The 71,867-nt window shown below is 34.3% G+C and overlaps 4 protein-coding genes and 1 pseudogene across 15 annotated transcripts; 1 reads left to right on the top strand and 4 right to left on the bottom strand.

Annotated features, from left to right (window-relative positions):
* The first annotated feature begins 2,186 nt into the window (after positions 1-2,186).
* On the top strand, positions 2,187-3,704 carry LOC148554791 (uncharacterized; annotated as a pseudogene).
* Positions 3,705-21,181: 17,477 nt separating this feature from the next.
* LOC107645701 (Ubiquitin-like superfamily protein) lies at positions 21,182-23,945 on the bottom strand. Its single transcript, XM_016349778.3, has 3 exons — positions 23,014-23,945; positions 22,223-22,811; positions 21,182-21,660 (listed from the first exon to the last, which is right to left on the bottom strand). Exons 1-3 carry the CDS (start codon positions 23,676-23,678, stop codon positions 21,514-21,516), a joined length of 1,401 nt encoding a protein of 466 aa, XP_016205264.1. The 5' UTR covers positions 23,679-23,945; the 3' UTR covers positions 21,182-21,513.
* A 2,953-nt stretch (positions 23,946-26,898) lies between these two features.
* Positions 26,899-31,326, bottom strand: CNGC13 (cyclic nucleotide-gated channel 13). 2 transcript variants are annotated; one of them, XM_088490220.1, is made up of 9 exons: positions 31,190-31,326; positions 30,353-30,438; positions 29,426-29,993; positions 29,134-29,343; positions 28,741-29,045; positions 28,520-28,631; positions 28,184-28,420; positions 27,701-28,095; positions 26,899-27,500 (listed from the first exon to the last, which is right to left on the bottom strand). In XM_088490220.1, the coding sequence occupies exons 2-9, from the start codon at positions 30,379-30,381 to the stop codon at positions 27,200-27,202; spliced, it is 2,157 nt and encodes a 718-aa protein (XP_088346346.1). In that variant the 5' UTR covers positions 30,382-30,438; positions 31,190-31,326; the 3' UTR covers positions 26,899-27,199. The 2 variants fall into 2 exon arrangements, with proteins under 2 accessions (XP_088346346.1, XP_016205265.1); XM_016349779.3 differs by having other exon boundaries at positions 30,865-31,255.
* A 13,304-nt stretch (positions 31,327-44,630) lies between these two features.
* Positions 44,631-49,340, bottom strand: LOC107645703 (helicase with zinc finger protein). 7 transcript variants are annotated; one of them, XM_088491805.1, is made up of 8 exons: positions 48,950-49,340; positions 48,530-48,852; positions 48,347-48,452; positions 47,991-48,173; positions 47,666-47,828; positions 46,816-47,069; positions 46,532-46,621; positions 44,631-44,980 (listed from the first exon to the last, which is right to left on the bottom strand). In XM_088491805.1, exons 2-8 carry the CDS (start codon positions 48,683-48,685, stop codon positions 44,919-44,921), a joined length of 1,014 nt encoding a protein of 337 aa, XP_088347931.1. In that variant the 5' UTR covers positions 48,686-48,852; positions 48,950-49,340; the 3' UTR covers positions 44,631-44,918. The 7 variants fall into 7 exon arrangements, with proteins under 7 accessions (XP_088347931.1, XP_088347924.1, XP_088347927.1 ...); XM_088491798.1 differs by having other exon boundaries at positions 46,526-46,621; positions 46,816-47,135; positions 48,530-49,122; XM_088491801.1 differs by having other exon boundaries at positions 44,631-44,999; positions 46,816-47,135; positions 48,530-49,122.
* Positions 49,341-50,940: 1,600 nt separating this feature from the next.
* On the bottom strand, positions 50,941-56,032 carry LOC107645704 (alpha/beta-Hydrolases superfamily protein). Of its 5 annotated transcripts, XM_021104173.2 has the most exons (7): positions 55,802-56,029; positions 55,606-55,678; positions 52,960-53,692; positions 52,314-52,835; positions 52,144-52,203; positions 51,641-52,057; positions 50,941-51,551 (listed from the first exon to the last, which is right to left on the bottom strand). In XM_021104173.2, exons 3-7 carry the CDS (start codon positions 53,623-53,625, stop codon positions 51,129-51,131), a joined length of 2,088 nt encoding a protein of 695 aa, XP_020959832.2. In that variant the 5' UTR covers positions 53,626-53,692; positions 55,606-55,678; positions 55,802-56,029; the 3' UTR covers positions 50,941-51,128. The 5 variants fall into 5 exon arrangements, with proteins under 5 accessions (XP_020959832.2, XP_088347920.1, XP_088347922.1 ...); XM_088491794.1 differs by lacking the exon at positions 55,606-55,678 and having other exon boundaries at positions 55,802-56,032; XM_088491796.1 differs by lacking the exon at positions 55,802-56,029 and having other exon boundaries at positions 55,606-55,723.
* Between the last annotated feature and the right edge of the window lie 15,835 nt (positions 56,033-71,867).

The raw sequence follows: 71,867 nt of genomic DNA, 5'->3' as shown, positions 1-71,867 counted from the left end.
AAAGGGTCCAAATCCAATCTCCTTTAATCCCCTTTATTTTCTCGAAGAAAGCTCCCGAACCCACCCTTTCTCCTTCCTTTCTCAATCTCATCTCTCTCCTTTCTCATCTCTCCTATTTTCCTAATTTCTTCCATCTTCTCATCTTTTCTTCTTGTAATTACATACCATTATTAAACTCATCTCTATCATCTTGTTTCCTTTTCTTTTTCTACTCCATCTCTATTTGTTCAAAATCTCATTTTCTCAAAACCTCCAAATCATATAATTTCAATTTAATGATGAGTTCCGTTTATTATTGAAACTTCAAGGTAACTCTGACTCAATAATTAACCATATCCCTACTTTTTGTCATCTCTATATTTATGGGTATGTATAAATTCGAATTAGGGTTAGAAAATTGGAGCTTCTATCAATTTGAGTAAGATTTTGTTAATTGACAACCTTGTTAGCTTACAAATATTATTATTGTCATATTTCTAGAGTTGTAAGATTATTGGACATCAATTGGTAGCTCGGTGACGCGTTCAGAGTTGCTTCTAGTTCTTTAGAACCAAGTTGTGAGTAGATATTATGTCTATAATTATTTTTAAGTGTATTATTCTCAATATTTAAATTGGATCATTATTTTTGGACTTTGAAAATATTCGATTATTGTGATTTTTAAATTTTTTAAAATGAGTATTGATTTGTGAAACCTATAATTTTATAAAAATACACACGAGAGATCAAGAATTCTCGCTATTTCTTAGATTCATGGACCCAATTCAATTCAGCGGGATCTTTCATTCACATTTTTTTCCATCAAGAGAGTTTTATAAAACTCTTGGACTCACGAATTTGGAGTATCCTACTTTCACGCAATTCACAGGGTTCAACAAGCAATCGATATTTCACGATCAAGGATGTAGTGATATTTATATATTTTGTAAAACATATCTGTTTTCTTATTTGACTTTATTGAATTTTAATTAAATTTTAGTATGCATTCTTATATATATTTGATTTACTGGAATTTAGTAATATGTTAAAGCATTAGATATTTTTATAAGCGAGTTGGTTTGGATTGGTTTGGTTTGGGAGACTCTGACTAGAAAACCGTAGTTAGCGGTGATTATGACGTTAACCTAGATGCATCTGGCTCAGACCTCAGCTAGCAGGGGCGTTGCTAGCCTAACGTTTAGGCCACACGTTGGACCTGTTATACCGTACAGGCACACTAGAGGAAAGGGCTACCCTTAGAGGTGGAGCCGCCCTAGGTGTGTAATATTCAATTTAATTTAACTTCTAGAATGAGAACTCACATTTCAATTCATTCTGCTTACTTAGTTATCTATTTATTTGCATAATTACTTAATATGGATTCCTCATCTTTGAAAAGAAATATAATTTTCATGATAAAACTTGTGTTGTCTCGTGTGGGTTATAAATATAATGTTTGCTCACTGAGTTGCAAAACTCACCCTATTATATTCCCATATTTTTCAGATACAGGAGTTATTCCAGGTTCCATTCCACCTGCCCCTCAATAGATCTTAGTCATTTCGGTAAGCCCTTCTTTACAAGGGTTAAGTAATTATGTGATGGAACCTTTGCTAAAAATTTAGATTATGTCAATGCTTCATATGCCACAGATAGGATCTTCGTGTGGGTTATGTTATTTTGAACCTCAAACTGTTTAGATAGTAATTATAATTTGGTTATGTAAGACTTATGGATTTAACTATATACTCTAGTTATCAATTTGATATATATATATATATATATAAGTGATGCATATTTTGGATCTATTTGGTTGTGGATATGATTGGTATATGTTGTTATTGTTGTCTCTGGAAATGGATGTTTATTATTGATATAGGAAGATAATTTTTATATGAGTAAGGTCCTAGAAACAGAGGAGATTCTGTCCATTTTTCTAAAAATTTGGTCGTTTGGCTTGCTGAGGGACTTGTCCCTTGAGCGCCAGTCATGGCTTGGTTCGGATCATGACAAAGTGGTATCAGAGCCTTAGGTTTTCCTGTATAATATGGAGCAAGTGTTCTTTAGTAAGATCACAATTGTGCAAATAGAAGTCGGCCCATTTTCACAAGGTGTGATGTTACTAGAGGTCTATAGGAAGTTGTCCTCAATCTTTTGGTCTCATAATTCTTTCTATCTGTCCTATTGTCTTTGAACTCCATATACATATGTCGTTGGTAATCAAATCGCTTTATTTACTCAATAGGTGGAAGATGCCACCTAAGAAAAGGCGTGGTGGAGCTGTTAATGCTCCTGATACTGCTGAATCCAATAGGGCAGTTTCTCCGCCACTTGGAGCCCTTCGACAAAGGCCAAGGAGCCAAAGGATGGCTGATAGGTGCGAAGGAGAGATACCCCGCGAGAGAGTTCAAGAGAACCCCGCAGTAAAAGAGGCTCAACCGGACTTAGCAGCTGAATTAAGGGGAATGAATTAAACCCTTAATGCGGTATTACAGGTCCTAACAAATCAAAATAGGAGCGGGGCAGGAATTCTTAATATGCCAAATCCTCAGCCTCATAGAGTTCATCAATTGTTTGGGGATCAAGAGCCGCCAATTGAGAAGCATTTGAAGTTGAATTCGCCCACTTTCAATAGAGATTCATTGGATGAAGATCCACAACAATATCTAGAGGATGCAAAGAAAGCTATTCGAGCTCTCAAGTGCACCAAGGAATGGGCTGTTGAGTTAGTATCCTACAACTTGCGTGGTTCAGCAAGATATTGGTATGAGTCTCTTCTTGAGAGCAAAGAAGCAGCTGGACTTCCTCCTCCTTCTTGGAAAGAGTTCATTGAAGAGTTTCTCGCTCGATTTTATCCAGCTAACAAGCAAGCAGAAGATGCAATTGCCTTTGAAAGATTAAGGCAAGAAAATATGACAGTGACTGAGTATGCTAAGGAGTTTACTAGACTTTCTAAGAGTGCTCCGTACTTGGTGAATTCAGAAGAGATGAAAGTTCGTCGTTTCATTCATGGTTTGGCAGAACCTATGTTCACTACTCTTATGCCTGAAGTCGGACGCATGTCTTTTAAAGATATCCTAAACTCTGCTTATAGAATTGAAGTTGGGATAGCAGAGAGAAATGCTTATAAGGATGTTGGTAAGAAGCCCAAGATGAAGGGACAGTTTTTTGGTGGATCTTGTTCAAGAGGATTTCAGTCTCATCATGGTCAGACTAATCAGCAGGGTTACTTGGGTTATCAAGTTCATCCTCAAACATCTTTTGGTGGGGTTGCTTCTTCTGGATCTGCTCCCATGAGTGTTTCGAGTCCCAGACTTTTTGTTAAGGCCACCCCTCAATCTAGTGCACAGGGTTCAAATCAGACAAGACCGGCTCAGCCCTATTGCCATCAGTGTGGGAGTTACCATTCTGGTATATGTTTCAAGGCTACTGGAGCATATTTTGGTTGTGGTCAATCTGGTCATCTTAGGAGAGATTTTCCAAATGCTAGAGGAGGCTTTTCTCCAGGTATTGCATGTCCTACAACACCAATTCCATCATCTTCAGCTATTTCTATTGGAAATTCTTCTGGTCCTAGTGGCAGAGGAGTAGGTGGCAGGGGTCAGACTTATAACAGAGGAGGGAGCCAAAGAGAAAGAGGTCAGGCACGTGTGTACACTTTAACATGTCAAGATGCTCAAGCTTTTAATGCTGTGGTGGAAGTACTTTACAAGTTTGTTCTTTAGATGTTTGATAAGCGGATAATTTATACCCTTTTTGGCATTATTTTTACATAGTTTTTAGTATGTTTTAGTCACTTTTTATTATATTTTTATTAGTTTTTATTCAAAAATCATATTTCTGGACTTTACTATGACTTTGTGTGTTTTTCTGTGATTTCAGGTATTTTCTGGCTGAAATTGAGGGACCTGAGCAAAAATCTGATTCTGAGGCTGAAAAAGGACTACAGATGCTGTTGGATTCTGACCCTCTTGCACTCGAAGTGAATTTTCTAGAGCTACAAAAGTCCAATTGACGCGCTCTCAATTGCGTTGGAAAGTAGACATCTTGGGCTTTCCAGAAATATATAATAGTTTATAGTTTGCCCGAGATTTAATGGCCCAAACTGGCGTCCAAAGCCAGCCTAAAATTTTCTGGCGTAAAACGCCAGAACTGGCACCAAAACTGGAGTTAAACGCCCAAACTGGCACCCAAGCTGGCGTTTAACTCCAAGAACAACCTATGCATGTGAAAGCTTCAATGCTCAGCCCAAGCACACACAAAGTGAGCCCCGGAAGTAGATTTTTGCACTATCTGCACTTAGTTACTCATTTTCTGTAAACCTAAGTTACTAGTTTAGTATAAATAGCACTTTTTACTATTGTATTTGCATGCTATCATAGACCATTGTTCACGTTTTGGAGGCTGGCCTCACGGCCATGCCTAGACTATTTTCACTTTTGTATTTTCTACGGTGGAGTTTCTACACCCCATAGATTAAGGTGTGGAGCTCTGTTGTTCTTCATGAATTAATGGAAGTACTATTGTTTTTCTTTCAATTCACGCCCACTTCTTCTCCAAGATATACTCTCGTACTTAATTCAGTTAAGTCAGAATGAAGAGGTGACCCGTGACAATCACCCACTATCTTTGTTACTCGTTTAGCCAAGATCCGCGTGCCTGACAACCACAAGCGGTCTACATGATGTTCAACGTAGTCATTGGACGACAGCCAGAGTATATTCTCTTGGGTTTCTAATCAACGATTCACATCGTCTCTCCTGACAACAGAGCATCTGAATCTGAGATTAGAACCTTCGTGGTATAGGCTAGAATCATTGGCAGCATTCCTGGGATCCGGAAAGTCTAAACCTTGTCTGTGGTATTCCGAGTAGGATCCGGGAAGGGATGATTGTGACGAGTTTCAAACTTGCGAATGTTGGGAGTGACAGTGTGCAAAAGGACAAGGGTCCTATTCCGACGCTAGTGGGAACCGACAGATGATTAGCCGTGCGGTAGCTGTACATGGTATTTTTCATCCGAGACGAGCAATCCGACCGTTGATTAGCCGTGCAGAGATCGTACCTAGTATTTTTCATCCGAGAGGATCATACAGCTTGCCACGGAAGGGAGCATGCATGATTGGAAGAAGGCAATAGGAAAGCAGAGGCTCAGAAGCAACAAAGCATCTCCAAACGCTTATCTGAAATTCCCACCAATGAATTACATAAGTAACTTTATTTTATTTTATGTTTTATTTATCTTTTAATTATCAAAACCTCATAATCATTTAAATCCGCCTGACTGAGATTTACAAGGATGACCATAGCTTGCTTCAAGCCGACAATCTCCGTAGAATCGACCCTTACTCACGTAAGATATTACTTGGACGACCCAGTGCACTTGCTGGTTAGTTGTGCAGAGTTGTGAAAAGTGTGAATCACGATTTCCCATACCAATTCTCAAGTGTTATTTGATACAGGTTCTCATTATTCATATGTATCTCCACATCTTGCATCTCGTTTCGATAAAGAACCTGAACTGTTATCCACCCATTTCATGTTGGCACTTCGCTTGGAGTCTCCACGGTGGTTCGAGTCGTGTTTCGGTCTTGTGTTGTTAGAATTAATACTGTTGAAACCTTAGCTGATTTGATCCTTTTAGAACCAATAAAAGATATTGATGTCATCTTAGGCATGGACTGGTTAGCAGCTTGTCATGCTGATGTGGGCTATTACTCCAAAACTGTGAAGTTTGACATACCGGGTATCTCACATTTTGTTTTTAAGGGTGATGATTATCCCACCTTAGCTAGCATCATCTCATCTATGAGTGCTATGCAATTGATGGATAAGGGAAACCAAGGCTGACAGTTGTTAGAGATGTTGATGCCGAAGTGCCTAGTCTTGATCAGGTTCCTATTGTTAGAGAATTCCCTGACGTGTTCCCTGATGAACTACCGTAGATGCCACCTGATCGCGAAGTTGAATTTTCCATAGAATTAGCTCCAGGAGTCCAACCAGTGTCCTTCCTCCTTATCGTATGGCTCCAACTGAGTTACGAGAATTAAAGGTTCAATTGGAGGACATGCTGGAGAAAGGATTCATCCGTCCTAGCACTTTTCCGTGGGGAGCTCCTGTTCTGTTCGTAAAGAAGAATGATGGAACGATGCGACTATGTGTGGACTATCGCCAGCTCAATAAGATAACTATTCGCAACAAGTATCCATTGCCAAGGATTGATAATTTGTTTGATCAACTTCAAGGAGCTACCTGTTTCTCAAAAATTGACATGCGTTTAGGGTACTATCAATTAAAGATAAAAGAGGAAGACATTCTAAAAACTGCCTTTCGTACTCGCTATGCACACTATGAGTTCCTAGTAATGTCATTTGGTCTGACGAATGCGCCTGCAGCTTTCATGGACTTAATGAATCGAGTCTTCAAACCTTTCTTAGATCGATTTGTTATCGTCTTCATTGATGATATATTGGTGTATTCGAAAAGTACTACGGAGCATGAGTATCATTTGAGAATTGTGTTACAAACCTTAAGGGATCACAAGCTTTATGCTAAGTTTTCTAAATGTGAGTTTTGGCTTGATCAAGTGACATTTTTGGGGCATGTAGTATCAAAAGACGGAATCATGGTGGATCCAAAGAAGGTTGAAGCCGTTCAGAAGTGGCCAAGGCCTACTACAGTGACGGAAATTCATAGCTTTCTAGGGTTGGCCGGCTACTATCGGCGATTCATCAAGGACTTCTCGAGAATTTCTGCACCATTAACCAAGTTAACTCAGAAGAATATAAAGTTTCAATGGTCAGAAGCTTGTGAGGAAAGTTTTCAGACGCTTAAGGCTTGTCTAACCTCAGCACCTATTCTTGTTTTACCTTCTGGGCCTGGGGGATTCTCAATCTTTTGTGATGCATCTCGGATAGGATTGGGTTGTGTATTGATGCAACATGGCCGCGTTATTGCCTATGCCTCGCGACAACTCAAGAAGCATGAGCAGAATTATCCAACTCATGACCTGGAAATGGTAGCAGTCGTTTTTGCTTTGAAGATTTGGAGACACTATCTTTATGGTGAGACCTGTGAGATCTATACGGATCACAAGAGTTTGAAGTATATATTTCAACAGAAAAATTTAAATATGAGGCAACAGAGATGGATGGAGTTGCTAAAAGATTACAATTGTACCATTTTGTATCATCTTGGAAAGGCAAATGTTGTAGCAGATGCCCTCAGTAGAAAATTTATGGGTAGCTTGGCCCATATCACTCTTGCAAGGAGACCAATTGTTGAAGAAGTCCATCAATTGGAGGCCGATGGAATTCAATTTGACCTTGGAGAATTAGGAGTTTTCTTAGCACATGTTCGAGCCCAATCCTCCCTAATAGAGCAGATCAAGGTAACCAACCTAGGGAGATCGAAGACAAAGCAATCGACTTCTTCAGGTCAGGATCCCCGACTTCTTCCTTAAAAGAGTTTGGCCAAATCGACATTAGAGGCCCAAAAAGGCCCAAATGAAGGGACACAACCCAATCTAAAGGCAGCTGAACCCTAGAAAAATAAGGGCAGTTCCCCTAAAGAGATAAGATGACCTCACTTAAAGATAAGATAAGATAACTAACTTATCTTATCTAGAAAGGTCACTCCATACTACTATAAATATACTGGAGCACCCAGGTATAACTCATACTCTGATTCTACAAAAAACCTGCTTAAAGCCCATGCTAACTTAAGCATCAGAGTCTCTTGCAGGTACCACCACCCTCCGGTGATGAAGGATCAGCAGCACCACCAAGTCCAACAAGTCAGACACGACAGCTCCGGCCACCACAGCAGATCTCATTCGAGATTGACCTTCAGTTTCAGGTAACCCTCGGAATATTGGCGCCGTTTCTGGGAAACCTGAAAGTCATCCCATCACCATGGCGGACGACCATGACAATGATCACAACTCTGGTTTGGTGGACAGAACGCCAAACAAAAACACGGACGCCACCTCCAAAGACACACCTCAAAACAAGGAGGATAAACAACCCTCCAACATAAACACTGAAATCTTGGAATCCATTAGAGAGCAACAAGATCTCCTCAAACAGCTCGAACAGGAGGCAGAACATTAACGAGAGGCTGAAAGAGACCTCCGAAGAGAAACTAGGCGTTGCCGAGAACTAGAAGATAAGCTCGCGAAACTGGAAGCCGACCTCAAGACCAGAACTGCTCGCCCCAACGACGAAGATAACTCCCACAAAGACCAAGATCCCTTCACCAAAGAGATTATGAAAGCCAAAGTGCCAAAAGATTTTAAAGCCCCCGACATGACTTCATACGACGGCACCTCGGATCCAAGCCATCATCTCAGCAACTTTAGGAGCAGAATATATCTCACTGACGCCTCGGACGCCGTTTGATGCAAAGCTTTCCCGACCACCCTGACAAAGATAGCAATTAAGTGGTTCGATAGTTTGCCTCCTAGATCCATCACCAGTTTTGACGACTTAGCCAAAAAATTTCTGGTCCGATTCTCCATCCAGAAGGACAAAGCCAAACATGCCCCGAGCCTGTTAGGGATCAAGCAAGGAGATCGGGAAAGCCTTCGCAACTAGATGGAAAGATTCAACAAAGCGTGTCTCGACATACAAAGTCTGCCAACAGAAGCAGCCATCATTGGTCTCATCAATGGCCTACGAGAAGGACCTTTTAGTCACTCCATATCAAAAAAGCATCCAACATCTCTGAACGAGGTACAAGAAAGGGCAGGTGTGATAATAGAAAGTGATCAGAAAACCCAAATCGAACTCTCACTAAAGTTCAGATTCCCTGCTTCAAATAATCAAGCCAAATACGAAGTATTACTGGCTGGTTTGAGGCTGGCTAAGGAGGTAGGAGTTCAAAAGCTCACCATCTTCAGTGATTCTCAAATAGTTACCTCACAAATAGAAGGGAATTACCAAGCTAAAGATCCCACCATGAAGAAGTACCTAGACAAAACCAAAGAACAGCTCGGACAACTCGGGGAATATGAGGTCCGACATATACCCCAGGAACAGAATGCTCGAGCTGATGCACTCTCAAAACTAGCCAGCACCAAACCATGGGGCAATAATAGAAGCCTCATCCAGGAAACACTACAAAGCCCATCAATTTCAGAGGAAGAAAAAGTCCTAACCATATCTGATCATGATCAAGGGTGGATGACCCCCATTATCAAATACCTCAAGACAGAAACACCCCCACAGATAAGAAAGAGGTAAAGAGGTTAATACGAGAATCACAGTACTATACTATGGTGGGCGACATCTTATATAGGAGAGGGATCTCAACACCTCTCCTAAAGTGCGTACCGACTTCTAACACGAAGGAAGTCCTGGAAGAAGTACACAGTGGCATATGTGGCAACCACTTGGGGGCACGAGCTTTTTCCAAGAAGGAACTCTGAGCTGGATTTTTCTGGCCAAACTTACACAAAGAAGCGGCAGAATTCGTCAAGACATGCCCACCATGTCAGAAGCATGCTAATTTCCACATCGCTCCACCAGAAGAGCTCATCAGCGTAACGTCACCCTGGCCATTTGCAAAATGGGGATTAGACCTCCTCGGACCCTTTTCCCAAGGATCAGGACAAGTCAAGTTCCTTATTATAGGGGTAGACTATTTCACAAAATAGATTGAGGCAGAGCCCTTAGCCAATATCACCGCCCAAAGAAGTCGAAAATTTTTATACAGGAACATTATTACAAGGTTTGGAGTCCCTTACTCCATCACTACAGATAATGGCACTCAATTTACAGATACAGGTTTTAGAAACTTGGTAGCCGACTTAAAAATAAAACACTAATTCACATCCGTAAAACACCCACACGCTAATGGACAGGCAGAAGCTGCCAAGAAGGTCATACTAGCCGGGTTAAAACGAAGACTACGGGGTACAAAGGGAGCTTGGGCCGAAGAGCTCCCACAAGTCCTATGGGCATATCAGACAACTCCACACTCCACTACAGGAGAATCACCCTTCCGACTTACTTACGGAATGGAGGCAATGATCCCAGTAGAGATAGAGGAAGGATCCCCCAGGATAATCTTCTACAATGAAGACCAATTCCCAAAATCAAAGGGAAGAGCTCGACCTACTTCCTGAAATCCGAGAAAGAGTTCGGATTAGAGAGGAAGCGCTAAAGCATCGAATGGCTTCAAGGTATAATCAGAGAGTAGTCCAGTGAAGCTTCGCCAACAATGATCTCATCTTAATCCGAAAGGACATCGGAGCAGGTCGATCAGGAGAAAGGAAGCTAGCAGCTAATTGGAAAGGACCTTACCGAGCTGTAGAGGTATTGGGAAAAGATTACTACAAGGTGTCCGATCTGGAAGGGCGAGAGCTACCAAGGTCATGGCATGCATGTAACCTGAGAAGGTACTATAGTTAGAAAGTAATAAAGATCTTAGGTTAAGGTGCACTCTTTTTCCTGAAAATGTTTTTTAATGAAGCACCAAGCCAAGATTTACAAAATTGCCCGATTTAGAAGGGTAAGCACTTATATGTATATACTCTTGTATATTTTTTATTTTCTACTTGAATAAAGTCTTTCAGATTCCATAAAAAGGTTATCTACCAAGACGTATTAATCTGAGTGCAAGAATTCACCGTCCGAGTACGACAAGGTCGGCAAGATGAGAACCAAACTCGTCACCCGATTACAAAGAAATTGGCAAGGTGAAAGCAACAAAAACAGATTAATGCAAGAAGTTATAAAAAGTGATCCATAAAAAGTGACCTGACGAGGTCTTACTAAAAATGGATTACTAAAAATAACTTAAGAAGATTCGACGAGAAGAAGTCGGATCAATCCAATCAACAAAAAGTAAATCCATAAAAAGTGGCCTGACGAGGTCTTACTAAAAATGGATTACTAAAAATAACTTAAGAAGATTCGACGAGAAGAAGTCGGATCAATCCAATCAACAAAAAGTTATAAAAAGTAAATCTATAAAAAGTGGCCTGACGAGGTCTTACTAAAAATGGATTACTAAAAATAACTTAAGAAGATTCGATGAGAAGAAGTCAGATCAATCCAATCAACAAAAAGTTATAAAAAGTAAATCCATAAAAAGTGGCCTGACGAGGTCTTACTAAAAATGGATTACTAAAAATAACTTAAGAATATTCGACGAGAAGAAGTCGGATCAATCCAATCAACAAAAAGTTATAAAAAGTAAATCCATAAAAAGTGGTCTGACGAGGTCTTACTAAAAATGGATTACTAAAAATAACTTAAGAGGGTTCGACAAGAAGAAGTCGGATTGAACCGAGCAAAGCGACAAAGTTATAAAAAGTAAATCCATAGAAAGAGGCATAATGGATTACTAAAAATAACTCAAGAAGAACCGACAAAGAGAAGTCGACTAATGAAAGCGGTATCTCAAACCAACAAAGTCGACCATCCAAAGCATGCAAAGAGCCACGGCTCCACAACAAAGCTATCAAAATTATTCAAAGACCAACAAAAAGGGTTCTACCAGAACACTAAAAAACTGTCGAACAGTTTAGCCCCAAGGGTCATCTCGCCCAAACCAAAAGACAAACAAAACAATGATCTAAAAGAGGTCGGGCAGTAGAGTACCAACACTCTATAAAATTTGCAAATTCACGACCAACGTATCAAAAGAAACACAACAATCATTAAAAAGACTCAGAAGGCAACCTGAAAGAGGGCCTCAAGAGTTCAAAAGCATTTTGTTTTCCTACTAAGTTGCATAGAAGCAACTAACAGTCAAGAGAACCAAATCACCACAAAGTTACAAAAAATAGAGTTCAAAAGCCCACAAGTCGAACTGAGGAGATAAAAACACATAAATCACAAGGGGTGCAAAGTTTTCCCAGTAGCAGCGTCAGTGGCAGAAGGAGGAGAAATGATATTCACAGGGACGGCATCCACGGTCCCATCCTCACGATTGAGAATCTCACAATCTGGATCAGGTTGGGCATGGTCGACCTCAGCTGAAGGATTTGAAGAAGTTGTGGCTACAGAGGCTTTGGTTGGGGGTGCAGGAGGAGGCCCATCATCTTCATTATCCGGGGCAGGCACTATCTTCCCCTCTTCCACCACATTGTCTAGGCTAAAAAGAGTCAGGTCGAGTTCAGGAGTAAGAACTTGGACCTGCGCCTTCAAGTTTTCATAAGCGCCTGTAACAGTGTCCACCAAATGGCCCTGAAGATCGGAGTAGTCCACGTGGGCAGTTTCAAGCCTCCCCCTCAGCTCCAACACTTCGGCATAAGTGTGGGTATAACTCTCCTTATGCTTTTTTGCCATCTCCTCCGCCAAATTCGCAGCTGCCTCAGCCCTAACAGCCCGCGACTTCTCCTTCTCCAAGTCCAACTCTAGCTTAATCACCCTGTCGTCAAGTCCATCCTTCAACCCCTTGATTCTATCAAATTCTGACTTTGCATCTTCCAAGAATTTCTTAGTTGCATGAACTGGGGAACCCTGGACAGTTCGAAACAAAGCCGCACCCATATGAGCCATCCGAATGCTATTATTAGTAATAAATTCAAATGAAGAATGGACACGTCGTCCATGGGAAGTCGACCATAAGGAGCAATTTGATTATTAACAAACCTCACGGCATCAAAGTCAGGGGCATCCAAATCATAAGGTTCAACAGTTTTTTGTTTTTTAGGAGGAGGACCAGCAGTCGGGGAGGAGGCAGCACCAGAAGAAGGTCTAACTGGGTCTGAGGGGACAACTCGGACTTGAGGAGTTGGAATAACCTTCCTCGGACCAGAAGCACTTAACAGTGGTTTCTTTGGAGGAACCTGGGAAGACTCTTCCTCCGCAGCCTTGGCCGAAATGTTGGAAGCAGCTATCGCCTTCTTCGCCCTACGAAAATGCTTCATAGAATCTGTAGATTTCACCATCTCTACAAAAAAGAAACCAAGGAAACAAGTTACAAATAGATGAAGATAAACATTCAATCACAAAGTAAAACTATTAACAAGAAGTCAACCACTACCCAATTCAGTTCGAAGAAGGGAAGGAACTGAAAGAAATTTCTTTGTATCAAGATGAGGGGGTTCCCCCTAGTTTTCCTCCAACACATTTACAAAGGCCTGCTCGACCTCATCCAGACTTTTCCAGGAATACCTAGATACTACTACGTTCTTCTGCCAACACAAAGGGAAGGTAGACTCATCATTCTCATCCAAAAAGAAGGGCCGAGCTCCCTCAACAGCTCGGACCTTGAAATAATAGTTTTTAAAGTCCCTAAAGGACTCGTCATACATAGAAAAAACCTTTTTTCCTTGAGTAGCTCGGAAAGAAACCGAGGAGGCTTTCTTCTTCGCTACCTGATAAACCCTAATTTTGTGGTTGATATTATGTAGAATTTGGAGAGTTTTGTCAATATTTCTTACACTTATTCACAAGAAATGCATGGTTTTGTGTTCTCTTCCTAATATTGCTTCATAATAAAAAACATGCTTCTTTTGCCTTAAAATTGCTATATTTTGATTCTCTTCTATTACCATTCGATGCTGTGACGTGCTTGTTGAGTGATTTCACTACCCCAGGCTTCGTCAGCACAAAAAGATAAAGGAAGAGAGTTTGGGTAGGTCGGATATCTAGTTCTTGACATAACAACTGGAAAATTTTGATGAAGCCCCAAGAGTTCGGGTGGAGCTGGGAAGGAGCTACATTACAGGACCACAACAACTCGGTCTTAAAGGGGGTAAAAGGAATGGTAATATTCAATTGACTAAAGAAATAGTCGTAAGCATAGAAGAAGAGACGTTCTCCTTGAGTCAAAGAGGGAAAACTAACCCTCTCCTCAGGGTCAGGGGACACTAACTCATTATTTTTCTCTTGATCCATATCACTATAAATCCTATGGTGCCTCCTAAGCCGCACACGATACTCTGAGTCAGCAACTGTAACACACATCAGAACAATGGAATCCAGCCAATCTGACATGCCGTCCGGGATCTTAGTAGACATCTCAACAGTGTTTTTGCAAGAAGACGTGGGCCAACTATTCCTACAGTAAGAAAGAAAAAAATGGGGTTACTACCAAGCAGCTTAGTCAAATAAGGAAACAACTCGAACAAAAACATACGAACATCAAAAAAGGAAACCACAGGATTCACACTCAAGTCCAGGGGCATCCTTTGGAGGTAGTAACAAGGTAAGAGCCCGGAAAGAAAGAAATCAACAGGCTATCTCCTAAAAACATCTCTCAAAACACAAATCCTTCTCTAGCAACATCACTACACACAGAGTAGTAAAGTCATCATTATCAACAAGAAACATCAAAAGTTCCAACCTTTCCTACTGACAGTTTATCGTCAAAGCCACAAAAACTTCTCAAAATCATAAACCCCCAATATACCAACAAATCCGCAAGAGCCAAGACTTTGATCAAGGAAACGCAACTAAAAGAGAATAAAACCCTAAGGAAGCAGAAACTACCAGGCACAACCATCACAAAGAGCGCAGAGATCATCACAAAGGTGCAAGCTTGTTCAGAAAATCGTAGAAGCACAAAAGATGAAAAGAAAGGTACAATCTTTTCTCAAAGGAATCAAGACTCTCAGAAGCAAAATAAAAATCACTTGCAATAGTTAAGAACGCACAAAAAAGTGACAAAAAGCATAAAAGAAAAAGAAAATGCCAACCTGAAGAGGAAGAAGAAACGAGCACGAGAGGAGGATCAGGAAGAAAACAGCAAACAAGCCCACTCCAAACAGCTGCTTTCGAAAGCGAGGAAAGGGAAACATAGAGATGCAAAAACAGAAGGGTGTAGAGGAACGAAACGTCTTGCAAACAACAAGCAAAGAAGACGGAGAAGAAGAAGAAAAGGAAACTATAAAGTGAATGATTTGAAAAAAATTCAAAGTGAGGTACCAAAGAGGGAAAAAGGAAATGGCGAAGGGGTATTAATGAGCTTTTAAAACCCTCGCACGTTTCCAAGGAAAGTGCAAAGTGCGCTACAATTAAAAAGGAGGAAAACGCTTCGCATTCAAAGGAGCCCAGCAGAAGTTATAAAGATCGACAAAAGGCAAAATGCTCGAGCTTGACTTCTCCCTAAAAGAGTCGAAGTCTGAAGATGCGACCCTAAAAAAAGTAAAGATCGAGCTCAAGCAAGGGCACTGTTCATACCCTGGGTCGAGCTATTCGACCTAGGGAGATCGAAGACAAAGCAACCGACCCTTTCAGGTCAGGATCCCCGACCTCTTCCTTAAAAGAGTTCGGCCAAATCGACATTAGAGGCCCAAAAAGGCCCAAATGAAGGGACACAGCCCAATCTAAAGCCAGCTGAACCTTAGAAAGATAAGGACGGTTCCCCTAAAGAGATAAGATGACCTCACTTAAAGATAAGATAAGATAAGATAACTAACTTATCTTATCTAGAAAGGTTACTCCACACTACTATAAATACACTGGAGCACCCAGATATAACTCATGCTCTGATTCTACAAAAAATCTGCTTAAAGCCCATGCTAACTTAAGCATCGGAGTCTCTTGCAGGTACCACCACCCTTCGATGACGAAGGATCAGCAGCACCACCAAGTCCAACAAGTCGGACACGACAGCTCCGGCCACCACAGCAGATCTCATCCGAGATCGACCTTCAATTTCAGGTAACCCTCGGAACAGGTAGCTTGGCCCATATCACTCTTGCAAGGAGACCAATTGTTGAAGAAGTCCATCAATTGGAGGCCAGTGGAATTCAATTTGACCTTGGAGAATCAGGAGTTTTCTTAGCACATGTTCGAGCCCAATCCTCCCTAATAGAGCAGATCAAGGTCGCACTAAGTGATGATCCGAAACTAAGAAAGCTTATGGAAGATGTTTGCAATGGGAGGAACTCAGACTTTTCTCTTGATCAAGATATTTTGCGTTGTGGTCAACGCTTATGTGTGCCAGATAACCCCAACTTGAAGAAAGTTATTTTGGAGGAGACTCACAATTCTAAGTACACAGTTTATCCAGGCTCCAATAAGATGTATCAAGATTTGAAACAATTGTTTTGGTAGGAAGGCATGAAGAAAGACATAGGAATTTTTGTTTCTCATTGCTTAACTTGCCAACAGGTTAAAGCTGAACATCAAAGACCTGCTGGGTTATTGCAACAGATTGAGATACCTGAATGGAAATAGGAAAGGATTACGATGGATTTTGTAATAGGTTTACCTCGTAGTTTTAAAGGTTTTGATTAAATTTGGGTAATTGTGGATAGAATGACGAAGTCAGCTCACTTTCTTCCAGTGAAAATAACTTTTAGTGCAGCTCGGTATGCTCAAATTTATGTTGATGAGATAGTTAAACTGCATGGGATTCCAGTATCCATTATTTCATATCGCGGACCTCAGTTTACCTCTCATTTTTGGAAATCTTTTCAGAAAGCGTTAGGAACTCATCTGGATCTTAGCACTGCTTTTCACCCTCAAATCAATGGACAGTTGGAAAGGACGATTCAAACATTGGAAGACATGTTAAGGTGTTGTGTTCTGAATTTTGGTGGAAATTGGGATAGCTATCTACCTTGATTGAGTTTTTTTATAATAATAGTTATCAAGCCAGCATTCAAATGGCACCTTTTGAGGCTCTTTATGGGAGAAGATGCAGGTCACCTATTGGGTGGTTTGAAGTTGGTGAGGTTAAGCTTTTGGGGCCAAATTTGGTACAAGATGCTGCTGAGAAGGTTTACTTAATAAGAGAACATTTATTTGCAGCTCAGAGTAGGCAAAAGGCTTATGTTGATAACAGAAGGCGTAACTTAGAGTTTTCAGTGGGTGATCAGGTATTTCTTAGAGTGTCACCTATGAAGGGAATGATGAGGTTTGGGAAAAGAGGCAAGCTTAGTCCTCGCTACATTGGTCCATTTGAAATACTGGATAGAATAGGTACAGTTGCTTACCGCTTGGCATTGCTGCCTGAGTTGTCTATGATTCATCCAGTCTTTCACGAATCAATGTTGCACAAATACCTTCCTGACCCATCTCATGTGCTCGCACCACAAGCCATAGAGCTAAAGGAGGATTTATCTTTTGAAGAGGAACCAGTGGCTATAGTTGATCGCCAAGTAAAGAAACTACGTTCTAAAGAGATAGCATCTGCGAAAGTTGTTTGGAAGAATCATTCGGTAGAAGAAGCAACTTGGGAAGTGGAGGATGCCATGCGCAATAAATATCCGTATTTGTTTGAGTCTGAAGGTAACTATCATAACTATTATAGTATATGAGTTCGAAATTCGGAGACCGAATTTCTTAAGGGGGAGAGAATGTTACAGCTGGAAAAAAAAAAGAAACGAAAAGAAAGGAGGAAGGGCACGTGAAAAGCACGTGACCCCATTAATCCCCTTTATTTCCTGGAGGAAGGCTCCCGAACCCCACCCTTTCTCCTTCCTTTCTCAATCTCATCTCTTTCCTTTCTCATCCCTCCTATCTTCCTAATATCTTCCATCTTCTCATCTCTTCTTCTTGTAATTACATACCATTATCAAACTCGTCTTCATCATCTTGCTTCCTTTTCTTTTTCTATTCCATCTCTATTTGTTCAAAATCTCATTTTCTCAAAACCTCCAAATCATAGAATTTCAACTTAATGAGTGAAGGAAGCATTCAACTTTGAGTTCTGGTTATTATTGAGACTTCAAGGTAACCCTTTGACTCAATAATTAGCCATATCCCTAATTTTTGTCATCTCTATATTTATGGGTATGTATAAATCCGAATTAGGGTTAGAAAATTGGGGCTTCTGTCAATTTGAGTAAGATTTTGTTAATTGACAACCTTGTTAGCTTACAAATATTATTATTGTCATATTTCTAGAGTTGTAAGATTATTGGACATCAATTGGTAGCTCGGTGGCGCGCTCAGAGTTGCTTCTGGTTCTTTAGAACCAAGTTGTGAGTAGATATTATGTCTATAATTGTTTTTAAGTGTATTATTCTCAATATTTAAATTGGATCATTATTTTTTTTACTTTGGAAATATTCGATTATTATGATTTTTAAATTTTTTTGAAATAAGTATTGATTTGTGAAACCTATAATTTTATAAAAATACGCACGAGATGATATTTATATATTTTGTAAAACATATCTGTTTTCTTATTTGACTTTATTGAATTTTAATTAAATTTTAGTATGCATTCTTATATATATTTGATTTACTATAAAATTTAGTAATATGTTAAAGCATTAGAGATTTTTATAAGCGGGTTGGCTTGGATTGGTTTGGTTTGGGAGACTTTGACTAGAAAACCGTAGTTAACGGCGGTTATGACGTTAACCTAAATGTATCTAGCTCAGACCTCAGCTAGCAAGAGTATTGCTAGCCTAACGTGTAGGCCACATGTTGGATCTGTTATACCGTACGGGCACACTAGAGGAAAGGGCTACCCTTAGAGGTGGAGCCGCCCTAAGTGTGTAATATTCAATTTAATTTGATTTCTGGAATGAAAACTCTCATTTCAATTCATTCTGCTTACTTAGTTATCTATTTATTTGCATAATTACTTAATATGGATTCCTCATCTTTGGAAAGAAATATAATTTTCATGGTAAAACTTGTATTGTCTCGTGTAGGTTATAGATATAATGTTTACTCACTAAGTTGCAAAACTCACCCTATTATATTCCCATGTTTTTCAGATACAGGAGTTATTCCAGGTTCCATTCCACCTGCCCCTCAGTAGATCTTAGTCATTTCGGTGAGCCCTTCTTCTTTACAAGGGCTAAGTAATTATGTGATGGAACCTTTGCTAAAAATTTAGATTATGTCGATACTCCATATGCCACAGGCAGGTTCCTCATGTGGGTTATGTTATTTTGAACCTCGAACTATTTAGATGGTAATTATAATTTGGTTATGTAAGACTTATGGATTTAACTATATACTCTAGTTATCAACTTGATATATATATATATAATGCGTATTTTGGATCTATTTGATTGTGAATATGATTGGTATATGTTGTTGTTGTTGTCTCTGAAAATGGATGTTTATTATTGATACAGGAAGATAATTTTTATATGGGTAAGGTCCTAGAAACAGAGGAGATTCTGTCCGTTTTTTTGAAAATTTGGTCATTTGGCTTGCTGAGGGACTTGTCCCTTGAGCGCCAGTCATGGCTTGGTTCGAGTCATGACACGCGGAATGGTAAGTTAAATATAATATATAATAAATATTAAAAATTGCTATGTTTTATAGAATTAAATTAATTAGATGTAAATTAAAGTTAAATTTGAAAGGTGTTTTATTTAAAATAATTTGTAGTACAAAAAATTTGGATGGTGGAGTTGTACAAAGTGACATTTTTATTTGGTGATTTGATTTTTGCATTTGTTTTAGTTGATAGACTTGATCTTCTTATGTGGCGCTCGTCCTCCTTTCTCTTTATTGGTTGTCGTAGGTTCTTGTGAAGGCATGTTCTTTATGAATTATTGAGTTGCATGCACTTTCTATTGGATTGTTTGTTCCATCTTTGCATGTATGTTCTTCTTTCGAAGATGTGTCTTGAATTTGTGTGGTTTTCTTTCTCTTTAATCTCTTGATGGGTATGTGATCTTCGTCTGATAATATTGGTGTTGGCGAAGTTGGTTCCTATAATCAATGAATAATTTAAATTAGAAATAAAAATGATGTCTTGAATAAGTAAATTTTTTTTGATGTATTACCTATTTTATTTGTTGTAATGGGTGTTGAGGTTTAGTGTTTTTGGTTGGAACAAATGTCATGGTAACAGTGTATTGTTGATAACCTTTTTTTATATTAAAATTATTTACTTTGACTTCAAATATAAGTGTGAGGTTGCACAAATTTTTCAATTGGGATGATGCTTCAATACTGTTGCTTTTTTGGAGTATCATTAGATTTGAAGCAGTTGTACCCAACAATTTATTTTTTTCGCCATCAAATAGTACAAAAATTGTTGTAGCACTTTAATATGAAATAAGTATTGGGTTAGTAACTAATAATTTAATAAATGAGATTATGAAAAGGATATAAAGTTACTTTATTGCTGGATATTGTGGTATTTGATTACATGTGCCACAAATGTAATTGTATCATTTTCATCTAATATAATCATTTCTAAGCAAATAGGCTCCTCTTCATTGTGGGTGTTAATGTTTTCCATAGACGAATCACGCAAACTTTAATAAACTAATTGTCTATTTGTTTGTCCAAAGAATGATGCTCTATTGAGTAAATTTGAGATGTTGTGTATTTCGGAAATAATTTTTTTGTGCTAAATTTAATATTATTTAAAAGAATAGTGACAAGAGACTTATATAAGTAGGTCAAATAGTATGAAATTTGAATATTTTTAACGTAAAATTTATTATGATTAATAATATTATTATGACATTTGTAATATGAATATTTATTATATTTAATAAGTTATTTATCAAAATTAATTATTAGGGTCATAAATTTATTGTATTGTTTATAACGGTAAGATATAATAAATATAGGAATATGGATTCAATGTCTTTGTAGGTTACAAATTTGGTTAGACATTATTAATTTCTAATTATAGGTGTTTTTTAGTTTTTTTTTTTTGTGTATTTTATTTATTTTTTTCTTTGCTGATTTGAAAATAATATTTGATTTGGCAAATATTGAGTGGTTGATTCTAAAATTTTGTCAAATAAATAATGTCATTGACATAGTATTAGTAGGAGGAAAAACATATCTGAAAAATAACATGAATAAACTTATTTATTTACTTTTATATATTAAAAAAATAGATATTTAGCTGGTATGTATTATTAAGGATTAAAGAAAAAAACAAGTATTTTAATTTTTAACCAAAAATTTAATTTTTTTTAATGCAATGTTAGTGTAAATATTTCACAATCTAATTACGTAATAATACGTTAGTAAAAATTAAAAAAAATAAAATAATTGTCCAAAAAAGCAAAGGTAATTAGACAATTATTTAAAATATTTTACAGTTAAATATTCTATACTGTAAGGACATTAAAATTCATGCAAGTTAAAATATTTCATAGTAAAAAAAAATTTAAAAAATTCAATTTTATATTTTTAAAGAGCTATACAGTATATACATAGTTAAAATTTAGCTAATTTGTATTCTACAATACGGTTACTGATTGAATTTTTTTAATAAAACGATTAAACTTCCAATACATTTAATATAAAATAAAAATTTTAAATACTTCTGCTAATAGTATTATCAAGAACCCAAAAGAATAAATTCGCATGCAAATCATTTATTAGGCCCTGCATTCAGTGTACTTGAACTTGAAGGCCAGCATCAGCCATTTAAATATTAGAAAATTTAGAGTCATCTTAATTCTTAAGAGTAAATTAGAACTATCCGTGACTGTGATGCATTAGACTGGTTTCACACTGAATACACATACAGCCAGAGTGATTCATAAAAGGAACAGGGGAGAAAAACGAGAATTATTCTGTTCCCAAGTCAAGATACACTCGCCTCTGCCTGCAAAGAAAAACTAGTATAGCTATAAGATACTGTACAAAAAGAGATCAGCTTCTCAGGTTGATGCATATAGCGCTGCTCATTTCTTCGCAAGCAGCTTCTTTGGAATTTTCTCCAGTGGAGTGGATTTCAAAAGAAAAAGCCTGGCAGCACGCTCCTGCAAAGTTCCTCCACATTTCAGCCCACGAGATTGCAATTCAGATTTTAACCTTTCCAAGCCAAGAACCTGTTGATACCATAACACAGGAATACGTCAGATTTCAGAAGGAAATGGACATTGGACAGTTATATTCCAGTTATAGGTTTATAAACTGTTGAAGGTGCAAATGCGGCAGAGAGAGAGAGAGAGAGAGAGAGAGAGAGAGAGAGAGAGAACAAATGGAATTAATAATGCTTAGCCAAATGAATGGTGAACAACACTTGAGACTCCTAGCTCATGTTCCTTATATAGCAAGTCAACTAACCTACTGCTGCCCAAAATATCTGTAACTAACTACTACCTATTGATAAGTTAGTGCTCCTATAACTAACTCTGCTAACTCAGCTAACACTCTAATTAACAAAACTGCACTAATGGTAACTCTATTTACAAGCTGAAGCACTGATATCAGGTAACGTAAACTTTACCACAATTCTGAAAGTACATGTTTTACCGTAAGACTTACATTCAATAAATCAGGAGTATTACTTCCCCAACATCAAAATTCCGAGTAGCATTTCCAAATCAAATGATTAATAATAGATCCATAAAATCAAAATCAAGATGATCATATGTTCTAAAAATATACCTCAAGCTCTGCAGCTGAATTAAAAGCTTCAAAATTCAGAGGCTCCTCCAATGCGGGAATGCTAGTGCTTGGTGAGATTTCTTCATGGACTAATGCTTTATGCTGAAGAGATTCATCAATCTCCATGTCATTCGATTTGCTTGCACCAGCCCAATTTTCTGAGCTTAGATTATCTGAGGCTTGACCAACAGCAGCATTGCAATCCTGATGTCCATTATCTTCAACACTAATCACAGTTATTGACTCTGAACAAGGCATTGTAGCAGCCCCCATCATCTCTTCATATACAACAGGTTCAACAGCATCAATGAGTTTGGCCTCAGTGGCCTCGCCACTCGGGGATCCAACAGCTTCTACTTTGCCTTCTAGTACAGTTTCTCTCTCCTCTTCAGATCCACTTTCACAAGAGCCTGCACCAGAAGAGTCTCCGCTCTGTTTCTTACAAGATACTGAATCCGAACTGCCTTCCGCCTTATTAGTATCCGATTCAGTCTGGCTATTCAACACAATGGATTTCTGATTCCCCCCTTCATCATCACTCTCATCAGAATCGTCACTATCACTTTCATTCAATTTTCTCTTCCCCATCCTAGAAAATTCAAAAAACCATAAATATAAATATAAATATAAATATCAGATTATCAATAAATAATTTCCTTTTCCAAATCACCAGAATACAAAACCAAAACCAAATCCAAATTCAAACATCCAAGCATAGTTATCACGCAATCATTCTACACATAAACAAGTAGACAAAAAAGATCCAAAGAAGAAAGTAGGAATTTACTTACCATATCTTCAACTTCTTAGAATCAGCTTTCTCCAGTGCAGCTTCAGAACCCTTTCTCTTACCATTGAGAGACTTCAAAGCCTCCTTCACAGACTCTGCAACCTCGGCGACACAGCGCTCAGACTCTTCCCTATACTTGGCAACATACTTGTGAGCTTCTCCATCGCCAGCACCCTTCTTACCTTTCTTCATCTGCTTCTTCAGGAAATCCTCCGCAACCTTCTCCAGCCGCCGCTCCTCCTCCGCCGCCTTCCACTCCTCCAGCCTCTTCTCCGCGTTCACGTGCCTCAGCCTTCTCCCACTCATGTCCCTGCAAGCGTCAAAATTGTTCGTCTTCTTTTGCCCAGCCTTCGTCGCCGCACCTCGAAGCAGCGATCCGAACCCTCCCTTGCCGCCCTTCAGCCGCAGAAGGAGTCGCACTGTCGGGAAGATGTTGCTGCCATCCGGCGAGCAGATGGCCGATCCTTCATCGTTGAGGTGGCGGAAACCGGTTACGAGGCGTTGGTGGTGCGGCGGGATGCCGGTAAGGTCGAAGAGGCGATCCTTTATGGTTTTGGCGAAGAGGATTGGAGAAGGGAATATTAGGGTTAAGGTTTTCCCGTCCAAGTGCTTGACGAACAGATTGTACATGTTACCGCTGTTGTTTCTGTGATCCATCATCTCCATTGCAGAATTGACAGAAGAAGCAATTGGGAACTTGAAGAGGAAAGGCAAAAAGAAAAGTTTTGGGGCAAACGGAAATTAGGGTTCGGAAAAAGGACCTATCTCGATTTCCGGGAGAGGGACAGAAAGAAGAGAATAATAACAATTTTAACTACTCTTAAGTCTTAACTAGTAACGGACTACTAAATTAAAAGGATGAAACTCGCGGAATTTTAAATGGATCCAAATCCAAATTTTACCGACATTGTAAACCAAAAAAAATCGTTTTGTGATTAAATTTAGTTATAAAAATAATTATTTATCTAATATTTTTAAATTTTCATGTCTTTTTACTGATTTTCATATCACTTATGAATAAGATTGACACCACCATCCGTATTTATGTATATCTAATCCATTTCAATTTGGTTGAAGTTTGATTGGTAATCCCATTTAATATGAATAAAATTAAATTTAAAATTAGATTAATCCTTTCATCCAATTCACATTTTTAATACATAATGTAAACAAGTAGATATTTAAACATAAGAAGTTTAAACTTTTAAATAGAATTAGGATTAATAACGGATGTAAAAAAATTGAGTAGTAAGAATAAAAATATATTAAAATAAATTTTGTTAGACATCAATATCTATATTAATACTTCTATTCTATGTGTATTATATATAATGAGGATGAGGATATGAAAATTAAAAGAAATTGTCCATAACTTTTTTAGAATACTCTTCACTGTATATAACTTATAAAAATATCTTTTATTTTTATTTTCAAGAGTTGAACTTAATTAAATTATAAACAATTTTTCATTTATAGCCAAAAAATCTATTGATAAAAACCAACTGTTACAAACAAAATTACTTAGAAGTTAAAATAAAAAATTAATAATTTTTTGTTTGAAAATTAAACTTCAATTTGATAATTAACTAATTAGTTAGTTTTAGAAAATAAACTATCATTATTTATTTTGTATTGAGTTAATTAATTAATTTATTTATTTTTAATTTTGATATTAAACCAAATTTAATAAGATAAAATAAAATAGGAACAAATCAAGTAATATCCTCAATATCTTTATGTGCATGTTTGAGTGCCATTATTTTGATAAAAAAAAGATCTTTTTTTAATGAAAAAAGATCTTTTTTTATTTTGTAGTGTGTTTGGCAAATTTTTAGTAGTAAAAGTAAAAGTATTAGAAAAATAAAAAAAAAACATCTTTTTTAAAAAGTTACAATTTACATTTTTTTTTTAAAAGATCTTTTTTTTTTAAAAAAAAGATGTTTTGTAATCATTGATAAACAAAAATATCCTTACTAAAATTTTAAAAAGACATCTTTTACCCCTTTTCTTTCCTGAATGAATGTACTATACATTCAATGTCTCCTTCATGCCTTGAACCTCAGAACTAGGTTCCAACTCAAACCGTAGTTCCTCTTATTCGCATTACATTGTTTGGAGAACCTTTCATCATAGTTTTTCAAATCTCAGGTTGCATTGTGCTTTGGTTTATGATTTTCAAGACATATGATATTTGATATTAAAGCATTAATTTTTACGATAGAAACAATGTGTTGGTGCTGATAGACTGAAACTTTTAGCTGCAAAAGTCCCCTCCCAAACCATATATTGTGCAACAGTATGCAACAAACAATTAACATCAAATAATCTGGAAAATGGGAAGCAAGTGTTTCAGTCTTTGGTGTTACCTTAGCAACTCAAAGGAAACTTATAAAATCTACTTTTAAGAAGTTGGGATAATAACAATACTTAGGAATTCAAATATATGAAAAGTCAATTAACTAATTCATACAAAATTAATGTAACTTTTATTTTCTTTTGCTATAATTATACGTGATATCTTTTATTTTTGTTTTTATTTTCATAGATGGAATTATATTTTATACAGTGTTGACCTTGGCTTGATGTTTGGGATTTTTTAGGATTCTGTATCTAATATTTTGGGAGCATTATTATATAATATTTTGAAGAATTCACTATTGCAAGAATCATGTAATATTTTGAGATAAAATCTTTAATGATTTGATATAAAATATAATCATATATAAATATAAAAAAAATATACTAGTATCAAAATATAAAAAAGTAAAAAATCTGAAATGATTCACAAATAAAAACATAACATATTCATTTAAGAGACAATAAGATGTTTGGGCAATGGAAGAAATAAGAGACAATATAAGAGATCGATTATCGGATCAAATAAATTAGTATAAATAATTAGTTTTCTTTTATTATTATTAATAAACTCTTTTATGATTGAATGTCCTTTTAAGTAATTTTATTATTATAAAAGTACTTTTGTATTTTTATATTCAAACAGTAACATCTTTTAAATAAGTACTTTTAACTAAAGTATCTAAACATAAAATCACTTTCACTTTTGTGAAAAAAAAAATCTTTTTTCAGAATGGCGCCCAAACAAACCCTATGCCTTAATAGAGAGAATATCCCAGCTAGATATAGTCATATGATTGGCCGTAGCGATTCTTCATTGGGTGTGTTCATAGCTAACCAATTATAAATTACAAGAATCACTTCTTTATAAAATTGATAGTCACTCAGTTGGGACTTTGTGAACAATGAAGATGCCAAAATCAGCAAGCACTCATGATGGAGTAGCCATGCTGCTTCTTGTCTCCATTTTCTTTCTCCTTTCAAGTTGTGAAGTTGATGGTTTTGAGGCATTAATAATCTCATGCCCCCAGTGATCTGGATATCGCCTCTTGCGTGTCCCATCTTGAAGGAAACAGTACAAAGAATGCTGAGACGTCATCAAGAAAATGAGTGATGACACATTGACACCGCAACGCTAAAAGATAGAACAGTTATATGTGAGTGCCTCAAGCAAGAATTGGCCAAGATAGGCAAGTATGATCCTAAAAGTGTAGCTCTGCTTCCCAAACTGTGTGAAGTGTCTGTCACAATTCCTCCTATTGACCTGAAAACAAACTGCTCCAAGTAATGTCTTTTTCTTTAATTCATATTCTTCTAACTGCAACTTAGAACTTCTAACATGATACTTTCTCATAATCTAACTATATATTTCTTCCCCTTTTTTTGGGGTCATGCAGCAGCTGGAAGTATGAGAAGGAAATTTAAAGTTATATGATATGATATGAATATGAGATTGCCAGGACTGTACATCTCAGCCATGAATAAATAAATAAATAAATAAAATGAGTTCTATATATATGAAACCTCTGCCTTGCCAACTGCAAAAAAATACATTTCTCTTCATTCTTTTCCTTGTATACATGTCTGCTACAATTTATTTTTCAGATCAGGGACATTATCGGACATAATTTTACATGAATTTGTTATTTCATCATGAACAACAAATGAACTATACTTGCCTTGCAAAATTAAAGCAGCATATACACATGTTCACACACAAATGTTGTGTAATGTGGACATGTTTACCAAGTTTTCTTTTGCAAGTAATTTGTATGTATAAGAAATAGTATCTGCATTCAAGTGGTTGGAACTGCGAGGCACAACCCGGCGCTCTAGTGTTCCTGAGTAGAGAAATCTGGCTCGGCGGGCTTTGGAGGAAGCAGAGGTAGTCTCTGTGGCATTCTCTTGTTGCGTTCGCTGTTTTCTCTCAAGTTTCTCAATGCATTAGCAGCAAACCGTGATGCATATATGGTTGCACCAAGGCTTAGAGAGGATTCATCCTCATTTACAAAGGCACCTTGTAGCCTGTCTTCTGCTTCGCGTAATTGCCTCTCAACCTTCTTTTTCCAGTATCGACGCCATGCTACTTGTATGAAACAGGCAGCCCATGTCTTCCATTGCATCGAATAGTACCTGGTAATTACAACACATTGTTGAATATGCTATGTTATGATTGCTGATGAGTTCATACTCTGATGGGACTATATATAAACAAGCAAATTACTACAACAAAGTTTATGGTTTTGAACTATACTAGTTTCTTGTGGAGTAGACTATGCCACTGTAAGGTAACTGATTATGCATAACCAAAGGGGAAATTAAAGTTAGTCTACCTGAAAGTGTGCTGAAGTTGTTTGTTCTGAAGACGTCGAAATTGGGAAGCAACAAACTTCAAGTCATCGGCCATGAGAGCAAAGGCTTCAACTTCTGATATGGTTTCTACTGTTCTGGTTGAGGTGGGAAGATTTGTGGAGGAGTGAGGATCCAGGGCCCATGTTAACAGCTCCTCGCCACAGAACTGACCGGCCTCAAGAACCGTGTAGTTGAAGAAACCAGTTCTTCCACCGTTTGTTGTCATGGAAGCGAGGTTTCCACGCATGACAAAGAGCATCTCATCAACCGGATCTCCTTCGCGAACAATGTAGCTCTTTTCTGTATACAGGACCGGCTTCAGTCTATCACACATTGCATCCAACAACTGCTCATCCATTTTCTCAAATATTGGCACCTAAAGCAAAACAAAATAACATAACATGTTCATCATCATTAGTTGATTAAAGATGCATAATTGAGACATAATTATGGATAATACCCACTTTTTTAACTAAAGCCAAGCAGAGATGACGCTTTATGTCCCTCCTTAGATCTTTAGGGAGGGTGCGAATTAATGCCTCCTCCTCAACACCCCTATTTTGTTGCCATTTGTATTGTTCATACCGTCTAACTCTGTCCCTCAGTCTCTCAGGAAGCATACGATGAGACATCCATCTTTCTGCGTCGCGCCTCTTGACTCTCATCTCCTCAACTCTAACAGTTGTTGATTGCAAATATTTCTGTAAGAATAGTGACCACAGAGCGATATCATATAATGACACATGTAATTTTGTGACTTGTGAGATCCATGTATTTTAATAGTCCTAACCAAGTCATACCTGCATGTTTCCAATAAGTAATGCAAATAAAACCAATCCAGCAATGGCTATGAAGATGGCAAAGAGTATCTCCACAATGTAGGTGCTTGTCTTGAGGTTTTGTCCAACAGAACTGTAAAAAAGAATGAGAGAGTTTATTGCTTTTGGCTTTGTCATGGTCATGTTCTAATCAATTACAAGATGTTATCCAATTAGCACAAAAAATAAGACTATTCACAAACCTCAAATTGCGTAAACCCCACCAAAAGCAGTAGAAGAACTTCTTAAGAAAATCTGTTTCGGAATTCACCACAGATGATTCTAAAGCATCATTGAATATTCCAAAATCAAAGGCATTTGGGTCTTGGTTTTGATCAGGGTCAATGAAAGGGCAAGTAGTATTTTTTCTGAGAAGTGGTATGACAAATTCTCTGTTAGGTCCACAGCCCAGGTATGAATCTTTAAAGTCCCTATCATTTTCCATCACTTTGCGCCAGCATCTTGCCTCTGATTCTACTGAAAGCATATACCAGTTAGCTCCAACAACCTGGTAATAGAAACAACTTTGATTTTGGTGATCATAGAAAACTTAGCATATCATAATTAGCAGATAATAGGTTATCCAAGCAGCTTACATGACTTGCTAGCATATAAAGACCAAGATTAAAAGCAGCTCCAGCCCATGCAGTCTCGGTCAATATACCAGAAGTTCTCGTTACTTCTCTGAATAATGGCCATATCCGCAGAAGTCTTGGCACATATTGGACCAATATTACATACTTCAACAAGTCCTTTGCTAAAAACGGTGAGCTTTTCATCTTTGGAGTTACAGCTAAAACCAGCACCTGAAGTGTTAAAACAATATCAAAGTGAACTGGAAAGTCTTTTCATTTTGGCTACACAAAAGGAAATGGACAGTGATGATACCTGAGGAATTGGAATAATTGAGAGGATGTCAATGATGAAGTATGAACTTAAGTATCTTTTCATTATAGCCACCGGATTGTTGTTCACCTCACCCCTTCCAAAAACACGAGTAGACGGGGCAATAAACCCTGTTCGAAACTGAAAGATTATGCGAAGAATGTAGAAAAGATCAAAGAATGTTCGAAGAACACTAGTGGTGATTCGCAACGTGCCATCCAAATTCAGACATTTCTCTTTGTCATTGATCACTGGAATGTAAAAGAAGAGCGGATCCACAGAGATTGCCATCACACATGTGATCACAAAAATCTTGTTCCATTTTTCAAGGGTTCGTCCTTGTGGATCAAGAATGTTGCTTCTTCTAGAAGCCAGTTTCTCTTTTGGTCTATCACTTACAGGATGAACAGTTGAAGGTTTCCTCAAGTTCTTGAACTTTTCGGAACCACTCTCCAGTTTTCTTCCAATACTCTTCAAAACAGCACCTACACTTGGCATACCTTTTCTTTCATTATATCCATTATTAACAGAACTCTCTTGCTCCGATGATGTCGACCTCCAGTCTTCAAACCTGAAGATAAATATAAATGTAGCCTGTAAATTAAACATCTGTCGATCACACAACAACTGAGCCTTACCTACTACTAGGATGGACTACATATATCAAATGACACCACAGTACCCTGTCATGTATGTATATATCTAAGTTCAGCCCTTTTATATTAGAATTTCTTTATTCAAATGATAATTACATATACCAAAATCAATCATGATCAAGTCTCATTAATTACTAGCAGCTATGCCATTTCATAGTTCCAATTAGAAAAACTAAGATCAATAAAGGGAGTAATGAACTTGGAAATATAGAAAAAAAAAAACCATAAAAAGTTAAAAATACATATAGCAACACCGGGCTTTGAGCAAACGTACCGAACAAATTTTGGTTCCCATGCATTCATAACTTAGCTTCCCAGAAAACACTCTTTTCAGTGAAAGATAAGATTCAACTCTCGAGCCTGCAAAATCAGCAGAAATCTATTATCTTTATAGAGAGTATTGAGAATGTTGCTTGAAAATGCGAGCTCTAACAGTTACAAAAAGTCAAAAACATAGTCAACTCAATCTCCAAAGTCGTTCTTGCCACGCCAACCAACTCCAACAAAGGGTTCATAACTATCAACAAAATATCAGAGTATGACAACATGTAAATTATCAATATCCCCCGTATTGATGAGGAATTTGATGAATGAACTGACATAGAATCAACGAGTCACTCTTACGAACCAAAACCAAGCAGAATCAGAATTAACTTGCAGGCACGAAGGCTGTGTTTGATTTCGGAGAAACCAAGAAAGAGGAAGGTGATAAAAATTCACAAGGCATCAAATCGTTGAAAAAAAATTTCTGTCAAAGAGTTGACGGAAAAAGGAACGAACACGAACCTCAATTCTCAAACATGCGAAAACCGTTAGAAAAGAAGAAATGGTTTCCCAAGCCAAAGTTTGAAGTTTCCGTTATCCGTTCGGAAAAACCATATAGTAAGAAGATAAAAAAACGTTACATGCAGACTCAATGTTGAAGAGTAGTTTGAGTTTCAGTTTTGTTGGCGTTGGTGAGGGAGGGAAGAATGGTGTATAAGCTTGGAACTATGACTGAGTCGACCATGTAATTAAGAAGAGTCAAGTCAGCACTCAGCACGAAACAACCATGTTATTTCTTTTTTCTAATTAAATTGTTAAATTAGTAAGGAATTAATTATATTATGACCTGTGGACTATGGTATTTGAAGGTAGTAGCACACTTTAGAATTTGGAATTTAGAATGTTCATAATCATGTCTCTACACGGTACGGATTTTCGAACATAGGGGAAGTGCTTTCCTGCCACTAACTCACGAATCACGATGCTAGCTTTTTTTTCTTCCGGATATATCTATTTATAAATACATTTTAAAAAAAAAGTCAAGAGTCAACATTTTTATTAAAGAGAAAGTTTAGAGGGAAATAGATCATCTTTAGTTTTTTTAACACTAGAATAAAGTGTGATCTCTTATCATTAATTTTATAAGTGGGATCAAAATTAAAGAGGAGAGAGAGAACAATGAAAAGTGAAATTAAATATTGAATACCATCCAATTTTTTACTGGAGAGGATTCACTCCCAAGTTTAGAGGGCTAGTATTTTTATTAAAAGTATATGCATAAGTTTACCCACATTACTTTTAAGATATTTTTTTCCTCTTACTAATGCCATGTTAGTAATATCGCTTACTTGACAAAATTTTCGAATCAACCACTCAATTCTTGCCAAATCAACTATTATTTCTAAATCAGCAAAAAAATAAAATATACAAATAAAAAACTAAAAAATACAATACAATAAATTTGTAATTCATATTCCTATATTTATTATATCTTACCGTTATAAACAATACAATATATTTATAACCACAACAATTAATTTATTAATTTTTATAAATAACTCACTAAAGGTAATAAACATCCATATTACAAATGTCATAATAATATTATTAATCATAATAAATTTTATGTTATAAGTATTCAAATTTCATACTATTTAAACTACTTATATAAGTCTCTTATCACTATTCCTTCCAATAACATCAAATTTAGCACAAAAAATTTATTTTCGAACTACACATCTCAAACTTACTCAATAGAGTATCATTCTTTCATAGCAGAATGATTAGAAATCGAATAACTATCAAAGATCTAATGGCCATGCAATGAGAATCTGATGATCAGGTATGACAAAAAAAAAAACTCACATCATGCATCATACATTCATACTTACTCAAATATCATATACCTAATAATAACATAAATTGAATATTGGAATAGAAAAAGATCTTTATAATTTTAGCAACTATAAACGAAATTGATGACAAATTTGGATGGAACTATGTTGAATGTAAAAAGTGTCAGAAGAAAGCATAAAAAAAGGAAACAACTACATCTGTGGCACATGTAATCAAACACCACAATATCCAACAATAAAGTAACTATATACTTTTCATAATCTCATCTATCAAATTATTAGTTACTAACCTAATACTTATTTTAGGTTCAGAATTCAATTAAAGGTTTTAGATCAAAGTGTTATAACAATTTTTGTACTATTTGATGGCGAAGCAAAAAACTTATTGAGCACAACTGCTTCAAATCTAATGATATTCCAAAAAAATAATGACATTAAATCACCACTCCATCAAGGGATTAAGGAAAAAGAAAATCATACAAATTTAAGACACATCTTCGGAAGAAGAACATACATACAAAGATGGAACAAACAACACAATAGAAAGTGCATCAAACTCAACAATTCATAAAGAACATGCCTTCACAAGAACCTACGACAGAAAGAAGAAAGCAACATAACTAACAACAACCAATAAAAAAAAGAGGACGAGTGCCACATAAGAAGACTAAGTCCATCAACTAAAACAAATGTAAAAATCAAACCACCAAATAAAAATATCAACTCCAACATCCAAATCTTTTATACTACAAATTATTTTAAATAAAACACCTTTTAAATTTAATTTTAATTTACACGTATTTAATTTATTTATACAAAACATAATAATTTTTAATATTTATTATATACTATCATTAATTTACTGCCCCGCGTATAACCACCCTACCCCATGAGCCCTGTGATTTCTTATTCTTTACAGTGTTCGCTAACATGCATAGCTTTATATATATATATATATATATATATATATATATATATATATATATATATATATATATATAACGAATTAGAATTAGAACACATAGCGCAAAACTTTTCTTTTAGTACTTCCAAGCGACGAACCTTTTTCCGATTCAATTATTTTATGGAACAAGTACTCCCAGAAGATTTTAATAATCTCTTTGGTTGTTCTTGAAGAGGACTAATGAATGAATCATTGAACCATATTAGATTGATAACCCAAATCCTTAAACCAGATTGGTTTCTCTTTTCCCGGTTCAACCAAACCATGCTTTCCTTAAATAAACCGAACCCAAAAAAATTCTGATTAAACTCATCTTCTCTTCTCCTCTCACCACCGAACGTGTTTCAAAGAAACTATGGTTACCTCTTCATGTAATCAATGCTGTAATATAGTGTTGCAAGAGGAAGAGGCCACGAAGCCTTGCCACACCAGCTCACCTCTTCCCACCTTCTGTAGATATATATAGATGAGTCAAGTCTCTCAATTTTCTTGAAAATCACACGAAGAGAAGAAAGGAAGCAAGAGTAGTGGCCAAGAAGGAGGAAGAGGAAGACCCAGCAGAAATCATCATCATCTGCGTACGTCACCACCAAGAAGAAAGAGAAGGGCCATTAAGAGAGCTGTTACCCGAAGCCAAAGAAGGAACCCTACCTCTTTCCCTTTCTGGTTTTCTTAGTGTTCTTCTTATTGGGTAAGAACTAGTAACTCTGTGTTCTGTTGTTTTTCTCTAAATTAAAGATTCTACCCTTATGAGCTTCAATTCTTTTAATTGATTACCAAACCAATCAAATTCAGCCCATCACAAAAGTAAGAACTCTTTTTTGCTCCACATGCAACTCGGCCAATTAGCCCTGTGAATTGACAAATCTCTTTAATTATGTTTGTTAGGGTTTTCTGATTTAATATCGTAAAGGACGGACTTTGGTTTGTGAAATTCTCGGAGAGAGGTAAGGGATGATATATATAGAATATCTTGTTTGTAGCTGTGTGTACTGGTGATGATGGATGGTTTACCATGTGTTTGATTGATGAGAAGTGTTTATTAATTTTCTGTTATGATGAAATGCATAAAAGTGAATTAGAATTATGAATATGCGTTTGTAAAAAGGGGTAAATTAATGAGAATAAAGTTTTAAAGCTGTGCTGACCATGCTAGCAACTTTAGTTAGTAAAAAAAAGGTAAAATTATGGGTTTAGATGAATTCTAGGCTTGAATATGAGATTTGATACATGAGGTTGTTGGAAATACATTGTGCAGAATTCTGCAAAATCTGCATAATTAGCAGCAGAACGAACAATTTTTTTGGGAGCAGTCCAGACCTAATTTTTAGATGAAATTATTTTTCTGTAAAACTTCTGTATGTCTTTAATATTCCATAAAAAATTAAGAAAATTTGGCCAAGCGTTTTGGAAGATATGAATTTTTGAAGTTTAGTGGTTGCTGCAGATTTTTCTGGTCTTCTGGTTCTGCAGTACCAACTTCCAGACGCTATAACTTTTAATTTAAACAGAATTTTGAGTTTATTTTAAAAGGATTTTAAATATCTATCAGTCTATTTTAAGTGAATACAAGTTTCATATTCATATCTATTTTGTAGACTTAGATAAGTCACTTGGAAGGTCGGTTGTTTGCTGGAAACTCTGAATTGGTTTATGAAAACAGGGATCCACTTCCAATTGATAATTAATTAATCAAATGAAGTGATATGAATCTAAAATTTATGGATTCTGAAACTTAGGGATGTTGACTGTAATCTCACCAAAATTTAGAAGCAACGGATTAGAATTGAAATTATTATGGAATTTATAAAAAACATGGCTGCTGTCTATTTTTCCGAAATTTTGTAAATGCAATAGCAGAATTTTAAAGCTTGTATAAAATTCAATTATAATCCAAATTCAGTAAATCCTAACCTAAATTAAAGATTTAGATCTCTAGAGTTACCTTACCAACATGGTTTTAGATTAGACAAACTTAGGAAATGAAAAGAAATGTAAGTTGCCCCTAAGAAAGGTTAAAGTTAAAGATAATGATATTGAGAGATAAAGTGAAGAAAAAAATGAGAAACAAGGAATGGAATAAAAGTTAAGAATTATATTGAATGGGCCTTGTGCCGAACTGCTAATGCGAAAGTGCCCGCCTAACGGATAGCCTGAGATTGCTAATGCGGGAATGTTCGCCTAATTGATAGCACTGTTCCTTACTGTGATACACATTGAACTGTTATTATAATGAGGCCTAATTGACACAGGTAACCGTGATGCCAAGGTGTCTAATTGACACAGTAAAGGGACCATATTCAAAGTTCACTCCGACTAGCGTCGGGTTGCGGGTAGACAACCGACGTATGAGCTCATGGCCTGCACTAGGAATAGGCATGCATCATCTTGTTTGCGCATATGTACTTCTTGTAAATTATTTACTGCTATTTCCTTTTTGTCTATGCTATCTACTTGTTATATGCATGTGTGTGCCTTAAGTCTCTGTGTTTGTTTCCCTTTTCTTTCTGTTTCGCGACAACTTAGAGACAAAGACCATAGGTTCCCCTTTTACCTTGCTGAGAACTCTAGGTTCTCACCCTTCTTTCCTTTCTTTTTCCCCTCCTTAGATGGATTCGGCAGACAAGTCCGTTGAGTTTCGGGTTTCGGTACATCGCCCACGTTTCAACCCCGGCATGTCGTACGTATTCACTCTAGCTGAAGACCATTCCGAGAATCGACCTAGCTGACTTTTTACTCTTTTTGGTGATCTTAGTATTACTTTTTCCTCGCTTTTATAGTATTTTTAGAGGGGTAGGATATCTTAGTAGATCGGTTCCAGTTTAGGAAACCCGTGTGAGGGTTGGGACTGTTTTTCTTTAATTTTATCTTTGTAAATATAACTTGGTGTAGTACTCGTTATTTTGATACTTGGCATGTATCCTCAAACTTAACTTATGTTTATGTGATTATAAATGACTACTGAGTTTGATTATAAATGTTTATTGAGTTTAATTATAGTCAGGTTCGGTGCTATATTTGACAACTAAGTTTGATTATAAATAGTTTATTCACGAAACTTGTAAAGGCTTATATTAAAATCCGAGTTTAGAGCTAAGTAGGTCCTTACGACAAGTAACACCTAAACAATTGACATTGGTCATGACGTGTCGAAAGTTGGGGTGTTACACCGCGCATCGCGTGGGTCTCATTCTAGTTTTTATTAAAATCTAACCAGCATTTAACCATCAAAAGAAAAGCGAGTAATTTCACATTATTAGATAAAATCTTCCACCATTAAAAATATCAATGATGATTAATTGATAGTTACAAATCACAAAACTTGCTGACTCCCTAACATTCTTCTTTATTAAAATTTGGTCATCACGTAACTATAAAAAGAATGAATAATCCCACACTATTAAAAGAAATCTCATACCATTAAAAATATCAATAATAGTTAATTGATGACTACAAATCACAAAATTTATCAATCCCTAATACTCCTTTACATTTATAGTTCGGATCATTCATTGAAAATTTTTATATTTTGCTGCAATTTATGATGAGTACTAGAATTAAAAGAAGAATTAATAATTAAAAATATAAGATATTTTCACTTCTATTTTAATTAATGGCACCTTTTTTCTATAAATTCATATAAATATATTGCAAAACATTCATGTGTAAAATAATATTATAAAAAATAAGAATGATATTATTATTTTTTAATTAAAATATTTTTTTAATATTATTAGAATTTAAGTACTAATTAATTTCTGCAATTTTAATTTTTTTTTAATTTTGTTTATTTTTAGAATAATTACAGAAAAATTTTAATTAACTAATTTTTTATCATAAAATATTTTTATTTTTATTTTTTTAAAAAATTTAAAATTTAAATTTTAAAATTTAAAATATAAAAGGAGAGTATTAGGGATTTGGAGAGGGTTAATTAAATGGGATTCGGTTAGGATAAGAAAACATAGAGATCATGTTCCTTGTGTTTTTTTTAGGCACCGTTTGATTGATGTCTGTATATGCCAAAGACAGAGACACGGTGGGACGTGTTTTTTGTTTGGCACGTGAGACACAAACTAAGAGAGACACGATGACACGGAGATATCCACAAAAAATATGTATTTTGTGTCTTTTCAATTAGCTGAGACACTCATTTTTAAGTTGAGACACGGAATATTTTTACCATTTTATTCCTTCAACCTATTTTTTTTTCTTCAACCATTCTTCGTTTCCTCTCTCAGCCTCCATTGTTGTTGCCCGATTTGGGTTTCAATGGCGTCGCTTCCATCCTCTCTTTGGCGGCACTGTTTGTCTTCTGTCTTCTCCTTGCAGGTAGCGTCACAGCAAATAAGAAAGTCTCTCTGCCTCACCATTCGATCAGCATCAACAACGACTGTGTAACAACGAAGACGCTCTCCCCCATTCGTATTTCGTTCTTCTCTTCATCTTCTTTTCATTCTTCTCCACTTCTTTCTTTTTTTGGTCATGTCCTTCCATCTTTCCTCATTTTCATCTTCTTTTCATTCTTCTCCACTTCTTTCTTTTTTTTCATTTATTCTGTTGCCTTATTCTACTCTCAGATTCAATTTGTATTTGTTTTAATTTTTTTTAATAAAATATTTGAATGTTTGTATTATTCAATTAGAATGTTATTGAAGTATTTTTGTTTATTTTATAAATATTAAATTTTGGATTAAATTTTATTTGTGGTGTTGTTTGCCATGGATGAGGTGATAACTTATTCTGTATTTGGATTGATAGAGATTTGTGTTTGTTATGCTAATTTTTAGCAATTTTAGGTAAATTTTTTATGCTTATGACGCAGTGGCGGATCCAGAAATTTTATAAGAGGGGGCCAAATTAAATATAAAATAAATTAAAATATAATGTAATAAAAAATCAACAAAATATAATTTATAGTATATTGGTCAAAATTAATAATTATATTATATAAGAATTAACATTCAACTATACATACTTTAAGATTTTGGTATTTTTGAATTTGGTCTGCGATATTTTATATAACTAAAATTATCAATTTATCAACTGAAAGTAAATTTTAAAACATTCTCTTTTTCAACCTATACAATCATATAATCTACTAAAAGTTCGTCCTTCGTCTTATTTTAAAATATTATTTTAATAATTTTTATTGTTTAAAAAATCTATTCAATTGTTCCTGTTAAACAAATTTTTTTATAATTATTACTTTTTACATTAATCTAAACCTAAAATTTTCAATAACTTTTCAATTATTTATATATTTATACGTTTTTATTATTTTTTAAATTTATTTTTTAATTACTACTAATATATTATAATACACAATATAATTTATACATATTAAGTTACTAACTTGTAAATTTTTTTTAGTATGTAATATATAAAAATATATTTAATCTATAATATATATATTAATTATATAATAATAATAAATTAATAGTGCTAATTTTTAAAAAAAATTGGGGACCATGGCCACCTTAGGCCCCCTTGGATCCGCCAGTGCTTATGAGGTTGATTTTATTTTGGATGAAGAATTACCAAAAATTAGAAAAAATCTGTGTTGGTCTTGAAGATGATGATGCCATGATAAATTGTGATGATTTTGAAGGAGTATGAAAAGGCAGAAGTGGTGTTGGTGATACTGGAATGAATGGGGTAAAATTGATTTTTTAATAAAATTGTGAATGGTGTGTTCTGTCCATGTCTTAATTATCAAACATAATACAAAATTAATGTCTTCTTGTGTCTATGTACTCTTGTGTATTTGTGTCTATGTCTTCATAATTTTAAGACATAAACCAAACACAGCCTTAGGGACGCCGCTTCTAGATATCAAGTGGAAGAGAATGAAGGTTGGATGGTGCTGAATTTAAAGTCCATAAACTAACCGGTAAGTGTATTGAGTCGTACCAAGTAATATTTTAGGTGAGTGAGGGTTGATCTCACGATGATTGATGAACCAAGCAACAAAGGTTGAGTGATTCACTTAGTTAGACAAGTAGAAAATGGTGTTTTCAGAGTTTAATTGCATTAAACAGTAAATTCAAAGAATTAGAAGACAAACAGTAAACTTGGTGTGAAAGCTACGAAAGAAAACAGTTAGGGTTTTAGAATTGTTTATTTTCTGAATTTCTATTTTTTACTAACTATTTTAATCATACAAGATTCAATTCATGACAAACTATATTTGACTAAACCCTAATTCCTTTGTAATTTAGTCTTTTCTAACTTAGTTAACCGCCAATTCCTTAGTCACTTAATTTCGATTAGAGGTTTAAGTCCAATTCTAGTTTATTAACCACAAAACCCTAATTACCCAAATATAAGAGAATTATAAATCACGCATCCTGTTAAGTCCAGATAATTAGTGTTTAGAAAAAATTATTTTCAAACTATTGTTCAAGTAAATTACTTTTCCAAGATTTAACAATAACTCAATTAGAACAAGGGTTATTCTTTCGATTTATCCTCATCCCTAAGATGAAGAACGAAAACGAATTCTTGAAATTGGAATCAATACATTAATCAAAATAGAATGACAATAGTATTAATATATAGAATAAACAGAACTCCTAACTTTAACAGTGGATGTTTAGTTGCTCATAGAGAAAGTAAACCCTAGCAGAGAAGAAGAAATCTTAGACAAATATCTCTTCTCCTTTTATATCTAATCCTAATTAATGTAAAATATATTTTCTAAAACTCAATAATATCCTTTCTAATGGTAAATGAAATAAAGATTTTAATAAAAATCCTTGAAGAATTACGTTGCTGGCTTCTCTTGAGACGTGGGGACCACCCTAAATGAAGCTGGCTCCAAACTTGGGTTGGACTAAGTTTGGCACCACCCTGTCCGCGAATGAGTGTGTCCATATATTGATCCTGGCGCCAAACTTGGGAATTCCCAAGTTTGGCACTACCATGCCAGCAACGAATGGAGGCCTTGTGATGATCATGGCGCCAAACTTGGAGATTGTCAAGTTTGGCGCCACCTTCTTGGATTGTTCAGGCTCCGTTTCTTCCTTCTAAACTCTGTCAAACCCGTCGGAACGCTATCTGAAATAAACTAAATTGCACACAACTCAAAGTAGTATTTATAGTGGCTTAAAATACCTAAATCTTGATTAAACTTAACAAATTCAAATGTAAATTCACTAGGAAAAGATAAGAAAGATGCTCACACATCACAACACCAAACTTGAATTGTTGCTTGTCCTCAAGCAACCGAGAATAATGTAAACTTTAGATGTAAATTTGCATGAGAGTTGAGTGTTCAATTAAGTTCCTGCCTATCTCAAAGTGAGATTAATAACACTGAAACCTTGAATAGTTTCGGTATCTCACTAAACCCTAAACCCAAAGGTTGCCATAAAATTCCTGAACCATCAATTGTGCGACTTCTGTGTGCGGGTTGCACAAAAATTACCACCATCGCCTCTGAATCTGGAACTGAAATTCTAGATACTCGTTTGATTGAAGTGCAATTTTTACTTCCGGAATCATAGTCTTCTTAGAAGTGACCTCATAAAAATATTTCTCATGTAATTTGGAGCGAAATCTCCTTCAATAATAAAAATCAGTGGTCGGTTCTTTTTTTTTTCCTCTTTTTTGAGATCTTAGTGCTTTTCGGTGCCATGAAATAAAAAAGAGAGCAAGTGAAGCGATAATACTAAATTTAAATGTTTGTTCGTCTTCGAACAAAATAAAATAGAATAAAAAAAAAGAAAAGAAAGAAGAAAAGAGAGATGAAGGCAATTTAGAAGGGAAGGGGAATGAGGGTGTCATTTTTTAAAGGAGGAATTCGATAAATGTGGCATTTTTTTAAAGGCCTATGGCATTCTTTATTTAGAAAGAACTTAGAAGTTAGAACTATGGCCGACCGAGGTAAGAGTCAAGTCAACACAAAACAACTATCATTTTATTCTAATTAAATGGTAGTTATTTTATAACTAGAATGAAATTGCGCAATATGCCAGATGATAAATTAATAATAGTATATAATATATCTTTAAAAGTATTATATTATTTAAAAATTAATTAAAATATATATAAATTAATATAAAATTTGATGTATTTTTTATTTAAAATATTTTATAATACAAAAACTTTTTTATATTTGAAGTTATACAGAGTTATATCTTCATTTATTATTTTTATTTTTGTATTTGTTTTAATTGACAGATTTAATCTTTTTATATGATGTTTCTTTTTCTTTTTTATTTTCGATTATTGTTGGAGTTATTTCTTTTTTCTTCCTATCATATGTTCTTGTGGAGACATGTTTTTACTGAACTGTTGACTCGTATAAATTTTTTGATTTATTATCTTTTTTTTGTTCTAGTTTTGTATATATGCTCTTCATCAAAGATGTGTTTTAGATTCGTTTATTTTTCTTTCTCCTTAATCTCTTGACTTGTATGTCATCTAGGTCTGATGATATTAGTGATAGTGAAGTTGGTTCCTATAATCAATGAAGAATTTAAATGAGCAATATAAACGATGTTTTGAATAAATAAAATTTTTGTTATATTACCTAGGGGTAAGTACGATTTTGGTCCCTTAAGTTTAGTGACAGAATCGAATTCGTCCCTCTTGTTATTTTGCCATTAAAGTCGTCCTTAATGTTTTTTTTCGTATTAAAATCGTCCTTTTCAATAAAATTTTTTGTTTTATTCCTAAACTACCCCTATCCTATTTTAATAATAAAAATTATAAAATTAAAAAAAAAAAGAAAACGCGTAAAAACGCGTTGGGGGTGGGAGAAGAAAAGGGTTACGAAACGAAGGGGGAGGGGAGGGGAGGGGAGGGGAGGGGAAGAGGGGGACGGGGACGGCGCCGAGGAGCCTCCGTCATCGCCGCCGTGACCTTGTCGTCGCCTCCTCCTCCTCCAGAACTCTGATGATGATGACGATGAAGGGGGAAGGGAAGTCGCCGTCCCGCCGCCGCCGTCCCGCCACCGTCTTGCCGCCCTCCGGCACCGCACCGCACCACCATCACCTTCTTCTTCTTCTTTGTTGATTTGTTGCTTTCTATTTTTGCTTGTGTTAAATTTGTGTTGGATTTGTTAATTTTCTGCTTTGTTTCTGCTTCACTGGTGGTGGTGGAGGTGGAGGGTGGGGGGAAGGAGAGACGGGGAAGGGGTGGGGCCGCCTGGTGGGAGTGTGGGTGCGGGGAAGGGGAGACGGGGAGGGGGAGGTGACGCGGGGTGGGAGTGTGGGCGCTGGGAAGGGAAAACGGGGAGGAGGGGTGACGCGGGGTGGGAGTGGGGGTGCGGGGAAGGGAAAACGGGGAGGGGGAGGTGACGCGGGGTGGGGTGGGGGTGCTGGGAAGGAAAGACGGCGAGGGGGGGTGACGCGGGGTGGGGGTAGGGGTGGGGGTGGGGGTGCGGGGAAGGGAAAACGGGGAGGGGAGGGGGAGGGAACGCGGGGCGGGGGTGGGGGTGGGGGTGCAGGGAGGCAGGGAGGGGGAGGGGGAAGGGGACAGGGGGGAGGGGGAGGGAGAAAGCGGGGAGGGGGACGGCGGCGGCGTTGGTGGTGGTGCTGGTGGTGCTGGTTGTGGCGGTGGTGTTGGTGTTGGTGGTGGTGGTGGAGGAAGTAATTATGTTGGTAGTGGTAAGGGTATTTTTGTCCAAAAAAAATAAAAAGGACGATTTTAATACGAAAAAAAACATTAAGGACGACTTTAATGAAAAAATAACAAGAGGGACGAATTCGATTCTGACACTAAACTTAAGGGACCAAAATCGTACTTACCCCTATTACCTATTTTATTTGTTGTAATAGGAGTTGAGTTTCGGTATTTTTTATTGGGACAAATGTCTTGGTAATAGTGTATTGTTAATAACATAGTTAAAATAATTTACTTTGACTTAAAATATAAGTGTAAAGTTGCATAAATTTTTTAATTAAGATGGTGTTTGAATGTCATTGCTATTTGGAGTGTAATTAGGATTTAAGATAATTGTGCCTAATAATTTTTTTACTTTTCTATCAAATAGCACAAAGTTATTGTAGCATTTTGATATAAAACCTTTAATTTAATTTTGAATATATAATAATTATTGAGTTAATAATTTATAATTTGATGAAATTTTTTATAATAGGTATAATTTGATAGAATTTGATGAAATTTTTTATAATTTAAATTTATAATATTTTCTTATGTTGTAGCACAAAAACTTTATTTTTTATATTTTTTGTGGGTTTTTTTACATTTATTTATTTTTCTTCTCTTAGTGCATACAATTTTTTGATGACATTTATAATAGTAAGAATAAAATTTTGTAAAATATTTATTGGATTGTATGTGGATATAATATATTGAATAAACTATTTTTAATAAGAATAATTTAAATAGCATAAAATAAAAATATATGTTAATAATATTTTATGTTGTAGCACAAAAATTTTTATTTTTTGTATTTTTGTAGATTTTTCTTTGACATCTACTTATTCTTCTTTTCTTAATGTATATAATTTTTTAATAACATCTATAATAGTAAAATTAAAAATTTTTAGAATATGTATTCTCTCTGTGTGTATATATATATTGAATAAGTTATTTTTAATAAAATTAATTTAAATAGCATAAAATAAAAATATCTATTAATATTTTTTTAATTCATTCTGTAAGACAATGTCTCTAGTGATACAAATTTAAAATAATACTAAAAATGATCAAAATTGATTCTTTAATTTAAATAGCATATTTAAATAAGTATAATTATAAAGATTTTAAGATATAATTATATGTAAAGTATTACAAAATAATGAAAAAATATAAATAGTAAAAGTAATAAGAGTATTTTTTTCATAAATTTATTTTAAAAATATAATAAATATTTTTATTTTGTACCTAATCATCTAATAGAATTATTTTTAAATAAATAGACTCTTCTTCATTTGTTGGTGTAAATATTTTTCGTAGACAAACTACAAATTGTGAAATAAAATAATATCGATAAGAGTCTTATGTATGATATATAAGTATGTTAAATAGTATGAAATTTAAATAATTTGTAACTTAAAATTTGTTATAATAATATTATTATGAAACTTTTAATGTATATTGTATTTAATTAATATTTTATATTTTTATTGAATAATAATATGTAATAAATTAATTAATTATAAGAATTATAATTATAATTTTTTCAATTTTTAATTTTTTAAAATATGATTGGTTGAGTCCTAAAATTTGCCAACTAAGCAAGTATGCTTACTAGGTATCATTAAAAAAACAAAGATAAGTTAAATCTAATGTATAATAAAGACTTTCACATCAATTTTTATATTAATAAAAATATTTTTTTAATTACCATATCCCAACGTCTCAACATGCGTCTTTTTTTATGATATTTGAAGGTAGCAGCAGACTTTGAAACGTTCAATACACAAATATATTATATGCAGACATACAAAAATTCTTCGAAATTTCCACCATCTACAAATAGAAAAGGGAGTTCGTGATTCAAAAACCTCTAATATTTTATTGTAACTGCATCTACAACAAAGTGAAGTTATCTACAAAGAGAAACTATTTAAGTTCAGTACATTCTCATCAGTTGTCGAGTCAAATCAACCGTAACATTGACAACGATCCAACCAATATGTATGTATAAATACAACAACTAAATCCTAAACATAGTCCCAAACTATTCCATATAGCAATTTCCCAAAGAATCCAAATGATTGATCCTAATTGAATGCAACCTGACCATTTTAATGTGAAACACTAACTGGCCTCGCCTTCTCTTAAGCTCTCTCCTCATCTGACTGAGAGCCTTGGGGCTCAGAAGTAACAAAGAATTCATCCACTGAAATAAAAAAACAAAGCTACTTCTGTTATAATAATCAATTGATCAAACATGAGCCACAACTTTAGAAGATAAAGAGGGCAATTGGATGGTTCCAAAATGTTTGGACCATTAAATAATTTTATAATAAAAATATATTTTTAAAATTTTTAACAACTGTTAAATAATCTTTATTTAATTTTAATTATAAATTAGTTTTATATATATATTATTTAATTATAAAATTAATTTTTTATTTTATAAATTATTATTTTATCATTTATTTATTATGTTTATTGATAATAAAAAATTAAAACAATAACAAATTAGATCTTTCATTAATCGTAATAAATTTAATACGATTGATGGAAGATCTAATTTGTTATTGTTTTAGTTTTTTATTATCAATAAACATAATAGATGAATGATAAAATAATAATTTATAAAATAAAAAATAGATTTTATAATTAAATAATATATAAAGAACTAATTTGTAATTAAAATTAAATAAGGACTATTTAGTCGTTATTAAAAAATTTAAAAAATATATTTTGTTTCAATTCCGTTACGTTACCAACAGCATTTCTGCCAACTTCTGCCAACTTCTGCCAACTCTAATTTATAATGGTATTTAATAGAAGTGTCTTTGTGGATGTGTCTAATAAAAATATTTTTTTATGGCTGTATCTAATAAAAGTGTCTTTATAAATGTATTTTCTAGATGTGTCTCTTTATACATGTGTTTAAAATATAATAATTAATTATTGTTAGTAATAAATTGGCAGATAGTATATTGGTTACTTTTCCATTTTGTTATGAGATGTCTAAACATTCTGGAACCATCCAATTTGTTGCCATAAAGATTCAAGAGTGAAGTAATATAACAGAAACCAGATGCTAGCAGAATTTGTCAACTTAAAAGAATGGTAGGTATCAAAAACAATCTTCATACAATCATATCCGTTTTTGGACCATGTATTGGTGCAAAACAAAGTTAGAGAAACATGCATCAATACACATTTTTACTGCATTGACTACTTTTTTTTTTTTTATGTATCTCTGATATGTTAAATTTTTAGGTAATTATTTAAAGAAAAAGTCTAGAGGCCAGCACTTAACCATCAAAATAAAAGTGAGTGATCTCCCACCATTAGATGTAATCTCACACCATTAAAAACACTATTGATGGCCAATTGATGGTTATAAAACACTAAAATTGCTGCCCCCTAGCATTCCTCATATTTAAATTATATTCACAAGTTATTCTATTCTTCATGGATTTTTCAGCCCTCTAATTTACCTGATTCTTGAAACTGAGTCCTTTATAAATTATTTCATATTCTAGTTTTATAGTTTGGTTTTATTTATACGTTTGCCTCTTGAACCAGGTTTCACAGAAGTCTATATTCTGTATCTAGGTTGCAAGTAAAAACATGTAGTCTGAAGTCTTCATGACTATCAACATTATGTGGCAGTTCAGAAATTAGCAGATCCCCTTCATTGTAATGTTTTTCAAAACCTCGAAAGATAAAGGAAAAGAGAAGCATTTATGCATTATGCCATTACCAATACCTATGTCCTTTTGATCCGAAGATTCAAGCAGAATATCTGAATCAGACTGCATAAATGGTGAACCAGGATAGTTTCCTAGAGCTTCTAGATCTGGAAACAAAGACAATACATAAAAGCATGAAGATATCCACAAAAGGTAAACCTGGAAAAGCCTTAGAATAGAATTTAAAAAGGTTCCATACTTGTTATAACTCGTAAACTAACATTTAAAAAGCTTAACTTTGACGTGATAGCAATAGTAATATCTATCTAACAATTGATCACATAGTAAAATAAGCCATTACCTCCCAAGTTCGACAAATCTGCTGTTAAATCAGATAGGCTAAAATTCCACTGAATTTGATCTAGAGATCTGGAAACTCCATTGACATTATCTGGTGCAAGTTGCAGTCCTACAGAACTTGCCACATCTGATGTAAATGCCGTATCAAGAGCAGCTGCATCTGTGCACATTCCTGATATGTCTGTTGCAGAGAAGGGGAAATGGCCACTGGATGCTACTGATGCCGGGCTCAGTGGCATTTCTGAAATGGACGACCTAGCACCATTCGGTGCAATAGCAGTAGGCATATCCATATCAGGTGTACTGTGGTTCATCACCATACTTAAGAAGGACAAAAACAGCTCTCATTTGCAAAAATTCTATCAAGGAAATTACTAAAATAGAGGAATAGGAACCTGCTGCTCAATTTTCCACCAATTTAACTACCATTTAAGCACAAGAAGACCATGATACTCCAAGCATAATGCACAAAGAGGAGAAACATTTAAAAGAGCCACAACTAAGTCATTGAGCCATTATGCTTTTATTTGGCCTAATTTCCTTAAAGCTCAAGCTATTAGCTAAAGGCATATGATTTGTTTTATATCTTTATAAGTAATAAATTTAGATGGAGGAAATTTTTCACAGGATGTTGTGCGGTATACTACAATAGAAAACTTATAATGCCAGCAAGACAATTATATAGAACAAAAACTTTAGAAACAAGGTATGAGTCAAGCCACCAAACACAGTATAAATTGACTAACAGTGATTTATTGATCTTCAATAAAATAGAGTACAAATAAAAAGTAAAAACCCTTATGGATTGATGAAATAAGAAAAGAAGCACGTGGAGTTGAATGAGTTCTCACCCATTCACAGAATTTGTCCTAATTGGATGGTAGTTGCTTGGTGCAGGGACTCCATTAACAACATGACCTGATATGGAACCACCCATGGAGTCAAGATGTGGTTGGCCAGCTGCAGGAAGGGGAGGCTGCTGTAGTACTGGGTATCCCATAGGGAGGTTGTTGACTGCACTGCACGCAAATGGCATTGAAGATCGAATAACGAAGAGAAAGAGACGAGAAAAGAACTGAGAAAATCAATTGTACTTGGAAAATTATCAAAATATTCTTAATTTCAAAGCTAAAACACCCTTAACACATCAATACATCCATAAGACGCAAGATTTACCGGACATTGGATGGACTCCATTTTGTATAGGAGCCAATGGAGCCTTTGCAGGTAAAGAAGACTTCATCAGATGATATTGATGCTCAAGCAAATGATTGAACATAAGTATTTGCTTTTTCAATTTTAGCCTGATATAATAGGCCCTAAAGAAATCAGCATTCTCTTCTTCCAGCTTCTGCCATACTGAATACGTGGTGGAAAAATCAAACAGAAAATTTGAACATTACATCAATAACTTAGGTAACAGATAACCATTCTGTTCAAATAAAATTTGAATAACTCATACAATCAACTATTTATATTACTAAAAGGATGAAAAATATAAATTGGATGATAGAGAATTTCAAGATGGATACCTAGAGTTGTAAATCCAGGATCTATCTTTGCTCTGGTCAAAAGTGTTTTCACAACTTCATCTTTATTCATATATAATTGTAGGCACCTTTCTATCAAATTCTGAACCTGTAAACAAATTTTGTTCAAGATTTTATTCTATTTTTTCAAATTAGCTTCCTGACAAGCTAGTAGGATTTGCTTACAAGCTCAATGTCTTGGCGTGAAACTTTCTTGCTATCATTAGCTGTAGCAGATGCTGATCCTGAATCCGTAACGGCATCATCAGTTGTGTGATTGTTCGGTTGTCGTTCACTTTGGAAGTCGTGAGAAGCATGTGTTGAGGATTGCAATTCTTGCATTCTCTGCAATTCAGTTCACGAAATCCACAGAATTGGAGTTAATAGAGATCTCAAATTCAATTCACCTCTCTCACAAAACACGGAGATTGTCTTAACAAATTCTGAACGGAAGTGAGTGAGGAGGTTTAACAGATACTATTTCCAATTCTAATGGAGAGTTGCGCTTCCTGAAATTACAGTTAAATCAGTTTCAGTGGATGAATTACTACTAACACTAATTAATTAGTGTTAATGATGTTCAAAGCAAAGGTTAATTGAACTAACAAAGAGAGTGGGCGGGAGGAAGAAGATATTTTATTTGACTGAGAAAGTGATGTGAAGGTTACGTTTCGGTGGGAGTCGGAGAGACGTTATAATAAAATGAAAGTGAAATTAAGGCCTCAGGCGTCGGTTATAGCTGTCGCCTTTACAAACACCATCACCACTCACCAACCTTTGTTTATTCCGCCTCAGATATGTCAGTTAATAAATTACTCTCTATTATGGCTAATTAAATTACTACTTGTTTATACCCTGAATACCATACACCAATTTAAGCTTATGTAGAAAGAATACCAACTTGCCTCGATCAAATACTACGATTGCTAACCCAAGTTGAGTTGGTATAGTGGTTAATTCATTTGTCTACTTAAGTAAATGTTGAGAGTTTGAATTTCACTTTTTACATGTAGCAATCTATTACCAGTGACTAACTCTTAAATAGAGTTTCGATCCGTGTATATTAGTCTTTTTCCTGTCGAATTAGGAGATACAATGAGGAAAAAAAATACTTCGACTGCTACGGTATGGGCATTGTGTGGTCCAAGTCCAATCCTGCATGCATTGAGATTCTTCAACCGCGTTGCGTTCTAGATATCCTAGTCAGATTCAGAGAGGAGAAATAAATGACTGCTTGTATTGTACTACTAAATTTATATTTCTTCAAATTTTGTTGGATTTAAATAAGTGTATTTCAAAAAAGTAGTTTTGACAATAACACATATCTGATATCTTTTGGTGAATATTCCAACGTTGAAGAGCTCGTGAGTCCTATCCTAAGCCGGTTCACAAGCCACGCGTGCGCTCATTCACACTGCAGTTAAACTTAGCATCAATAATGTAGTCTGCAAATTTATATTTATCATTTCTATTATTTTCTTTTATTATATTTTCTAGCTATTTACTGCATATGTTTATTAATTAACTACATATCTGAAATTACGTAGGGCATAGGTTTGATTGATTGATTGTGCTTTAATTGCGTGTTGTGCTTCTTCATTTGTGTTGCCAATATCATATTATTCATATGGTTAATTTCATCCATGGTCTATGGATATAAAATTTCAACATGTTTGCCTTGACTGAATCTTGTTCGCTGTCTTTTTAAGTTTCGTCATTTCTCAATATCTTCACTGAGTACTGGTTCTGATGAGCTAACTTCGAGAAAAACGTTTAGTTTATAATTCTCTCCAATTTAAACTAATTAATTAACGGCTGCAATATAAAAGAAGGTTTAACTAACTCGTGCTTAAAGTTTTTTTTTTTTTTAGTCCACGGTATTTCCAACTAATAGATTGTTGCTTTTACGAGACGAAAATTCAAATGTTCGACACTAAGTTATGTTAAGATTACAAATTGAGAAAATTTTTATCAAAAAAAAAAAAAAGTTTTTAATGCATTTGCTTTGCATTTATTACCAAAAGAAAAGACCTTTAAAAACTTCCACTAATAAGAATTTTATCGTGTGACCTAAAAAAAATACATGCATTATTTAAGTTAACAGAAAAGGCCAAATTCTGAAAAAAAAAATGAGTTCTGGTCGTCTTCACAAAATATTCTTCACAAAATATTCTCTATGATTTATGTGGTAGCAAGCAAATAAGGTTGTGTAGTTGTTATATGAGCTGATCGTTAAATATTTTGACTAAACTGTCTAATATAATATGAATTAACATTTTAGCTATTATCCTATTGTTCGTATCTAAAAGATCTTGTTCTTTTGAACATAAAAAAATAAAGAAGCTATGCAAGTGCCGGAAATACTATATTTTTTTTTGTGAATAACAGCTTAGAGAGAATGTTTTAAAAGGACAAGCAGTTTGATATTGCCAATAGAAGCTTTTGGTTCGCATGAGTGAGACTGATAAGGCCATTAGGGGACCTTGATGCACATATTACGATTTAGAATTTAGGATTTAGTCGACTGAGTTTCTCTATATCATATCATATCATTGAATAGTTTTCATGCCATCCACTATTCTCTTGCTCTTATACACCAAAGATGAGAAAAATCAACGGAAATATCTTATTTTACTTTCTACAGAGAATTATTTTCCGTTCACAGTGTTAGTCAGAGATGTTGTAGCAGAATCTCGTTAGATGTCTAGAAATGTACATTAACACGCCATGATGTCTACACTAATTATTTTCCATGACTTATTCAATAACTAGTAGATATCTTAAATTAGACCCCTGTCACTATCTCCTTTGTCATCAAATTACACCTCTCCAAGTTCTGTTCATGGTTCCATGAGTGTGGAGATGGTGTAGTCAGCAATGGCCAAAGCTCATTAATCCTCTGCTTCCTCATTTGGCGGACGATATTCTTCGAATGCTGTCTCAACACTCCATTGACAACTTTGAGGTAGTTGCTGGAGTCATGGTCCCTTAGAATTGTGCCTTCTGAACCATATGCTGTTGGATCACTAAGTGTCTCAATGGGGTGTGGTTGATTGAGAAAAGTTCTAAGAACACTTGGAGTGTATCCACATCTAGCACTGTCCAAGGCATAGAAGGCACTTCCTGAAGGTAGCAAAGGATGAGGAGGAGATGTTCTCTCATCAGGTTGGAGAATGAATATTTTACCCAATGGTGAGTACAACAACTTCTGAGAATTCCAGAGAAAACAAATGGTTAGTATGATTGAACAGTTTAGTCCTTCATAATTTTCACCATGAGTCTATGATTGATGCTTACATTTTTTATGAGACAAGGATGCGAGCGAAACGTGCTGTTTAGGCGCTTAAGGACAAGGGCTACATGGTTAGGATAGTTGCATGAGAAGGCCCTGGGAACTATATCTCTATGCATCATTACACAATGGATATGGCTCTCATCCAATCCTAGATGATCAAGCAATTTATGGCCTCCACAGAATACAAAAGGCGACCCAAAAGTCACGACCGGTCGAAGAGTTGAGGGACTGACAACCTTCCTGCTCAAAAGCATCAAATGAACCAGAAGAGAGAGACTTCCCCCAAGGGAATGTCCAGTGAATTGAAGCTTAGCGCGATCTCCATGTCTCTTCAAGTGAGCCTTTATTTCTGGCAAAAATTGCTCATATATTCCTTTTGCTGCTTCATAAATTCCTCTATGAACAAGTACATCTGTGTCCTGTGTAAAAGAGTAGTACTTTACTATGAGTGCTTTGGTACTTTTCTTGCAAAATAACATCTGAAACTAAGGACTCTTATTCTTACCTCAAATTTGGTTGGCTCAAAGAAAAGGTTTGCTTGCCAAGATGCCAACGAGTCTGAACCCTACAACATAAATTAAAGAAAAGAAATGTTTAAAGTTAGGCTTCAAATTTGAAGATTGTGTAGCATAATGACATAACTTGTGTATCAAGAATAACTAAGGTGACTGTTACCTGAATTACAAAGTATCTAGTGTAAGTGTTGGAATCATCACATATAAACCATTCACAAGGTGAGGAATGAAGTGACTGAAGATCCTTGGCTGCTTCTTGCTTCTCCTTCTCACAAGCAGCTACCACAGCCGTCATTGTTGATGCTGCAACATAAGCTGCAACCTCTGATGTATAAGCCCGGGAAGCGCCTTCCGCCTCAAATCCTTCTGAATTTTCCCTTCCATTAGAATCCAGAATGTCACTCTGCGGCTGCTGTCGCTTGGCAGTAAGGGACAAGAGGTCCTTAGCGCGCAATTGGACATAAGAGGCGGCCGAGGTAGCAATATCATAAGCAAGCCGGATTTGATGCCTCTCTTTGTTATCTTTTCCTTTTTCTGATCCATCTTGAGAGGCTACAGAGTCATTGATAGGTATGCGAGTCGAGTCCTTATCCAATCTCTCTTTCAACTTTTCCACTTCAGCTTTCTTCTCTAAAGAAGATGTTATGAATTGAAGGCTGTAGTATCTTCTCAAGTCCTTAGCCTGCAAATCATTTAGTAAGTGTCATTTATTTGTCTTCAACTTTATTTACACATATACATGCAAATCAAGAGCAAGAAACAGATCTAAAATCTTATTACTAAATCACCATACAGCTTGTGCTTACCTTGATTTCTGGAATCACATAAGCCATGTTGCATAGGAAAGCAAGCTTAGAGTATAATTTGGTATCAGACCATGACACTTGAGACAGAAATTTTGTGAACGAGTCGTGATCATAAGTCCCTTCTTGACCATCTTCTACATAATCCACCACACAACCTTCATCACAGTCACATTCATCATTACTATTATTGTCACATATCATATCCGGATCCATCTCCTCTTTTGGTATTCTATTTCTCCAATTTTTCTTAATCTCCATAAGCCTCTCTATCCAATTAGTCCTGTTTATTTTCTCATCTTCACCACATTCCACAGCACTTTCCTCAAAATGTGAGCTGTGATCCTTCTCCCCCATATTCATTTCCTTGCTTGTTTCCGGATCAAACAAGAAAGACCGCAGCGAATTCGGTAAAATGGAGCCTGAAAATTGAAATGGCGAGATCCCCATTGACTTGTTGCTCTTTTGCTTTGGCTGCAGAGATGTAGCTTGTATGGGATTGACAGCACAACACAGGTGGGTATCAGAATAAGACCTCTGCATAATGGAACGTGTGGAAAGTTCTATGCCGGAACTTGATCGGCGAAGACCGTTATGCTTTGTTGTTCTTATGTCCATTGTGGCAGATGAAGCCGGAGAAGTAGCCATGCCAACTGCACTAAAGGCCATGACTTTTTGGTTATTTCTTTATGTCAGTGAGTAAGGTCCTTCTTCTTCACTCACTCTACTTGGTTCTCTGCAAATTACAACTCATCAGTACCTCAAAATCTTTTTATACAATTCATTTTTTGTCCTTGGAACAAGTCTGATGCATGTATATAGATTTTATAAGTGCAAAAAGAAAAAAAAAAGAACAAGTTTCTTGTTTCCAACGACAGTAAAATTCAATCAATGAACGCAACTAAAAGACTAAGGAATAGACAAATATTGCATACTAGTGCCAATGCTAGGAGACATTTATTGTTTACATAGTTAATTTCGAGATTGTTGCAAATTTATGAAGCATTCAAAGTAAAAGACATGGCTTGCTCGTTAAATTCGAAATTAAGAATTGAAAAATTCACTACCTATGTGTGTGTCGCATGTGGCTATAAAGGTATCAGTTATGAGAACTGAGCAGTTTATGGAATTAGAAGAACACAAAGAAAAGCATTGTAATTAGTAGGAGGGATAAAGAAAAAGGGAGCAAGAAATGCTACAATTGGTTTCTTTCTTTGGAAAGAGAAAGGACATGGCTTGTTAATTTATTTAGTAAATGTTACGTCTGAGATTCTGGATTCATTTTCTTGGAATTGTCGCATATATATTAAAAAGATCTAACTTTCAAGTTTCGACCGACATGTTAGGAGGGGGAAATGCGAAAAAGACTCGTTCCAACCTAGAAAGTTACCATAAAACAGCACCAAACTACATAAATATCAATGAAAATAAAAGCACTACAGATGAATTGGTGCCTCGAAATTTCCGAAGTAATATTTACAATACAACGTATTCCTCTAGGGTTAGGCTGAGTTCTCAACAAAATTAAATGAATAAATAAACAAACTAATTTGTTAACTTTCACCCTTTTTAAAAAATAAGTAATATTAATTAACAATCAGAAAATAATGAAATAAAAAAGAGAGTAAGTATGGGAGTGAGAAAAAAAGTGTTGATATTATCACCTTCATTTTTTTAGTTTTTAAATTATTTTGACATCAAGTTGATATTTGTTGGACATTATTACTACAACAATATTTTTGGACGAGAAATGTTAGAACATTGTCAGAATTTATTGTTTTTGGCCAATAGTTAGTCATCAATATTTAAAGGTGTGGACTAAAAGTATGCTGTTAGATTGATGAAGTAAAGCAATTGAACGATAGTTAAAAATACTTAGCCAAAAACAACATATTTTGTTGGCCCTTGAGTATTCTTCTTTTCGAACAACTAAAAAACAGTCCGTTAACTTATGTTAGAGCAATTATAGTGTGAGCTTTATTCATTTTTTGGTTAACTTTATTTAATTGCTTTTTGGAAATCACAAAGTGTTTTAGAAGTTACTATTAATTAAACTAACTTTTAAGCTTAAACTAGAAAGTATCTACAAAAGTTACCATTTAAATGCAATGCAGTCATCAGTTACAGGGTTCGGGCAAAGAATCAAGCAAAATTTACGCCGCAAGAAGTGCCCAAAAATAAATGGCAACGAGTTATTACTTATTAGTAAAGCACTTTTTAATTCTAAAATTTTTGCATGCTTATTTGCAATATTTGGAAAACCAATTCCTAGTTTCCTAATTCCTACAGATTCGGTACAGAGCAAATTTGATATATATTAGCCAATTTTTTCTTTAGTAATAGGAAAATGATATGACCTTATTAGATAATAATTTAAAAATAATAATAATGAGCAGCAATTTTTTCCAAAAGAAAGCTAGCAGCATTAACAATGAATAAAGGCAGTTTTTTTTTACTCTTAAGGAGAATGTGCACACATGCATGAACCGATGAAAGAGACCCAAACAATAAACTCGAATAAAAATTAAAGCTGTGAAAGAGAACTTGATTGAAACCTTGAAATGGCAAGCAAATTATTGATATACAATATAAAATGAGAATGAGAGCTTTCAAATAAAGTGAAAGTGTGGGGGTAGATATAATAAGTACCTGATCTGGAACCTTAAGCAACCTGATTTCAGCAATGTTAGACACTTTTTTTATGGTTAATCAATTCATGCAACTGAACCGCAAACATAAACACAACCAACAAAGCAACATTATACAAAAATAACAAAAAATTATAAAAGCTAAAGAATAAGAAAATGTATGTATGCATGTATATGCATATGCGTATATGACATACCAAAGAGGGAAGGAAGCAGTGTATGATGTAGAAGCTCCCACAATGGTGGCTACAGATGGAAATCTTGCCTTATTATTATTATTATTATTATTATATTACCATTATTAATATATTAAACACTCAAAATTACGGCTCTTTTATATAGCAAAGAAAAATGAAAATAATTGGTTTCGTAATTGTTTTTGGTGATCCTTCTCTCTTTCTCTCTGTATCTATAATTTTATAACTATAATATGGAATCTCTATTGCATAATATATACAGAAACAGAAGAGTAGGAGGAAGGAGAGCAGAAATGAGCATGGAGAATCACCTCACGTGCGACATGTTATATGGACTAAACTACCCTTCTCATTTTTCCAAAAGTTGGAGCTTGGTTATTTATTTGTTTCTACTTAATGTGAGCATGGATGTTAAAAACAAGAGTAAATGCCCTTTTTTTATCCCTAATCATTTGATAGATTTTGCACTCCTTAATAAATATAAAAACTCAAATTGATTTCTATCTATTTTGATATATGTACGTTTTAGTTTTTGTAATCGGTTTCGAATAGGAGTAGGTCACTTGCTGACCTTGGCCATTTTCTTCATTATTGTAAGGACAAGTTACTGATACATCAGCAAGTGATCTGTTCGAAATCAGTTGCAGAAATTAGAACGTACATATATTAAAGTAGATAGGAACCGATTTGGGTTTTTATATTTATTAGGGGGTACGAAGTCCATCGATCAAATGGTTAGAGCGGGAAATGACATTTACTCTAAAAACAACAACCGTATTAGATATACGCTAAAATCAAATATTAAAATTAGTCATTAATATAAAATATATATTAAAATATATTAAAAAAATTTAAATTATATATGTTAGAATATAATTAGGATCAATTAGAATTATTTAATGATAAATTATATATACTTGGCCTCCGAAAAAAGTGATTTGTTTGGCATTAACTTCAGAAAATGAGCTTAAGAATATTTTTGAATTACAACGTATGTCCCTTCCCTCTACTCTAAATGGTTTTTGGAATCCCCCATCTATTGGTACTTTCAAGATTAATTGTGATGCTAGTTATCTTGGTTTGGGTGATAGTGTTGGTTTTACTTATGTTATTAGAGATTGTAATGAGAGTTGACAAAGGGGGTATTTGGAAATGATTGAGAGTAATAGTATTCTTCAAGGAGAATTGTTTGCTATTTGGAGAGGATATCTCTTAAATTGGGATGTGAGTCAATGAGATGTTATTTGTGTGACGAATTGTGTGGAAGCATTTAATCTTGTTACTAATCACCAAGATTGTTTTGGGTTTATTGATCCATTGGTACTCAAAATAAGAGATATCATGCATTGGAATTGGCGTGTTGACTTTCGTTTGATTATGAGAGATGCAAACACTGTGGCAGATACTATAGCAAAGATGGCGATGAAGTTACAACTTTCTCATGTAAAGCTTCCTTTGGGAGGAGTTTAAGAGTAGTCTTAAAAAGGACGGTCCTTCTATTTAAGCAGATCACTTGTTTTGTTTTTCTTTGTTTAGTTTATTTCAGTCACAAAAAAAATTAGAATTATTTAGTATATCTGAATATTTATTATAAAATATTACGTCTTTATTATTACGATTCTCTTAGCACCTATAAATACCATTTTATATTGTATCATTTTAGACAACTTGATTACACTCAATAATATACAAATCCTTCATCTAGTTTAGTCTCTTGTTTCTAACAAATATAATTAGGATAATTAGAATTATTTAGTATATCTGAATATTTATTATAGAATATTACGTCTTTATTATTATGATTCTCTTAACACCTATAAATACCCTTTTTTATTATATCATTTCAGACAACTTGATTACACTCAATAATACACAAATCCTTCCTCCAGTTTAGTCTTTTGTGTTTTCTCCCTGAGAATAAGTAAGTAGTGAATGAGCTAATCGATTAGATGAGAAAGTATCAAAGCATTGACAAAAGAGAAGAAAAAAAATAGCACGGAAGAAAAGTATGAAAAGTACGGTGATTTCACCCGAAGAAAAACAACATATCTTCTTCGAGGAGAATACCATGACTCTGATACTATATTAGAAACAAGAGACTAAACTGGAGGAAGGATTTCTATATTATTAAGTGTAATCAAGTTGTCTAAAATGATACAATATAAAAGAATATTTATAGATGCTAAGAGAATCATAATAATAAAAACGCAATATTTTATAATAAACATTTAAATATATTAAATAATTCTAATTGATCCTAATTATATTCTAACAATATATATTTATATAAATACATAATTATTAATTTTAGTATCTAATTTTAATATGCACATGATATTTTTATAAAACAATACATATTATTGGAAATAACAGATATAGTAGGTTTTGGATTTTATTTTTTCATAATTTTATTAAAAAATAATTAACCTTATTAACAAATTATTTTTATACTTGAATAATTAATATAAAATATAATAAATAAAGAATTAAAATTTATTTAATTAATAAAGAATATTTAAAAATAAGTCTAATCTAACAAGTAATACTAAAATTGAAATTTTAATATCGAAGAGGAATGAACTCAAATTATGTATAAAAGAATTTGATTTCAATTTTAAAAAGCCATGGATTATTGTACTTTAATCTTCACAAAGATGATATAGCATTTTCAAACATAATTAGTTTTTTCTTTAAATAATTAGTAAATTGATCATAGGACTCTAAATTATTCTAACTAGTATAATTGCAACCAAATTTAGGGCTTAACAAAACTAATCTTAAAATAGAAAATTAAAAGAGTGTATGCCTAAGCGTTTCTTATTAAATAAAGAGTGTTGTATTTTTTGTTAATTAAAATATTTTAGTTTTTTATTTATTATTTTTTATATCAAAAGTTTATATTTAAAATGTAGGAGTTAAAATTCAAAATTTAGGATGTAGAATTTAGAATATGTTTTTTTAATAATAAATTAATCTTTAAGAAAATTATATTTCTTATTTTTTTTGGAAGTGCATTAACATTGACTAATTAAGAGTGGAATGCTATTAAAAAAAGAATATTAAATGATTAACGTTTTTAGTTTATATTTAAATAAATAATAACCAACTCTTAATAAACATTGAAGTCTAATTTTTTTTTCTTTTAAAAAAATTGAAAAATGAAGTCAAGCTTGTTATCAGTTTTTCATGCAAAACATAAATGCCTTTATTGTTAGAAAATAGAAATTTTGTAAGTGACATTTTCGTCATATCATATGATTAATGGGATGACAGTTCTGATATTTGTATTGATTTGCCACCCTGCAGCACATGCAGGCACATATTCATATATCTGTTCATAATCATACCATCTGTAAAGATCAAAATAAAATAATGATAAATATAGCAGTAATGATTATTATAATTGGTGTTGTTTGTTGCAGCAAAGGCCAAATGTGCGGTTGCATGAAGCTGGGTCTACGTTAAGCAGCACCTGTATACTTTAAGGTGTTCTATTAAAAAAAAAATAAATTATTAATGTTTTTACTTTATATTTAAATAAATAATAACCAACTCTTATTGAACTATTGAAGTTTAATATTTTTTCTTTAAAAAAAATAAAAAATGAAGTTGTTATCAGTTTTTCACTCAAAGTATAAATAATTTATAATAGGTTTAATTTATTATATATTTTTATATAATTCAAGTATTATTATTATTATTTGTGAATATTTTATATTTAAAATAAAATTTATTTATTTATTTATCTAACTTATACTTTTATTTTTATTATTATGTTATTGTTGATTTTTTAAAATTTATTATTGTTATCTAAATTTTTTTATTTAGATTATTTTTTATTAGTTTAATGTTGATAATAATTAATTATAATAAAAATATATAAAGAGTACGTAAAAAGTACATAAAATTAATTATAAAATATATATTTTTTATTTTCAGTTTTCATTCATTTAAAACTTTTAAAATGAGAAAAACTAATTTTGTTTTGTAGACAACCATGATTCACATTCATTGTCATCCAAAAAATACTTAAAAATGTGTCACAAGATCAAAATTCAAATTAAAAAAAAAAAAAAAACTCAACAGAAATCCTGCCATTAAATAACGGATCAATTTCAGATGTTTTATTTTTTCCATTTACAACTTCCTTCAAAAGATGTGGCTTTCGACTTACCTTGCCAAAGCCATTACAAGTCATTTTGCCCTTCAAGAATTTTGTACGATGTAGTATTCTTTAAGGTGATTTATATGATACAGAGGTAGCTTCAGGTTGACATGTAGCAAAAAAGACAAGGAATGGATTTTCTAAGTCACAAAGCAGAAGGAGATGGCTCTGCAGTTGAGTCACGCAGCGCATGAAAGATCCGTTAGAAGAATGAGAGCACGTCGTTAGTGGGTGGAAAACAATTCTGTTTGTTTCGTTGGGTTTCCATTTGGGCCTGAAAGGCCTTGACAAAACAAAAAGAAAGCGGTGCCTATTCAAGACAACGTTGTTAGGAGAATGTACCCACTATCCACTATCCACAAAAAAAATCTTGTCATTGTTTTAATGTTAAAATTTCTTTTTGTACCTATTATTTATTATTTCTATTACTCATCTATTATTTTATTTATAATTTATTCTATTATATAAAAATCTGATTTCTATACTTAACAATGGAGTTGATATAACATATTTTAGAAGATATTTTTTAATTTAATTATTTTAACTCATTAAATATAATTTATTATAATGACTTAATTATATTAACTAATTAATTTGATTAAATATTTAAATATTAATATAATTTATTATACTTTATATTAATTAATTAATTATACTACATTAATTATAATTTTTATATTGTTTAATTGATTTATATATATATATATATATATATATATATATATAAGGAAATAGAAATCAGTGCTATAATAACATTAAAATATAATAATATATAAGAAAATAATCAAAGCTGTTTAATTATAATAATATAGAATATATATGAATTAAATATATTCTAACATGTATGAAAATAATCATTAAATATATTCTAACATGTAAAATAAACATCAAGGCTAAAATAGGAAATAAATACAAGTATAAAATAGGAAAGTTTAAAATTTATAATTAATCCAAGAATATAAATTTATATATAAAAAAATAATTACGGGTATAAAATAGGAAAATTTAAAATCTATAATTAATATAATTTATGAGTTAGATAATATTTTAATTTGTTTAATTTTGTTTTGTTTTATATAAAAAATTAATTCAAATAGAATCACAACAAAAAAAATTTTAAAAGTATAATTAAAGGTGACAACACTATCTAAATCTGCAAGTACTTATTCTGTTCTTACTCTATTGGAGACGGATAATTATCCACCTTATACAAGAAAGAAGAGAGAATTTTTAACAGACAGGACGGGATCGAATTTAGGTAAGTTCCGGTATATATAATATATATAAATTTATATACTTTTTTTTAATATATAATATAAGAGTAAAATTTAAATATAGCCAAGAGTAAAAAATACTGCTATGAATTCATAAAAAATATGAAATTGGAGTTGTTGTACTAGAATCAAAGTACGTTAATATTGGGGTAAAAAATAAAAATAAGCTAAGGGAGAAAATAATTTATGTGAATAAGCCAAAACGAAAATTGCTTCATGAATCTACCAATGCACGTTTATATGTAATTCGAATCAGATTGGTTCGAACTCCATTTATACATAATTCGAACCAGCTTGGTTCGAATTACACACAAACACACGCACACACATAATTCGAACCAGTTTGGTTCGAATTACACACACAATAATTCATGGTATAATTCGAATTATACTGTTAAAAAATAATAAAATATATTTTTTAACAGCATAATTCGAATTATACCATGAATTATTGTGTGTGTAATTCGAACCAAGCTGGTTCGAATTATGTATAAATGGAGTTCGAACCAAGCTGGTTCGAATTACATATAAACGTGCATTGGTGGATTCATGAAGCAATTTTCGTTTTGGCTTATTCACGTAAATTATTTTCTCCCTTGGCTTATTTTTGTTTTTTACCTTTAATATTGTATATTATGTAGTTAATTTGAAGATATTTTAAAAAAAAGAAGTATTTTTGCTTGGAAGATTAGTGCAAAAAAATTAATTTTTATTTTTAAAATTAAAAAATTAATTTTAATGTTTTTTAGTTAAATACGCATGAAACAATTTTTTTTGTTAGACCTTAAATAAAATTTTCAATAAAGGAAGATTTATCTAAATAATGATAGTAAAAAAAAAGTTAATTAAAATTATAATATATATATATATATATAAACACAAAAATTAATGTTTTAAGTGATATTTAAATACATAATTTCATTTATTTGGCACTGAATTAGTAGTTAAATATTTATTACGAAGATAATAACATTTTTTGGAATAATTATTTGACTTTATTTTGGCATTATCAGGGTTTTATTTTTAAATAATTGAATCGCTACTTTAGTATTAACCATTATTGAAGATAGTAAATATTTATAGTTTAAAATTATAGTTAATATAGTGCATTTTGAATTATATTTTTTATAATTGGTAAAAAGTTTAAAATAATTAAAAAAATTTAAATAAAATTGGATAGTTAATTTTTTTTATTTGAAATCTTTTATTAATTATATAAATGTTAGGTATAAAAGTGAATTTTAATCAAATAGACTAAAATAAATATTATTTAAATTTTATAGGAAAAAAATATATTATTTAATAATCATGTTAGATGTACATTAAAATTAGTTACCAATATAAAATATATGTTGAAATATAAAATACATATTAAAAATGAGTTAAATAATACATATATTTATATATAAATATATAATGACTAATTTTAATGACTGATTTTAGTGTATAAATAATATTTTTTATTATTTAAATATCTTACAAGAGAGAAGCATTATTTTCTCTTTGTTAAAACTTTTTTGAATTTGACTTTTTTAAAAACATGTTACTTGCTTAAAATAAAGTAACGTTTTTTTTTTTAAATAAAAGTATAATAATTAAAAAAAAAACAAAAATCTTGATAAAAAAATATTCAAAATTACATATGATCATAGAAGATATCATATGTAAGACAAGTCTTATTTAACATACTTATTAGTTCAAATGTTAGTGTTTTATCTATTTCTAAATTCTAGTTTTCTTTTATAATTGAAATAATCAAAATATTTTTCTTTAAAGTTTAGACTACACTATTAAAAAGAAAAGAAAAAATCCTGTTCCACTGTTTGCAGGTTTAAACTCTTTCGTTGTATCCCTTCCCCTGCTGCGTTGAGAAAGAAAAACCAGCGAAGGGTTGAAGAATAATGATTTTCCGTTGTTTATGCCTAGCCAACTAGCCAAGCCATCAATTTCCTGCGATAGCGCTCCGTGGCAAGCTGCTCCACAACACACGTGTTGCAAGGAAAGCTTCCCTACGGGAATTTCTGTAAATTTAGATCTGTACTGTAGTGCGCACCTTCTTTCAATACATTTTCAACTATCTTGGTAGTACGCCGAACTATTAAACTCACGTGTTTATTTGTCAAATTTTTAATATGCAATAGTTTACTTGGACTATCATACATGTTTTTAGGGGCTAATTCTACGAATTCGAATTCAGTGTTGAGATCATTTTAGTAAATATTGACTGATTTTTCACCTCTTTCTACGTATTTTTCACAGACACTGGTTTAAAGATTTCAAATTTAAATCTAGAATGTCTATTAATTGTGTTAAGCGAAAAAAAAAGAAAAAGTAAAAGTTAAGAGAGAGAGAAAAATTGATTTTTTTATTTTAAAAATTTTAAATAAATAAAAACAAAAAATTAAAAATAATATATTTTATAGTTAATTTTATGTACTCCTTACGTATTCTTATTATAATTAAGGTTCTGAGAACCAGACCAGTTATCAAACCGTTCTAGTAACTGGTTTATTAGTTTGTTAGTTTAACCAGTTTAACCAGTAGTTCAACTAAAAAAACCGTTTCAAAATAAAATAATAAATAAATTATAATTAAACACCCTAAAATATAATTATAGTCTAATATAAATCTTAAAAGATCAAAAGTACATCAGCAACCCTACAACAGAACCAGTATATTATCAAACAGCAACAATGAAACAGCAACACATTATAAAACACTAAAACAGCAATACCAATACATTATCAAAACACTAAAACAGCAACACCAGTACATTAGCAACATCATTCAGCAAGACAGTGATGACACTAAACTAAACACTAAAAACAGCAAAATTAGTATATTATATTACATATCAAGAGTTCAAAATAGAGCATTCAGTAACAAGGATTAGCATTAGCAAGGAAGTGATGACACTAAATTAAACAGAGCATTAGCAAGGCAGTGATGAGTGATGACACTAAAAACAACAAAATCAGTACATTATACAACATATCAAAAGTTCAAAATCCAATAACCAAGCATTAGCATTAGCATTAACAAGACACTAAATTAAATAGACAAATTATTTTTTTAATAAATAAAGAGAGCAACTAATTACGGAAGAAAAAAAGAACATAAATATATGATTACATGAAATGAAATGAGGAAACAATTGAACTGGTAAGAAGAAATTGTGATAGATGAGTGATTTTTGAAAGAGAAAAGAGTGAATAGTAGCAGATCAGGCTACATTGATTTGCAGTGCATAAGTTAAAATCTTAAAATATTTTTCAAATTTAAAATCAGAGATATTCATAAACTCAAGTCTGCAGGTTCCATTAATAAAAATTGAACAGATATTATTTGTTGGTAAAGCTCCTTCTATGGTTGGCTCATAACTATCAGATTCTGGAAACATTACTTCCTGCTTCAAGATTTCAAGATGCCAGCAATCAACATCTTCAGAGATACTAAACATATAGAAACCAAAAATCAAATAGTCATTAAAAAATAACATGAAAAATAGCAAAAACATGAAAAACAGCAACTCAAAAAACAAATAGCACAAGAAAAAAATAGCAACAATCAAAGAACAATAAAAATAAATATAACAGTGAACAAACATCACCAATCAAAACCATCAACAACAAACAGCAACAATCAACAACAACAATAAACACAACACTGAATAGTTAAATAAAAAAATACATCTGAACAACAAAAACAGTTATATAATTACTATAAAATAAAATAATCTAAGTGTTCACTCTTTTTTATTTTACTCATTTTACTTTTTGCTTTATTTTTTAAATATTTTATTTTTTAATCATATTCTATAATGTTTCTCGGACTTTTTATAATTGAATTATATTTAAATTTATTAAATTAAATTGGATTAGTATATGTCTTTATTGTGATTAAAATAGATTTGGCACATGTTATCTAATCATAATTTATGTGATTATATATGTTGTATTTTTTACTCTCTTTTAATCCAACCTTACCAACTCATTACTCGTTTAGTACTTATCTTAATTTCTTCCTTACTCATTTTGTTTTTTCTTTTTTCTTTTTATCATGTTCTTTAATGGTTTAACCGTCTAACCTTTATTAGCTAAGTCTATGGTGTATGTGCAAAAATCATGCTATGAACAGCTAGGTCCATAGATCCAACTTCGTGCATTATCTACTTTTAATTTGGCCCAATGTTTAAAACAAACAATTCATATCATTAGAACTTTAATAATAACAGATAATCTTATATTTAAAAGATTAAAGAACTAAAATTCTGTAGAATTTGAAAAAAAAATAGACATAACAAATACCAATGTCACTGAAAAGATTTAAACTAGTAGGGATGGCAACATCATCCAAACTTACGGGTACCCATCCTGTCTCTATCCGTTCGGGATGGGTAATTACCTGCCCCGCACTGGGGCGGATTTTTAGTGGGACAGGTTCTTGAGCGAGGTATGACCGGGCCGAATTTAGGTACTACCCGCCCTTACCTGCCTCAATATATATATATATATATAATATGTGTAATATATGTAAAATAATTAGTAAAATAATTGATAATATTGTATCATATTTAAAATTTTACTTTAATTTATGCTATATATGTGATGATGGTTATATAAATTTTGAAATTTAATTTTATTTATTAGATTTTAATAATTATAGGGGCGGAGCGGGTATCCGCAGGGACGGGTTAGGGTTCAACCATTTACTACCCGCGGGTAGAAGCAAGGCGGGTTTTATGTGAGTTATTGTAAGGCGGGCGGGGTTGGGTAGAGCAAAAACCCGCCCCTACCTGCCTCGTTGCCACCCCCTATAAACCAGGTTAATTTCATGATAGATGTGAATTTTTAGTTCAAATAATTTGAATTAACATTTTAGTTCAAATAATTTGAATTAACATTTTCTCTTTATCACGACTTGCTATCATTCGTTTGAATTGGCTCTTGGCCTAAAAATTAATATTATCTTCTTATTATAACAAAAAGATTATACACCAAGAACTCCCTGTTCTTGAGAAGATAAGCTCCCGGATCAGAACAGTTAGCCTAAGCTGCCGGTAGTGTAACTAAGGCAAGGAATCAACCTTTCATTATTTCTGGAGTGCGTAGAGTCAAAGGAGGTTTGACAAGCTACAAATATGCTAACCCTCAAATCAACCAAATGGTGGTTGAAATTGGAAGAGAAATTGAGAAAAGAAGGTTGTTTGCAGTAAACATTACTTGCTAGATTTGAAAAACTCGAAACGATTTCATCTTTCAAGGTCGAAGAATCCTGCCCTAAGAGACATGGAGGACAGGAGAAGATGTGTGTGTGTGTGAGAGAGAGAGAGAGAGAGAGAGAGAGAGAGAGAGAGAGAGAGAGAGAGAGAATCATATGAGATTGAGAGGCAAGTTGTCTTTGTGGGGGAAGCTAAATACAGAAGAGTATTCGAGGTGAAAGACATGAACAAGATTCCTCAACGAGGTGACCCTCGAAGTGCTATGGTTTGTCAATTGCCAGAAGATAGAGGAAAGACTAAGAAAATCACAGTTACTTCCAACAAGGATTTGGTGAAGGATAAAACAGTTCAAGATCCACATGGCAATGGGTGGACGAAGAATGTGGAAGTAACGGTGGTGAAAAAAAACTTGGACTGGCTGCAGAAAAGACTGGTTGGGGGAACGACGAAGGCTATTGACTTCAGAGCGCTGAAGGAATCAGTTGCGAAGAATTTTCCTCAAGTTATCCAGGTGCGCGAAATGGGTGCGTATAAAGCATTGTTGACCTTTGACAATCTCTTGAATGCAGAAGAGGCTTACACCTTCAATATGAATAGCCTTCTGCAGTTGTTCCATAGTGTATGGAAGTGGGACGAGTCGGAGAGAAGTGAAACTCGGAGGGTGTGCCTAGAGTGCTTTGGGGTTCCATTACATGCATGGTCTGTGGATACTTTCAGGTTAATAGGAAGTCAATAGGCTGAGGTGGTTGGCTATGATAACGTGACAGAATCGTGCATCTCCTTTAGTTTTGGCCGTGTACAAATTGATACCTGTGTGATGGACATGATCAAAGAATGGGTCCATATCACAATAGGCAATAGTGGCCTTCATATATTGGTAAAAGAGGTAAGATGTGAAGCATATGGAGGGAATGTTAAGATAGAAATGATGAGGGATGGTAAGGGTAGTTGTGAACACCAGAGAAACATATATACAAAGTTCTGTGCTGTTGTAGCTATAACATCACCAAGGCCAACAAATTCGACAGGCAGTGCAGATCAGGCAGTGGAAGTGGTTATTGAGGTGCTGCGAGAGGAGGATGAAGATGAGGCTAGATTGGTAAATTCAGAAATAATTTTGAATGAGTGGAGTTATGAAAATTTAAGACACAATCAATTAAAATTGGTAACTTATCAATCTAATAAAGGTGATATTGAAGGCATAGCAGATTTTGTAGGATATGAGGTAAGTAATGAAGTGGCTTCTAAGCTGACGATTCCCTGAGATTATGGTTTTAAACCTAATGGGCTAGGCAGGGGAGAAATAAGGCATGATGTAATTGAACCTACAAGGGGGCCCCTCAACAAATATAGGTGCTGTTGTAATAAAGTATTGGGCCTTGAAAGGCAAAGGCCTGAAGCAACTAAGCACGCTAGAGGAGGGGACGTCCATCATGGGCCTGCCTTGGAGCGCTCGAGTCGGGTCTATGCCGGGCCGATGTTGAAGCCAGCGGGTTGGGAAAATGTACACCAGCAGGGTTTCGCTTCACCAGCCAAGGAAGCCTCTACGCCTGGGGATCTGTGAGAGTTGGGGGCTACGGTCTCTAGGGTTGGAGCAGCATGATACATCGACCAGATCACAAGATGGGGACGGTTGTTGGGAGACCGGGGTTGGAGTAAACTGGAGAGAAGGAGGATGAACTGGCCAGGGAAGCGCGGCGGTGGTGACGGCGCATGTGTGCCAGCTAGAAGACATCCCTATCTCCCTTTGTGTTGATCCGGTATTGGCTCGGGTTGGCGGGCATAATGAGACTCGAAGAAGGACACGCGTGGTGGAGGCGGGAGGAGGCAGCTTAGCAATTCATGATAAAGGGGCTAACGAGCTACCAGGAGCTATGGGCGCAGAAGACAATGCTAAGGAAGGAAACGTGATATTGATGAACACAATGGTGAAGATGATGAAGAGTTTAGGAAGTATGGGCTGGGTATGAAAGCTTGTGTTGATAGAAATTTAGCAGTGCCTAATGACGAAGATGGATATGACGAAGACTAGGACAACTTGGAGGACGTAGCACATGCCAATGATGATGAAGCCAGTGACAATGAGGGTTTCACATTGGAGGAGCATCTTTCAGAAAACAAAAGAACTTGGGAACTAGCAACGGAGTTAGGAGCAATGTTGTATAATGAAGAAGATGACATTATAGTGATCCTTCAACAGTAGAACAAAGAAATTGCTCTAAAAAAAGGTTGGCGAAACAAAAGGCAAAAGTGAGGCGGAGCATACCCAAAACTCATAAAAATGTGTGCAATAATTTATTGAAATGATTTTTAGTTCTTGGAATATCAGGGGGTTGAGGGGTGACGGAAAGCTGAGGATGATAAAGGACCTGAAAAGAAAATTTAGATTAAACATGTTAGGCTTGGTGGGGACTAAAAGATAGTTAGTGACTAAATTTGATATACCAAAAATTTGGGAAAATAGTTGTGCGGGGTGGGACTTTGTTGAATCTAATGGTGCATCTTGTGGGTTGCTGTTAATATGGAATGATGAATTTTTTAAAATAAGAAATAGCCACAAAGGGGAAAGATGGTTGTGTGTTGAAGGGGAGCTATTGAAGTATAATTTTAATTGTGCTTTAATTTTGGTGTATGGTGCGCATGTTAGAGATGAGAAGCTTGTTGTATAAGAGGAGTTGAATTACATAGCTGGGTTATGCCAGGTCCCCTGTTCTTTCATAGGGAACTTTAATGAGATTGTATAGGTGGAAGAAAGACGGGACACTGATAGCTTTCCCTTGTCAGCTAAAGACTTCAAGAATTGGATACATGACATGGGTGTGGTGGACTTGCCGATTACTGACTACAAGTTTACATGGTTCAGAGGTCGATCATGCAGCTGTATTGATAGGGTTCTGGTTAGCCTGGAATGGCTGGAAAAGTTTCCAGAGACTCGGATACGAGGTGGTCCTAGGGATTTTTCTGACCATTGTCCAATTATAGTGGAAGATAGGAGGCAGAGCGATGGGCTGAGGCCGTTTAGAAGTCTTGATTCGTATTTTATACATGAAGATTTTCTGAGAATGGTTAAGGAGGAATGGAGAGGCCTAGGTGAGGCGCAATTCACAGATAAATTGAAGGCTATGACAGTTCCTCTGGGAAGATGGCATAAAGATAACTTTGGTGACATGGACAAGAAAATCATGAAGTTTGAGGAAGAGATAAAGAAGATTGATGACATGGTGGGTGATGGTGTTTATGATGGAACAGTGGAGGCAAGAAGAAAGGCGCTTGTGACTTGCTGTGAGAAATGGTATGTAAGAAAAGAACTACATTGGAAGCAGATGTCGCACTCTAGACATGCGAAGGACATTGATAAGAACACGATGCATTTCCACAACTTAGCCTCTGCGGGAAGGAGAAACAATAGGATTGATGCGCTACTCATTAATGAAAGGTTGATAAAGAATCAAGCTAGGATTAAGATTGAGATTAGAGATTTTTACAAGAATTTGTATCATCAGGAAGAGCCTCCTTTGGTGGGGTTTAGGGACGGTTTGGTGGAAATGATTGGTGAAGAGGATGCTTTGGCTTTGGAGGTGCAACTGACTCCTGAGGAGATTAAAGAAGCAGTGTGGGATTGCGAATCATCCAAGGCTTCAGAAAGTGATGGGTACAACATGAACTTTATAAAGTGGTGTTGGGTTGAAATTGGCTCTGAATTTACGGTGGCGGTGATGGATTTCTTCCTGACTTCCAAGCTACCGGCGGATGCGAATTTCACTTGGGTGGCATTGGCCCCTAAGTTTACTGGTGCAAAGGAAATCAAAGACCTGAGACCGATCAATATGGTAGGTTGTGTGTATAAAGTCATTTCGAAAATGCTAGTTAGGAGGATGCGAGCAATCATGCCATAACTAGTAGGTGAGACTCAGAGTGCTTTTGTCATGGGACGAAAGATCCATGACGGGGTTCTTATCGCATGCGAAACTTTTCAATGGATTAAAATGAGGAAGAAGGAAGCAGTGATAATAAAACTAGATTTCTAGAAAGCATATGATAGAATCAAGTGGAGCTTTGTAGACCTGTGTTGCAAAAGATAGGCTTTGGACGAAGATGGAGGAGTTGGGTTATAGAGTGTGTAAGTACGTGTTTTATTTCAGTGCTGATAAACGGATCGCCATTTAAGCCATTTAAGATGGAGAGAAATTTGCAACAGAGTGATCCACTGTCTCCATTTCTGTTTGTACTTATCGTTGACGTTCTACATAGAATGTTTGGGGTGGTGGTGAAAAATGGGCGAATGTCGTCGTTACTGGTGGATAGAGATCATGTCGAGCTATCACATCTTCAGTTTGCAGACGATACTGTCCTGTTCTGCCCCCCTGAGGAAGATACCATTAAGAATTACAGGAAGATCCTTCGTTGTTTTGAGCTTATGTCGGGGCTGAGTATTAATTTTGATAAGTCTAGCTTGATTCTTAATAATTGTGATGATCAGTGGGTACAACGTATGTGTAGAATGCTGGGCTGTAAGATAGCCTCTCTTTCGGTGAAATACTTGGGGATTTCACTAGGAGCGAACTCGAGGTTGATGAAGACTTGGAAGCCCATTATAGAAAAATTGGAGGAGAAGCTGAGCATTTGGAAAGCCAAGGTTCTCAATAAAGCCGGTAAGATGGTGCTTATTAAATCTGTATTGAACAGCCTCCCTGTCTATTATTTGAATTTGTATAAAATGCCAAAGGCTGTTGCAGAGAAACTGATCTAGAGAGAAGGTTTCTTTGGAGCAAGGAGGATGGTAGGAATGGAATGATAATGGTCAGGTGGAAGGTGGTGCAGGCTCCCAAAAAACTTGGTGGATTAGGCGTCGGGGATGCTATGGTGCGTAACACAGCCCTTCTTTTTAAGTGGTAGTGGCATTTTTTGAAGGAGGATTGTCCCTTATGAAAGAAGGTGGTGTGCTCTTGTAACAATCTGAAACCCAATGTGATGCTGTCATCCTAGGTGTTACCTACTCGGGGGGGAGGGGGAGAGGGGGGCATGGAAAGATATCTGTCAAATACAATTCAAGGATCAACAAGATAGACAGAAGATGATTAATGGGTTGTCCATGGAGATTGGTGATGGGAGAAGAACTCGGTTTTGGGAGGATATATGGTTGCGTGGAGGGGATCTGAAAGATTTATTTCCAAAGCTCTTCTCAGTTTCAAACCAAAGAGGATCCGTTATAGGAGATTGTGAGTTCTGGGACGGGTTAGAGTGGAGATGAAACTTCTAATAGAGGCGAGAGCTATTCCAATAGGAGTTGGACTTAGTGAATCAGATACATGAAACTTTAAGACTAGTTAAACTTGCATATGACAAAGAGGATAGAGTTGTGCGGAAATTTGATAAACAAGGTGTATTTTCTACTAACTCCTTTGT

This window comes from Arachis ipaensis, chromosome B6, assembly GCF_059453495.1.
Source record: "Arachis ipaensis isolate K30076 ecotype BB chromosome B6, ASM5945349v1, whole genome shotgun sequence".
NCBI classification, from domain to species: domain Eukaryota; kingdom Viridiplantae; phylum Streptophyta; class Magnoliopsida; order Fabales; family Fabaceae; genus Arachis; species Arachis ipaensis.
This window is presented reverse-complemented; position numbering and strand designations above follow the sequence as displayed.

What these genes read in the sequence shown, in the direction of transcription:
- LOC107645704 (XM_088491794.1), bottom strand. Translation starts at nt 53,625, where the DNA reads ATGGCCTTTAGTGCAGTTGGCATGGCTACTTCTCCGGCTTCATCTGCC. An exon ending in CTAGATACTTTGTAATTCAG is followed by an intron (nt 52,204 to 52,313) that starts GTAACAGTCACC and finishes TTTATGTTGTAG; the next exon opens with GGTTCAGACTCGTTGGCATC. An exon ending in TTGAGCCAACCAAATTTGAG is followed by an intron (nt 52,058 to 52,143) that starts GTAAGAATAAGA and finishes TCTTTTACACAG; the next exon opens with GACACAGATGTACTTGTTCA.
- LOC107645701 (XM_016349778.3), bottom strand. Translation starts at nt 23,678, where the DNA reads ATGGAGATGATGGATCACAGAAACAACAGCGGTAACATGTACAATCTG. An exon ending in TCTAAGAAGTTGAAGATATG is followed by an intron (nt 22,812 to 23,013) that starts GTAAGTAAATTC and finishes TGAATTTTCTAG; the next exon opens with GATGGGGAAGAGAAAATTGA. An exon ending in ATTCAGCTGCAGAGCTTGAG is followed by an intron (nt 21,661 to 22,222) that starts GTATATTTTTAG and finishes TGGTATCAACAG; the next exon opens with GTTCTTGGCTTGGAAAGGTT.
- LOC107645703 (XM_088491798.1), bottom strand. Translation starts at nt 48,685, where the DNA reads ATGCAAGAATTGCAATCCTCAACACATGCTTCTCACGACTTCCAAAGT. An exon ending in AGGACAAATTCTGTGAATGG is followed by an intron (nt 47,136 to 47,665) that starts GTGAGAACTCAT and finishes GTCCTTCTTAAG; the next exon opens with TATGGTGATGAACCACAGTA. An exon ending in AGATTTGTCGAACTTGGGAG is followed by an intron (nt 46,622 to 46,815) that starts GTAATGGCTTAT and finishes CTTTGTTTCCAG; the next exon opens with ATCTAGAAGCTCTAGGAAAC.
- CNGC13 (XM_088490220.1), bottom strand. Translation starts at nt 30,381, where the DNA reads ATGAATGCATGGGAACCAAAATTTGTTCG. An exon ending in TGGGAACCAAAATTTGTTCG is followed by an intron (nt 29,994 to 30,352) that starts GTACGTTTGCTC and finishes ATTTATCTTCAG; the next exon opens with GTTTGAAGACTGGAGGTCGA. An exon ending in GCTTGGCTTTAGTTAAAAAA is followed by an intron (nt 28,096 to 28,183) that starts GTGGGTATTATC and finishes GTTTTGCTTTAG; the next exon opens with GTGCCAATATTTGAGAAAAT.